The following is a 72,089-nucleotide window of genomic DNA, read 5'->3' on the forward strand; positions in this document are numbered from 1 at the left end:
TTTCTAGATTAGGGTTCTGTGATTTCTACAATTTTTGCGATCACAATTAGAGTTCTACGATTTATGCAATCGCAATTAAGGTTCTATGATTTCTAGATTTCTCTACTTCTTGGTTGCTTCTGGTTTGTGATTTTGTGTTCTCTCCAGGTTTTTACTCATGGAGGAGATTGTAGGTTTTCGCTCATGGAGGAGATGACGGTCATCTTGTCTCGCAAGTTGCTTTCTCTGTGTTGATGAGAAGAAGAGGATGAAGTTGATTGAGCGTCAAACACAAACCTCTGTGTACACATGGCATGAAACATGGCATACCGTTAGCCAACTCACTAAAAATTTAACGCAGTTAGTTTTAGAGAACTAAATATTATAGTTTCCTTAAGGAGAAGGATAAAAGTGAAGCAAAGTTTGGAAGTGGGACGAAATCCAAAAAGTGTTTGATAGTTGAGGGATGGTCTTTATGGTCTTTATAATATTTTAAAACGATTTTAATTCTTCATAAATAAAGTTTATATAACATGACACAACTTTATTTCATTTCATTCAAAAATCGTCATAACATGACATGATTTTTGTTTATTTCATTCCATAATTGAAATTGTTTATAGCTACAATGATTTCACTTTTAGATAATATTTTATAGAAGTCGTCAATACTTAACACAAATTTTTCTATAATACAAGTTTATTTATAATAGAGTCGTTTCTGTTTGACACGACTTCTTTTTTATAAAGTCGTACCATACGAAATTCTCTTAAAACTTTTCAGAACCATTAAATTTAGCTTTTAGTGGAAGTCAGGTGTAGATATAAGGGTTTAGAAAGTTCAGAAAGTGAAAGACAGGTGTGTGTAGCTGGTTGGTCGATCGGTTTTTTATGGTAGTATATAAGCAAAATTTTCAAATGTTGAGCCACTTTTGCATGCACCTCTTCTCTCTAAATTTCTGAGTTTCTCTTCCTTCTCTCTACAATCCTCCTTCTTCTCTCTAAAAATCCTCACTTTCTCCTTATTTTGATCATCATCTAGGCCGTGTTTGAGTTCTTCCTTGGTGACAAGAGTTTCTTTTCCATCAATCTAGTTGATGTGTGAAGTGGTGGGTTGCTTTAGAAGTGGTTGCTGGTTATTCAAAGTGGTGGAAGCTTAGGAAGTGCCTAATTTATACAAGTTAAGGGAAGCTATAGTGATTTAATTATATTTTTCTGTGTTTGGAATTGATGTGTGTACGCTTGCATGTATGAATAATGGTAGGTTTGATTGAATTGTATTCAATTTATGTGTTTGGCCAAGACATGCGAACTGGGTTGGAATTTTCTCTTGTAGAACGTTCGGTCAGTTCTGTTTAGGAAGAGAGTATGTGAAAATGTGAGTGGTGAGCAGTGTGTAATAGGTTCAGTGGAATAGGTTTAAAATAAATTAGAAATCAAGTTTGGAAGTTTTAGAAATTAAGGAAAAATATCTTGTTTTGGTTTAAGGAGTATTATTCAGAGTTTTGGTTGTTGACCGTTCGGCGATGTTACGTACTCAGTCCTTAACTGGGTTCGGTCTATTAGAGGTATTATCTATGTATGATCGTTTGGTCTAATCACAGTGTTCTAATATTAACCTAGTGTTCGATCCGGATTGAGTATCCAATAATCTCTAAGTACTTGGTCGAATATAGTGTTCGGTATAAGTTTTTAAGAGTTTTGGTTTGAGCTATGAGGGTACGGTTTAATGTTTTTCGGTTTGGGCTAAGTTTCTAGTAGTTGGTTTCTATAGTGGTCAGTCTATAATAGCGTTCGGTCAATTGTTTCTATTTTGTCTCTTATGAACCGTTCAGTACTCTCGGTTGGGTAGTGTGAAGGTGTTCGGTCTCCAACGTTCATATATTCTCCTTATTCTGTGAATGAAATTATAATTGATGAATGATAGATTATGTTAAACATGAGAATGTTGGACTTCTGAATATTTTGGAAGAGAATTCCAAGGCGGAATGTCTCGTGTATGGTTATTCATCCTAAAATTCTATGAGTATCATTCTCACAGAGAGAGGTATATCATTTGTGCGAATAGCAGGAGGTCCTACCACCTCAGGGTGCCGAGGTAGGCATCATGGGATTAACCTTGGGTAGTAGCTTGATTGGTATCAGCTGTTACACTACCACAAGTGCAAGGACGACTGTAGCTACATATTCATACAATCTGGATGGTCAAGCTATAGTGTTCAGTTTATATACGTAGATGAATGGTGGTGTTCGATCTGTTTGTGATTAATTGTATTCAATGTTTGTATGATGTACTGTTCATTTTCATATGTATTGAACTTGTATGAATTGTGTATATGTACTTATAATTAAATTACATTGGCTTATGTTAGGACCGTGATAACAGTTGAAAAACTGTTATTTTTATGATTAAAATTGACACTAAAAGCAACCTTTACACTTAGAAACTAGCTTGAAATCATGTTTTTCTTTATATTTTTGGAAATAAGAGAGCTGGACAGGTTTATGCTTGATTTCAGTGTTTTTGTGCAGGTTTTAAGGTGAATTTGGTGAAAGAAGTGAAGAAGGAGAGAGATGAAATCAGAAAAGACAATAAAAAGTGCAAAAGGAGAAGCCGAAGTCATTGCTCAGCGGCAGTTTACCGCTGAGCGGCACTCAGGAGCTTGCGGGAGGTCCGCTGAGGGGCAAAATGGCCGCTGAGGGGAGCAAACAAGTCACGCACTCACCGCTGAGCGGTATTTTACCGCTGAGTGGCACTTTAATGGGCTTGGATTTGACTTTTTGTAATTTACGAATGATATATAAGCTTTAGGGTTTCCTAGGGTTAGGCATCTCTGGCTGGAACGAAGCAAACACTCTCTCTTCCACCCCTTTGAAGGAGGATCTTGGATGCTGAGGCTTCCTTTTCACCTTTTTAGGGTTTATTCTTTCATTCTTTCATTGTAATTCATCTAGGTTCACCATGAATATGGTGAACTAAACTCTGTATGTTTGTTGGGGAATCAATGTAATCTTGTGAAACTCTCATATATGAAATCTGTTTTTACATCTTTTAATTAAGACTTATGCTTTCTTTCATCATTAGTTAGGGTTTTTCCTCTTTGCTTAATGTTTGCATTGTTTAACTCATTCGATGCATGATTATTGGTTTTGTCGATATGGGCACGTACGGGGAAGTCTAGATCCGGGGAATTTCTCCCAATATGATATTGGTTGTCGTTAAGCTCCTGCACTTATGAACTGATCATTAGGAATGCTAGGAATTGTATGAACTCGTGATTAGGGAGAAGCCTTCTAGAAAGGTACTTTAGAGAGTGACATTAACAATGATGATTTGAATGTTGAATTCCTAAAATATATGAGAGTGGATAAGATGAAATTGACCCCCAACAACATATTCATATCTATATTTCATTGAAAGTGTTTATCTTTTGCTTTTTGCCATTGATCAAAATTCATGCATACATGTTTATTTTCTGTCTTGCATATTAAACCCCAAATATTTCGTTTGTAAGTCTTAGTTAATCAAGAAACCACATAACTAAACTAGGCCGTGAGTCCTTTGGGAAGAACGATACTTGGTCTAACCAAGTTTATTACTTGAACGATTCGGTCATACTTGCCGATTGAAAACAAGTTTGTGACATCATAATTTGGTGTTCATAAATTTGTCCATCAAGTTTTTGGCGCCGTTGCCGGGGACTCGTGGTTTAACTGGTTAATTTGTGTGATTATTGATTATCTTTGACTTATTTTTTTTTTATTTTTTAATTTAAATTTCGAATTTTTTTATTTTATTTTATTTTCTGCTTTTATTTTTTAGTTTGTATTTTATTGGATTTTATTTTATTTTTCTGTTTTTCTGTTTTTCTGTTTTCTGTTTTTATTTTTTGAATCTTATATCTTCTCTTATATCTTTTTGTGCTAACCAAATCTTTTCTAGGGTTTTGTGTTCTTGTGTATGCAGGAGGCAATTCGAACTAGGAGCAAGAAAACAACAGAACCTCTGCTTGAAGGATTAGAAGACAGTAGACGGAGGAGAAGAATCAGAACATCTAGAGAACTTTTCCCTCCTCCGGAAACTCTGTTGCAACCATCACCACAAGGTTCTGACAATAGCACAGAAAATATGGAGAATAATAATATCAGAAGAACTCTTGCTGATTACACCAATATAGCTGGACCTCAACACTTTAACAGCATAGCTAGACCTAGAGTCAATGCAGCCAATATGGAGGTCAAACCAGCACTGATCCAACTGGTGAAGAGTAATCAATTTAATGGGTTATCTCATGAAAGCCCATATGAGCACCTTACTACATTTAATGAAATTTGCAACACAGTGAAAATCAATGGGGTGTCAGACGAAGCAATCAAACTTAGTTTGTTTCCTTTCTCATTGGGAGGCAATGCTAAGCTTTGGTTGAACTCTTTTCCAGAAGGAAGTTTCACAGAGTGGGAAGCAGTGGTAACAAAGTTTTTGAACAAGTACTTTCCACAATCAAAGGTGACAAAAGGCAAGCAAGAGATATCTTCATTTAAGCAGGGCATGGAAGAATCACTGGGGCATGCATGGGATAGATACAAAAGTCTGCTAAGAAAAACACCCACGCATGGCTTTGAAGAACAGGAAGTAGTCTTAACTTTCCTTGGAGGGCTTGGTTCACAAACCAAGATGATGCTTGATGCCTCAGCAGGAGGCAATATTAAATGGAAAACTCCAGAGGAAGCTATAGAAATCATTGACAACATGGCTACTAGTGATAATGAGCTCAACAGTGAAAGAGGAGCTCCTATGCAACAAAAAGGGGTTCTCCAATTACAGACACATGATGCCTTGCTAGCTCAAAATAAAATTCTAACTCAACAGCTGGAGACTCTGACTAAAACTCTTGCACAATTACCTAAAGAGTTGAAAACTGCTGCCCAGGTACAAACCCAGTTGTGCGAATTATGTGGAGGTGATCATATCAATGGTCAATGTGCTTTTCCAGTGGAAGCCTTGGAGGATGTTAATTTCATGGCTAATCAATTTCCATACCGTCAAGGGAATTACAATCAAGGGTGGAAACCACATCCAAGCATTGGTCAAGGACAAACTGGGCAAGCAAATCAATATAATAAGCAGCAGCAGCAACCAACCTTTTGGCAACAGTTATCTATGCTTAATGAAAGATCAACAAGGTTGGAAGAAACTCTTCAGCAATTCATACAGAAAACCGAATCTTCTCAAAAGAGCACTGAAGCTGCTATAAAGAATTTGGAGATTCAAATGGGTCAGATTACCAAGCAATTGGAAGAAAGGCCAAATAGAAATTTTGGGGCTAATACTGAGGTTAACCCTAGAGAAGAGTGCAAAGTGGTAAAGAGTGTGAATGAAGAGATAATTGAGTTAGAAGAAGGAGAAACAGAAGAAAGAAGAGAAATAGAGAGCAAAAACAATTTTCCTTTTCCAATAAATCAAGAGAAACCAATGGACTTCACAGAATTATTCAAAATGGTGGATAATGAAGCTCCTTGGGAACAGATTCTACAGAAAATTGCAGTTTACACAAAATCTGATGAAGAAATCTCTACAAAGAAGAGACGTAGAGATGATGAGGTAAAAGAGTGTATAACTGTTAAAAAAGAGTCATTCCCTCCTAAAGCATCAGATCCAGGCAGTTTTTCTATCCCTTGTACTATAGGGAAGAAAAAGGTAAAGAAAGCTCTTCTTGATTTAGGTTCAAGTGTTAACTTGATACCTTATTCTTTACTGGAGCAAATCGGCAATGTTAAAATGAAACCTGCAAAGGTTAAAATAGTAATGGCCGATGGATCTTCAAAGGAGCCATGTGGGATTGTAGAGGACATTATAGTTTGTGTTGGCAAACTTCAGTTCTTGGCAGACTTTGTGGTGATGAAGATGGAGACCGAGAAGATACCTATCATACTTGGAAGACCGTTTATGAAAACGGCCAGGGCTATCATAGATGTAAATGAAGGGATAGTGGTGCTCCAGGATAGAGAGGAGAGAGTGGTGGTAGATGTTTTCAAAGATGAGATGCAAGCAAAGGAGGAAGAAGCTAGTTATAAAGCTGCATTTCGAGATGCACCCATGACTAGCCGTAAAGAAGAAAATCTTGAGGTTTCAGGTAACCATTGTTTGTTGTTTCAGGTACCCCAGGAAGAAGAGATTGGAAGAGGAGAAGAAATTCCTAGAGACTGGAAGAAAAGAAGACTCCAACTTGGCACACCTGTTAGAATCAAGAACAAGTTGTGGGTTGTAAAGGGCTTTAAAGAGAAGGAGATGATAGAGATAGAGTCTCCATATTCTAGAAGAACCAAAACAGTTCAAAGGAAACAGCTGAGGAGTTGGTGGAATGACAACATCAACTATAAAGAAGATGGAACTTGAACTTTATTGGGTCAAGCTAATGACATTAAAAGAGCGCTTGCTGGGAGGCAACCCAGTGAATTTAAAAACTTTTGATTTGGTTTTGTAATTTTTAACTTGTGAACATTATTTTTGTATTTATTTTGTTGGATATAGTATCTACTGAAGGATACAATGGCTGTAACACCTACTGATGGGTGTTGGTAAGAAAATTTTGCACCTACTGAAGGGTGTTGGTGGATTTTGGGTCAGGCTCGTGACGTTAAACAAGCGCTACCTGGGAGGCAACCCAATTGATTGAATATTTTTGTTGATTTATTTTAGTTAGGGTTTGCATAAGCATTTTTGAACATTGAATTGCAGGGAGCCAGTGAGGGGCATGTCTAGGAGGCACGTAGGTTAAGAAAAGAAGGAGAAGAACACATCACGAAAGTGCCGCTGAGCGGTACTTTACCGCTGAGCGGTACTCTCGCAGATTGGGTTTTAGTTCCCCTTAGCGGGACCCGAGCCCATTAGGGTATTTTTAAACCCTAAGCTGCGTATTCTTTCACACTTTCAGATTTTTCTCTGCACAAACACTCCCACATACCTTCTCCAAGGTTTTCCACATCTTTTCACTCTTCCCTCTTAAGAAAATTTCTCTTCTACTCACTTTTTCACTAGTGTGTCATCAAAGTTTGGGGTTGGAAGAGAGCATTCTAGCTTGGAAGCATTCTCATTGCATCTAGTATCTCCACCCAAGTAAGTAAAATGCATTTTGTTCATTCTTGGGTTTTGATTTTGAATATGATGGTCAAAGCATGAAGATTTAGGGGTTTTGATTTCTTGGCATGATTTGATGATATATTTGATGTTTGAACCGATTAAACTGCATGATTATGAACTGGAAAACTGAAAATTGCATTTGGGTGGAGTTAGGAAAGCTTTAAAATAGGTTTTTCAAAAATCTGCAGAGTTACCGCTGAGGGGTAAACTGCCGCTGAGCGGCACTCTGCCAGATTTGATTTTTCTGGTTTTGTGTGATCTGGAATGTGGTACTGGTGGCGCTGAGGGGGAATTCTGGCCCTCAGCGGTGGTTTAGCTTTGAAAGGAGTTGTGTTCTGTGTTTTACTAATGATTAACATCATGTTCTGTGGTTTTGTTTGTGTTTTGAATGTAGGAATGACATCCTCATCAGGAAAAAGATTGAAAACCATGGCAACTAAGAGAAAGGAAAAGGAACCAGAGCAACCCCAATCTAGTAGGTTCCTCTCTAGAAAACATGAGAAGCACTTTAGGGTGGTTCAGGACAGGAGACTTCTGATGGAGAGAAAGGTTGGAATGATACCTAACTTTGCTCCTCAGTTTGGAGAGCAAGTGTTAGGGAATGATTGGGGAAAGCTAGCCACTTATCCTGCACCTGCCAACATAGCTGTGGTAAAGGAATTTTACACCAATGCAAAGAAGATTGGTGATTATCCAGCTGAGAATTATTTGGGCTATGTCAGAGGCCATGCTATCAGGTATGATCCTGATTCAATTAATAACTTTCTGGACACTGTATGGGCTGGTGAGCAGTGCCAGTTTGCTCTTTGCATGGAGGAAGGTGCTGATTATGAGGATGTGGAGAGAGTATTGTGTATACCTGGAGGACACTTCCAAAGGAATCGATCTGGCTCAGTGGTTAACATTAGGAGGACAGATTTGACTCCTCTTGCAAAGTATTGGATGGCGTTTTCTCATGCCAACATTCAGCCATGTTCACATGTGTCAGATATTACTCTCAGCAGGGCATTCTTCATCTACTGTGCTATCAGAAACTTGAATGTTAATATTGGGCAGGTGATAGCTGATGAGATTAGTGTGTGCGCCAATACTTCAAACAACAAAGCACCACTAGGACATCCTTCTTTGATCACGCACCTTTGCAAGATAGCTGGGGTGGACACTTCTGCTCCACCTTTTGAGAGGCCAAGAAAAGCTATTGATGAGGCCTACTATAGACAGTACTGTGGAGGTGATGATGCAGCTCAGCCAGTTCCACCACGCCGTGCTCGTAGAGAGAGAGGGCCAGCACAGAGCCAGACATCTGCTGAGACACATGAAGCAGAGCCATTCCAGATGAGGGACATGTATATGTCTCTTATAGGGGCTCAGTTGCAGTCCATTCACAGAGGGCAGGTGGCCACTGCTGAGATGATTGTGGGGATGTATGATACACCTCCAGCCCACAGGTGGACTATGGATGAATTCCATAATGTGGTAGCTTGGCCAGAGGAGCCAGTGCATGGAGGAGGAGCTGGAGCAGCTGAAGCTTCGGCTAGAGAGATGGAAGAAGATGAAGCTGATGATGATGATGCATTTGAAGATGCTGAAGATGAGGAAGAAGAAGAAGATACAGAGGATAGCTCAGACTGATGAGGAGCTGAGATAGCATTTACTGATAAATGCTATCATGTGCTTATGTTTTGTGGTTTAAGTTTTCTGAACTTATTTGTTTTTGTTTTTAGATTAGGGTTTGATGTACTCTATTTGAAACCTGGTTTCTTGTGATGGTTTGCTATTAACTGTGATTGTGTGATAAGTAATGCTGAATGATGCTTATGATTGATTGATATTGAGATGATGTGCACATTAAAATGCTTATATAGGTGATTCACAAGCTTTGTGAACAAATGCATGATATCATGATTGTGATTGTGAAATTAAGCAGGATGTGTATGTCAAATGTGAATGAGCTTATATGTGAGATTTTGAGCTCCAGAGTTGTTATTGTTGAATGCTATTACTTTGAAAGCATGAATGATTTTTGCCCAGGTTTTCTATGATTGAATCAATTGCTTGTTTTGCATCATATGATCAAGGCCGTTTGTTGGGAACCTTTTTATTGGCCAAATTTATAAAAATCAGCCCACTAAAAAAAAGAACACTTTGTGTTCTATCCTTTGAACCCTTAGCTTTGAATATACACTGAAAACCCTTGATTGAAAATCTTTACCTTGAGTTAAGTAGAAGATCTTGTGTGGTATTGTTAAATGTTCAAGTTTGGGGTTGTTGGGAAAACATGAAAAGCATTGAGCTAAGAGCTAAAAAGTAAGAATATGCAAAGAAAAAGAAAAGAAAAGAAAAAGAAGCAAAGCTCAATGCAAAGGCAAAAGAAAGTTGGGAATGAATAAGATGATTGTGTTGTATGATTCTCTTAACTCAAGGGTTTTGTGATCTAGAAAAACCAATTTTCTTGTTAGCCCAGCCACATTATAAGCCATAGAAAAGTCCTTGTGATGATGCATGCTAGTGAATGTTTTTGATTGTGGTAAAATGAAAGGCAAAATTGATTCATGTGACATTGTGATAGTAGAGTGAATGAGTGATCATCTCTTATACACTTGAGTGTGAGTGAAACACTTGACTTAGTGAGGAAATATTACATGAACACATGAACATCCATGCTTAATTGATTGATCATTCATGAGAATAGCATTTGTTGGAATTTAAATGACTTTATGAACACTAAAACATGTGCACATCTTGATTAAACTCTTGGTCATAAGTTTGAGTGAAGTTGTTACTTATCTTGAAAAAGAGGATTTTTGAATGAGTGAACCATCATATGAATTGGTTGAAGATTGAGTTACATCTTATTTGCTTGAGGACAAGCAAAGTTTTAAGTTTGGGGTTGTGATAACAGTTGAAAAACTGTTATTTTTATGATTAAAATTGACACTAAAAGCAACCTTTACACTTAGAAACTAGCTTGAAATCATGCTTTTCTTTATATTTTTGGAAATAAGAGAGCTGGACAGGTTTATGCTTGATTTCAGTGTTTTTGTGCAGGTTTTAAGGTGAATTTGGTGAAAGAAGTGAAGAAGGAGAGAGATGAAATCAGAAAAGACAATAAAAAGTGCAAAAGGAGAAGCCGAAGTCACCGCTCAGCGGCAGTTTACCGCTGAGCGGCACTCAGGAGCTTGCGGGAGGTCCGCTGAGGGGCAAAATGGCCGCTGAGGGGAGCAAACAAGTCACGCACTCACCGCTGAGCGGTATTTTACCGCTGAGCGGCACTTTAATGGGCTTGGATTTGACTTTTTGTAATTTACGAATGATATATAAGCTTTAGGGTTTCCTAGGGTTAGGCATCTCTGGCTGGAACGAAGCAAACACTCTCTCTTCCACCCCTTTGAAGGAGGATCTTGGATTCTGAGGCTTCCTTTTCACCTTTTTAGGGTTTATTCTTTCATTCTTTCATTGTAATTCATCTAGGTTCACCATGAATATGGTGAACTAAACTCTGTATGTTTGTTGGGGAATCAATGTAATCTTGTGAAACTCTCATATATGGAATCTGTTTTTACATCTTTTAATTAAGACTTATGCTTTCTTTCATCATTAGTTAGGGTTTTTCCTCTTTGCTTAATGCTTGCATTGTTTAACTCATTCGATGCATGATTATTGGTTTTGTCGATACGGGCACGTACGGGGAAGTCTAGATCCGGGGAATTTCTCCCAATATGATATTGGTTGTCGTTAAGCTCCTGCACTTATGAACTGATCATTAGGAATGCTAGGAATTGTATGAACTCGTGATTAGGGAGAAGCCTTCTAGAAAGGTACTTTAGAGAGTGGCATTAACAATGATGATTTGAATGTTGAATTCCTAAAATATATGAGAGTGGATAAGATGAAATTGACCCCCAACAACATATTCATATCTATATTTCATTGAAAGTGTTTATCTTTTGCTTTTTGCCATTGATCAAAATTCATGCATACATGTTTATTTTCTGTCTTGCATATTAAACCCCAAATATTTCGTTTGTAAGTCTTAGTTAATCAAGAAACCACATAACTAAACTAGGCCGTGAGTCCTTTGGGAAGAACGATACTTGGTCTAACCAAGTTTATTACTTGAACGATTCGGTCATACTTGCCGATTGAAAACAAGTTTGTGACATCATAATTTGGTGTTCATAAATTTGTCCATCAGACCGCTCGGTTAACTTTTCTTTTGCAATGGTCATCCTGTGGATGTGAGCAGAAGGTGATGAGTGTTCGGTGGAGCAAGCATTGGAAGGCAAAGACCCTGTTGCTTAAGTTAGGACCGCTCGGCCATCACTTGTGTATAATTTTAGAATGGACCGTTCGTTCAATAGGTTTAACTTATCTTTTGTAAACCGATTGATTTATACAGGGTGTTGTATCACCGTTCGGTTTATGTCTTTCACTTGTATCAGACTTATGTTATTTTGTAAAGTTTTTAAATTTTATGGTTATTTTGGATAATTGTAATGTTAAATACTTTACTAACTCCTGATGAACTGATCTATCTTATTATTATATGTGATTAATCTATGATATAATATTATGCTATATTTTGGGATGTTACAAAACTAAATTACGATGTGATTTTTTTTTCTTCAATAAGTTTTTAGTTTTATAGATTAAATTATTGTTTAAGTTCATAATAAACACCAATCAACCTAAATATTTTATTGGTGTGTTGATATGTGAATTGTATTCAAGTTGGATTACTAATGTACTATACTTATGAAAAAGAAAAAAACCTTTACTGTGCGACCTACAATACTAACATTTCACAACGAAAATATTAACATTTTTATCTCTATTTTTGTCACTAAAGCTCAAAATTTTAACTTTTCGTGATTAGACAGACCAGTTAAATGAAAAAAAATCAATGAACCGATTTAATGTTTAATCCCCTAAAATTATAAAACAAACCTTCAATTGAAAAGTCTAAAATTGGAAAAAAAAAATCCAAAGCAATTCAACATTTTTTTAATTTAATTTTATTTCTATTATTTTCTTAAAAATAAAGATGTAAAACATTTATCATTTTACAAAGAAACTTATCATTTTAAAAAAATAATGTTATGTATGGTTGAAACTTACACTTAAATGTTAAAATACATTTAATTTTTTATAAAACATGTTATTTTAATTTTTAGTACTATTAAATTGAGATATTATATTTTTCTAATGTTATTTATTTGTATATTATTTAATTATCTGTACTGTTTTATTAATAATAGTAAACGATGAACCAGTATATATTGACTGATTTAATGATTAATCTGATTTTTAAAAATAATTTTAAATTGAATAAAAAGTTAGTTTTTACTAAAATTAATTAAAGTCTTAAATATTTTAATTTCAAATTAAAATCTTGAAATAATTTTTCATTTTAAATCAACTTGTGGTAGATTTAATGAAAAATAGAAAAATAAATTGAATAAATATTAAATCAGGAGAAAATATAGTATAATTTATAATATATTTAAATAGTATAATATTTTATACAGCCTATTTAATAACCTTTTTCGGGCTAAACAATTGTCTTTTTTTTTCTTTCGTATTCTTCCGATTGAAGAAAATAGTATTGGTTGACAACAAGCTCTAAAAGACATTATATTAAGAATTTAAGTATAAGTATAAATTTTGTAATAGGTATAAGGTCTAAAAGACACCAAGCTCTATCATCCTTTCTGGCTTAGGCATGAAGTTATATTTAGATTATCTAATTTATGGGTATAGAAAACAAGAGACAATTCAAAATTTAATAAGTCAAATAAATTATATTTGATCCAATGAATGCACTATTTATTTTTATCATTTTTAATACTTTTTCTTTTTAAAATAAGGTATTAATTGTAAGAAAAGGTAACACAAACATCAAGACCAAACCCACTGAATTGGCACAAAAGGTTGTGGATCAAATCTCCAAAATGTACACGTAATTTTAAAGGAAAAAAGAATCCAAAAAACTAATAGAACTATTTTTAACATACCAAACATTCAAAATAGCATGTATACAAATAATTGTTCAAGAAATTTATGCAATTCCAATATAAAAAGTACTAAACAATCTGCAGCAAATAGAGCTATCAAACCTGAAGCTATTTTGCAGCCACATTCTTGTATCTGTACCTCTTTGCAATCCAAAGGAACACAAGAAAATTGAGAAAGCTGAGAGTGGTCAAAAGCCAGTAAAAGTAATCAAGATGGCCTCTATTCAGATTGTCAGGGATCCAACCAAGATTTCCATGTCTTGTGGTAATCTTAGTAACAATGGTGAGAAGCAGTGTGCTGGCATAATTTCCCACGGCAGTAGTTGTAAGAAAGAGAGCCATACCAAAGCTTCTCATGGCATCTGGTGCCTCACCATAGAAGAACTCTAAGGAACCAATGTTGGTGAAAACCTCAGCACATCCAACAATAAAATACTGTGGCACTTGCCAGAAGATTGACAAGGGGATGGTCTCAACATCATAGTAGTTGTTCTTTCTGATAATGTCAAGGCGAACAACTTCCAGAATGCCAGAAACAACCATGGCTATGGTGGAGATGACAAGGCCAATTCCCATTCTTTGAAGTTGTGTGAACCCTTGTTTGTGGCCAGTGAACCTGCTTGCATATGGAACAATGATGCGGTCGTACAAAGGAACCCAGAAAATGACACTTAGTGTGTCAAAAATGGTGAGGGATGCAGATGGGATTCTGAAGCGAGGGCCAACGTGCTGGTCCATTGTGTTGCCTTGTAGAACGAACATGGTGCTCATTTGTCCATAGACAGCTGCAAAGGCAATCAATGATGCCCAAACTGGGAGTAAAGAGATCACTGATTTTAGTTCCTCAACTTGTGTCACAGTGCAAAGCCTCCAAGGATTTGGCAAACCTCTGCTAATGTCAGATTGGGTTTCTACCGCTGCCTTATCCAAACACCTAGATGGAATCATCAACATGTTTTGTGTTCAGAAAAGACACAAGAATAGACACAAGAATAATATTTCATTTAGAAGTTTCTTTGATAACTCACTTGAAGCGGTTTGTGTGATCAAGCTTGCGGCTACCTTTGATGACAGATTCTACATCTACTGTCTCATGAAGAAGAGACTTATCATCTGGCACTTGAATGTTAATTTTCCTTAAGACTGCAACTATGACTTGACAAATCCTTGTAAGGGGACTGCCTCCAGGTATTTGAAGTCTGTAGAGTCTACTACCACTAAAGAAAAATATGACTGCAATGATCATTGCAACAGCAGGAGCTCCAAAACCCCATCCCCATCCAATATTCATTTGTATCCAAACTAATACCGAAGAAGCAACAAGTGCACCGATATTGATAGAGAAGTAAAACCAGTTGAAGAAAGAGCTCTTCCTTATTGCCTCTTTCTTGTCGGAGTCATCAAATTGGTCTGCACCAAAAGCTGAGACACATGGTTTGATGCCACCAGTTCCAAGAGCAATCAGGTAGAGTGCTATGAAGCAAGCTGAAGTTTGGGCTGATGTTGGATTGCAGCCATTAGCATCACATGATGGCTTTATTCCAGGGGCAGAAGCAGACAGTGTTAAAAGTGTCATCCCCTGCATAGTAAGCAAACATGCATTCACAAAAGCTTATTCATGTCATTGTTCTCAAACCATATGAAACTGAACATATTGTTGGCTAAATTGAGTTGAAACTTGAAAGCAACATAATTGGAATTCAAGAAACAAGGACACAATGAAGTGTGAAAACTAAATGTTAACATGGGACACAAACAAGAAAATAAAATTTTCTGAACTTACAATGGCATAGATAACTGAGAAAGAGGCAATTGTCCAATATCTTCCTAGGTATGAATCGGCCAGAAAGGCTCCAATCAGTGGTGTGATGTAGCACGTGCCAGACCAGGTTGTGACATTATTTGCAGCGGTTACATTTCCCTGGTTGAAACGTTCCCGAAGATAGTTCACCAGGTTTGTACTCATACCATAGTATGCTAATCTCTCACAACATTCATTTCCTGCCACAAAATGGTTTAACTAAAATTCAGAATCTTAGGATCTTCTTGTTTTAGTACAAGCATATGCACTAAATTTCAGAACATTATGCACTTGAGACAACGAAATTAACAAAATGAAATGAGTACCAAGAATAAAATAGCAAGCTTTCCAATTTCCAGTCTTTTTCTTGTTGGCAGGTTTTCTGGAGATGGTAATGGTCCCGTCTTGTGTGTATATGCCATCTTCTTCCATAGTGTAAATCCAATTTCCTATTGTCTGGTTCTTCTTTCTCTGTTATCCCTTCAAAGACTCAGTCACCTACAAAAAAAAATCTATTTCTTGGCTTCCTGAGAGAAGTGAATAGGTGATAATCATCACCATAGAAACAAGGAGACAAAATTGTAAATTGAATTGGTCAATTGGGATATTTTGAATTAATAGAAACAGGAACAATGATAGAAGATTAGAATCTGATATAGATAAAAGTGGACCCCTTAATTTCAAACTTCCACAACAAATAGTGTCGGATTAGTTTCGGATAACACATAATTTCTTTTGTCCTTTTTGCAGCATGCGCGTAATGATATCACAATCACCCTAAAAGCCTACCGCATGATAGCAACACCAAAAACAGAAACCATAAATTCCACCATTATATGCGGAATGCATATTCCACTTTCTCACTAAGAAAAAGCTAAGCAGTTACAGAAAAAATAAATCTCTATAACAGAACAAAAAGTTTGTATGATTGAGATTGGCTACAATTTTCTCCCACTCCTCTTTTTCCAGGAGTGAAGGCAGAGTTTTCACACTACCAAATGACACTAAAATTCATGGGATATGATGGAAAAAAACTGAAGACTATCAAACAAAAATATCAAATAACACAGTTTAAAGCAAAAAAAAAACAACTGAGAGTTACGTAAAGGTTAAATTTGTGGAACATGGTTTAAGATGAAAATAATAACACCCGTTTAAAACTCAAAACTCCATCAGAGGAGTTACTTACATCCCTCAGCACTCTTCAATCAGAAATAGAGTTTCAATACATAATATAACACAAATTTGAACAAAAGATATCACTATATATTATCAAAGCAAGATTACAATTTCTGATAGAAGAAAACTGCTATAAATAACTAAAAATGTGAGCTTTCTCAAACTACACAATACAATAATATTTGAACATCCATGGAGAAACCAATAATCAGTATTAGTTAAAACTTACAAGAATTCAAGAGACCCATCAAACTGAAAACCAAAACTGATGAGAAGAAAGAAAGAAAGAGAAGAGAAGAATATAGGAAGAAGGAATGGAAGTTCATAAAAGTAGAATTGAGCAATCTTATTAGTAGCACATGGGAAAGGTGTTTCAACCTTTGTAGAGAGTGACCGTGTACAGCAAAATACGACCAACACTACAAACCGCTTTGCCAAAGTGTTTAGTTATCGTCAAATTATCTGCGTTAAAATGCGTCACGCTTTATCCAATAATGTTCACTTTTGTGGTCTCGTGTATTTTGTAAACTTCATCATTTTTAGGTACATGTTCATTTTTATCAGTATTTAGGTAAGTGTTTATGCATGAATAAGGACGATTTTTGAGTAAATGGAGATATTTCATTTTGGAAAAAGAGATCATTTACACGCAATTGTTAATATTTATTATCTTTCTCCTTACTTTTTTTATTTTATAGTATATTTATATTTATAGTTCTGTGAGTAGATTCAGTTGCCTTAACAAAGGAGTCAAATACTTATGTATATATAATTTTTTTTTCGTGGTCTTTACATTTTTCTTTTTCTTAAATATTCACTGATTTTTTTTCCTGTCCTGAATAAAAATAAAATATTCCCTTTAATCAAGTATGTGTCCTTATTCATGCTATAAATACTTACCAAAACAAAAAAGGTATAAAAAAAATTATAAATACTTACCAAAATAAAAACGCATATAGAATAATGGTAAACTATAATTTAAATCAGTAGTTGTAAATTAGAAATATAGTCATATATTTAAAGACATTTATATTGTCACGGTCATGTAATTTATTTATTACGAATTTTAATTTTATATGATAATTAACTTTTATCTTATGGGGGTCTAGGATAGAATACTCATGTAGGTAAAGAAAAGATTTTAGGCGACTGAGAAATTAAGATTTCTCATTACTGAATTATCAATGTTACACTCTTTAAGGAAAACAAAATGTTTATATTCAAAAATGTACCTTTTCTGATGAAGTAAAATTCCTTTGGAAGTGTGTACAAATTCCAAACCTAGGAAATAAATGAGAATTCCTAAATCAGATATCTTAAATTTTGAGTTCATTTTCTCCTCGAATTCATCAATCTCAACTTGTACATCTCCTGTTACAATCAGATTATCTACACAAAGACCACAATCAATAGATTATGACATGGAGTTTATTTCACATATAAACCAAATTCAATTGTGTAATATAGAGCCTTTTTCAATTTACATATTTTTTTGTTCTCTTTTTATTTCAAACCTAGGTCTCTACATTACATACACTTCTTTTTAAAGGGTCATTTAGAAATGTTGATTTAACATCCAGTTGACATATTTTCCAATTTCTCCAACTAGTTACAATAACTACTAACCGCACAGTTTCTAACTTTGTCATAGGAGCAAACACATATAAAATCAACACCACGCTTCTGTAGAAAGCCTTGGAAACCAATCTTGCCTTGTGTTTAGCCGCTGTTCCATCTGGTTTGTTTTAAGCTTAAACACCAACTTCACATCAATAAAGTGTTTATGTTGTGATAAATCAACTAACTCCTAGGTTCTGCTCTTTTCAATAGCCTCTAATTCTTCCACCGTAGCATCCTTTCATGGTCTAATGTCAAGGGCTTGTTTCCATGTAATTGATTTTGTATTAACAAGAAAATCAAGATGCACTAATTCATCTTTATCAATTATATCACTATCACTGAATGATTAATGACCAGAAAGTCTAGTAGATGGAAATCTCATCCTTTGGGATCTTCTAGCATTAGGTATCTTTGCAACACTGATTCTTGAAATTTCAACTCTATCTTCCATAATACATGGAATGTGAGCCTTCTATTCATTCTCCCAATTCCATGATGTTGTCTCATTTATAATTATTGGCGATAGTTGGAAATCTAAAGCATGAATCTAAGTCTCACATTGGATAAAGATGAGAAAGTAGAGTATAATATAAAGATAAAGACTCACTAACTCATTGTATTAAAGTTTTGAATTAAGAGTGATGTTAATCTCTTCTATAATTAGATTCAAGTTAGCTTATTATCTCATACTCTATATCCTTTGCAACACAAAAGAGTGCAAAATTTCACAAAGTAAGAGAAAGCTTCCTTCTTTTCTTTCAGCAAACACAACCAAATCTTTCTAGTCAATTCATAACAAAAGTCAAGGAGTATTTATTACCTCCAAAAGATGGAACATCAAAAGGACCACATACATGTGAATGTACTGCACCAAGAGGTTGTCTAGCTCTTTCAGGTGTAGTTTTCTTGAACCATTTATAGGTTGTTTTCCAATCACACATCCTTCACAAATCTTCTTAGGAGGTAGTATTAGAGGCAAACTTCATACCATTTTTGTTAGGATATAAGGTAAAAGGATATAATTGGTAATGACGAGGGGAATGGCTCGAACCGTGAATCGTGACCGAGGGAGAAGAGGGAACCAGGTGAGGAGTTTTAAAGGCAGTCGTAGTTCCGTTAATGGAGGTTGGGAGAGGGACGAGGAAGAATCAGAGGAGGAATCGGAAGAGAAGGGAGGAGAAGTTCGACACAGTGGGAGGAAGCACGTTGAACTACCTAAATTTGAAGGTGTGAATCCCACTGGCTGGATCGCACAAGCAGAGGAATTTTTCGATCTCCAGAGCGTGACGGAGAAGGAGAAGATGAAGCTTGTCTCTACATGCATGGAGGGAGGTTTGGCGAGATATTGGTTCCGCTTCTGGCGGAAGAAAACCAGGCATCTAACTTGGAAGAGGTTCACCAACGCTCTGAAAAGGAGGTTTAGTGGTCTAAATCGGGGCACTGTTTGTGAGGAGATGGCAGCGGAGCGACAGGAGGGATCTGTCAACGCCGGCGGAAGGCAGGAAGACGAAGAAGAGGAAAGTAAGGCGAAAAGGAGAGGACGACCGAATCTGAACAAGAGAGGACCGACAGATTCGAACGAAAGAGGACTGCTGGACCCGAACGGGAGAGAACTACTGAATCCGAATGTGAGAGGACAAGAGGAACCGAACGGTCTTACAGTTACAGTAAAAGGTCGAATGGTCTTACAGTCAAAACGATCTCCTAGTCATTGGCCGAGCGGTCAGAGGCCATGAGCGATAGCACAGCCCAATCAGAAGTTACCAAGCGGTTCGAGGCCATAGAAGACCAGTCGTCTAGGGGACGAACGAGCGGTGAGGTAACATGTTCCGAGGCTAATCGTTATAACCCAGGCCGATCGAGTGTCGCCGAACGGTCCAAGGCCAATCACCTAGGCCGATTGGGAGACGCCAAGAGTGTGGTGTCAGTATGGAACAACAGGAATCTGCCTTATTCAGAATGCCTGAAATGGAAAGAGGAAAGAAGAGAGGAACTTCTACAGGACATCAAGAAAGCAAAGCAACCCTCAAGTAAAGGAGAAAATTCAATACAAACCCAACCTTCGAAGAACCTGAAAGACAAGACAAAACAGAGGTTCAAGTCTTGGCAGCAAAAATCCAAGAATTTTTGTTGGAAAGATCTTGCAGCAACTTTGCCAAGGGTTGTTAATGCGAGTCAAACGATTGAAGGGAACAAGAATTGAACGGTTAAAGGTAGGGGGAAGGAGCTGTATAAAGGCAGGGGGAGTGAGTTGAACGATAGAAGAAGTTATTTTACAAGAAGAATAAGAAGCTCCTCACCTTCAAGAAAATAATGAAGACACGAAAATGGTCCCATAAATTTTGTCTCTCATTTCAACCACCACCCAAACCGCCAGACCTGAATTAGAGGACAGTAGCGAATGGGTGCCTTTCATATGGTAACACGATGAGGAAGAGGAGCCCAAAGATCAAGCTTCACAGTTCTAACCTTGAGGACAAAGTTATTTTGCAGAGGGGTGTAATGTTAGGATATAGGATAAGAGGATATAATTGGTAATGGGTTTAGGATAGAAGGGAAGAAATTGTATAAATAAGACTTTATTATATTGTCAAAGGATTATTGAATATTATTTTATAAATCTAAACATTCACCAGATAAGATTAGACTTCGTTAGGACTAAGAGGGAATTAAGCCTCCATTAGCACTGTGAGTACCTTAAAATTTTCTTCCCGTTGAGTTTTTTAAAACTTTTGAAGTTTAAATATTCATACTTATAATGTCATAATTATCGCTTTCCACTTCAACATGAACAACTGATAACCATTTAAAGGTCACTATAATGATAAACTATAATTTAAATTAGTCGTTGTAAATTAGAAATACAATTCTATATTTAAAGATATTTATCCATTATGAATGGTCAACGTCAATTAAATTTTATCTTAACTAGTGTAATGTTAAAAGGTTAGTTGTGTTGTGTGACTGTATAAAACAATTATTCCAAATAAAGTGTATTTTATGTGTAGTTACAGTTTGCTATTATATCATAAATTAGAATAATATTAGTTTGGAGTAAATATTATATTATATATATACCCTAAACCCCAACATTTTTCCACAAACCTAGCGTCACTCAAACATTATTATTGATATTTACCATAGCACGCTACCAGAACATTATAAAGAAACATATATAAATTAAGGAAAAGATCCACTACAAAAACAAATATATATATATATATATATATATATATATATATATATATATATATATATATATATATATATATTAATACCCATTATTTTGTAACAGTTAACATTTTTTTTTGTCAATTTCTTTTAACCGTCACAATTTCTCTTTCCTATTTTCATCTTTAAGCAAAATCTCTGACTTCATCCAAAATCAAAATGCTACAAGGAGAGACATTGCGGCAAGCTGGAAGACTCGCCACTCCACTTGATATTGCGAGAAATTGCAGAGGAATGCGGTTGTAATTGCGGTCGGTGAAAGTTCAAAATCTTTTGATCTGCTATTGGATTCTCTCAATTTTTTCGTGTGATTGTTACTTTGGTCCAAGTATAACTCGCACGTGCTCTAATGAACATATTAGCGAAGTGCTAATTAACTTGTTCTTAATTGTTGCGTGTGTTGAGTTGCTCGATATTTGAATCAATATTCATTGAAGCTGAATTGAGTGTATGTTCGTTGTAGGATTGAAGAAGGATTGAGTTTGTGGTGGTTCCGCTAGAGTTGCTGTAGCAACTCAATGATGCATTTCTAGCATATTGAATTGATTTTGTTGCTCAATTGGTGTAGATGCTTTTTAAGTTTCATCTAAATTTCTGTGTTGGTGATGACTTAGGGCATGGACCCATTACTAGAAGTATGGCTAGAAGAATTCAAGAAGAGCTTGAAGATATGGACACAACACGGCGCGTTCTTTTCCTTCAATTTAAGTGGAATTTGAAGACACCAAGAGAAGGGTAAAACTGTCCAGTTGATGGTCAAAGTTGCTAGCTGCACCACCAGGCCTTACTAAACACACCACGGCAGCACTTCCGTCCTTCAATTCCACCAATTCACGTGTTGCTTTAGCTTTTAGCACGTTTTTCATATTTCTTTCACCTTTTGCACATGGGTCACGCTTTCCATCATAGCTACAGCTCCATGGATCACATATAAATTCATGGTAGCTACACTTGTAAAGTCACTTTTGGATAAATGAAATTCTGTTGAGATTTGCTGCTGCCAATTCTCCCTCCGAAAGTCATTACTTGCTTAAACCTTCCCTGCAACTTCCTTCCTTGTATGGACGGCTGCCTGAGTTGTAGTCATTCACTGAGCATATCATCCAGTTTCATTAAACTCACCATACACTTCCTCCGCTGCCATTAACATCTCTTCCAGACCTCCGTTGGAGCTACCGAGAATTATTCTCAGTTGAAGCTCGAGGTGCAATTCTCGAAGTTCAGCACGGCTCCGTTGAATCAGATCTCTCGGTTCAGTAGATCAGCTACTCTGCATCAGTCATCAAGTGGTATTCAGAGCAAGGTTACTGGATTCGTGAGATAAGTCTTCATTCTATAATTCAAATTCTGTCATTACCATTCCTTCACTGTCTCTGCTGTTTCTGTTACTATGTCATTGGAAATTTTTCATATCTTTAGGATTGTTGCGTCTTGAACCGTGCTATTGCTTTATTGATTCAGTCTTTTCATTTTAATCGGTTGAAATTTTTGTTTGAGTCATTTTAATTTGAACATCCATTCTGTTATGTCATATGTTATGTGCAATCCCGATTTTGTCAAAAATTCTGGTTAAATACCATGTAATCTGCATCTGTACTGGAAATTTTGTAAGATTCATGATTCTTATGCATAATATATGAGCAATGACAATTGAGATAATGAGCTCATGTGCATGAATTGGTAACAATGTTTGGAGAGTCCAGTATATCAATACAGAAAATTCTGCATCAATTTTGAAAAAATCTGAAATGACTGTTTCATTGGCTGCAACTGCTATGAGACTAGTTCCTGCATAAGTATTGTGTTGTTTACATGGAAACTAGCCATAGACATATGATTTTAAACATGGAGTGTTTAGGCAAAGTCATGTGGTGTTAATATTGGCAGTTAACCGAGCTGCAATTGGCTTAGTCAGTTTTTTTTTTCTGCGTGTCCAGTGGCTGAATGTTTTAGATTATGTCCAGCCATCTAAATCACATCCTGCCATTTTGAGCAAATTTCTTTGACTGTCTTAAGTGTACTTTTGTGCTGTTTGAGCTGATTCATTGCTAGCTGCAAAATTTAACTAGCACAGTTACTTCAAATTGCTTGCATCAGAACTGCTGCTTTCAATTTTGGATATATAAAGAATTTTGAATCAAATTGTGGTTCAACAAGTTTGTTTTAATCATTTAAACATGATTGAATGAATTGAATTTTGGCAGTAGCTGTTCTGTGCAAAAAGGATATGTGACTAGTTCAATTTTTGGGTCAAAAGTCTGTTTTAAAACAGTAGCAGTGCAGTAACTTGGTGGAATTATCATAGAAAATGTGTTTGATTAGTTAATACATTTGGATGTAGTAGAAGCTTGGTTTCATAACATACAGCTGATACACAAAATCCAAAATATCAGAAAAGCAAAGTAAAAAGCTGAAAGGACCAATGCATCCAATAGTGTGAACTGTTGAAACAACATTTTTTTTTGTCATTTCTGCATAATTGCTGACTGTTCTTTGAGGCAAATTCACAAACAGTTTGTGACATATGCTGGATAATGTTTTTTTGATCCAATTGTTAGCTGATTGTCATTACTGTGTGTCCAATCTATTCTAGAACTATTCTTAGGATCCATTTGAAGTGCCACCGTGATTACCACCTGCTTAATTCATTGATTTTAAAATTTTTTGGAATTCTTGCACATAACCTGTTTGATAAAAGGTTCTGTGTTGGTGTCAATATTTTGGTAATTACTGGCAGTATGAGGAGAAACTGTAAGTTCTGAACTGGACTGCTGTGTAGGTGTGTTACAACTTAGACTCTATACATACAAGGAGGCATCAAAGGAAGTAAGGAGAATGGTTAGACAAGCCAACATAGTAAAGCTGACGGAGTGGTAGAGTGGTGTGGCTGCTGGGATAAATTCACAGCAGAATTCACAGCAATTTCACAGCAGATTTTCTTCACGGTTCCAGCTTAGGAGAGAGTCACTTTGCAGCTGAGAGAATTGCATGAATCTAGTCTGATTCATTACTTGTTTGAGAGCAACCAAAGCTGCCACATTAAACTACATTCTTGTTCCACCAAATTTTGTTGTTTCCATTGTATTGCTTTTGTTTTTCTTTTCCATTTTTTTTGTAAGTTGGCCATTTCAAGCAAGTGAAGTGGAAGAGCTCATAAGTGTTCTTCCCTCAGTTGCTAACTTGACTTAAAGTTTCATCACTTTAAAATTGGTAGACGGTGAGTGTGTCTTAGATTCCAAAATTTCTAAGCCTCACCTAGGAGACCTCACCTTTAATTTCTTTTTATTTTGCAAGTTTCGCCTAGGAAGTCTTAGAGTCCGACATTAGAGTCTAAGGTTTTCTTTCTTTGTGTTTGTTTGTGTCTCTATATATTTAGTGAATTTAGAAGTGATTTTGATTTAAAGACTTCTAGTAAGTAACTAAGGACATATTTGGCAAGGCAAGACTTGGTACTTAAGTGACCTACAAGGTCCACCTCTCTTACCTGGAATATTGTCCTCAAGTGAACTCTCTTAGTCTTTACTTCAAGAAAATTTTTAAGTTCATAAAATGTCTGGAAGACACTCCCCTAGAATTAATGAGGAGCCTAAAGAACAATTTTGTTTTCAAACTCTTGTCAATCAACTCAAAGAAATTGAAAGGAAAATAGGGCAAGAAAAGATTCAAAGAGAATTGCACAATGCCATGGTTACTAATGAGTTGAAAATGCTAAGAGATGAACAAGTTCAATATAGGGAGAGAAGCATGAGTGGAGAATCCCAAGGTGAGCAAGAAAACTTAAGAGTAGGAGATTACTATCCTTCTTCATCAAGAAGGCATAGGCGTGACTATGAAACTTTTCCTCCTCCTCCTAAGGAAGTCAATGTGGTATTGCCTCATTTTCATGGGAAAGATAACATTGAGGCTTACCTTGACTGGGAAATGAAAGTAGAGCAAATATTTGCTTGTCAACAAGTGTCGGAGGAAAGGAAAGTCTCTCTAGCTACCCTTAGTTTTCAAGGGTATGCAATGTATTGGTGGACTGCTCTAGTCAAAGAGAGACTGAGACAACAACTTCCTCCCATTAAATATTGGAATGAACTCACAGCTGCTCTCAAGAAAAGGCACATTCCCTCTTACTATAAAAGGGAACTCATGGATAAGCTCCAAAGGTTACAACAAAAGTCTATGTCTGTTGAAGGCTATAGACAACAAATGGAGCTATACATAATGAGAGCAGGGATCACAGAGGCAGAGGAAACTACTTTAGCTAGGTTTTTGAGTGGGTTAAATTTGGAAATAAGGGATAAAGTTGAACTTCTACCTTATAGAGATTTGAATGAACTTGTTCAAATGTGTATAAAGGTAGAACAACAAAATCAGCGGAAAATTTCTGCCAAAAGATTTCAGTCTCCCTTTGAGCAGAAATTTACTAAAGCAAAATAACCCCTCAAACCTCTAGCCAAAATAGTTGAGAAACCAAACAAAGAATCCTCTTCACACACTCGCACAAGTGACATAAAGTGTTTCAAGTGTTTAGGTAGGGGTCATATAGCTGCTCAATGTCCTACTAAAAGAACCATTCTTTTAAAAGGAAAGGACATCTATAGCAGTGAAAGTGAATCCCCCACCAGTGATAGTGAGAGTGATACGGAAAAAGAAGAGGAAGTATTTGCGGATGATTGTCAACTTCTCATGGTGAGAAGGGTGCTTAGCAGTCAACCAAGTCTGGAACAACTATCACAAAGAGAGAACATTTTTCATACAAGGTGTAAAATTCAAGAAAACTATTGTTCTCTCATTATTGATAGTGGGTCTTGCTGCAACTGTTGTAGCACCAGACTAGTTGAAAAGCTGAATCTTGCTGTAATACCCCATCCCAAACCTTATAGACTTCATTGGCTAAATGAAGATGGGGACATTACAGTCAAGAATCAAGTTAAAGTGGCTCTATCCATAGGGAACTTCAAAGATGAAGTTATTTGTGATGTAGTTCCCATGGAAGCTTGCCATGTGCTATTGGGTAGACCATGGCAATTTGATCATAACACTATACACCATGGTCTTACCAATACCATAACTGTGCACAAACAAGACAAGAAATTTGTGCTTCAACCTTTGACACCTACCCAAGTGGCACAAGATCAAGCACAAATGAAGTCTGCTAGGGATCAGGAAAAGAAACAGAAAAAGAAAAAAATTCCAAAACAAAAGAGTGGAGAAAAAGAGGTGATAGAGTCCAGTGTTCCTTCCCACAAGGTCACTCAACATGAAGTACTTTTAAATAAAAAGACTTTAAACAACACACTTCAAGTTGAGCAACCTTCATACCTTCTTCTTTACCAAGGAACACTCACTTGCACATCTAGTGAGTCTCAGACTACTACTCTTTCTCTTTCAATACAAAAACTTTCGAAGGAATTTGATGATCTATTTCCCAAAGAAATTCCAAATGGGCTTCCACCATTAAGAGGAATAGAACATCAAATTGACTTCCTTCCAGGGGCAACTCTTCCTAATAGGCCTGCCTATAGGACTAATCCCCAAGAAACCAAAGAGATTGAGTCACAAGTCCAAGAATTACTAGATAAGGGTTTGGTTCAAAAGAGCCTAAGCCCCTGTGCTGTACCGGTGTTGTTGGTACCCAAAAAGGATGGGAAGTGGCGCATGTGTTGTGATTGTAGGGCTATCAACAACATCACAATAAAATATAGACATCCCATCCCTAGACTTGATGATATGTTGGATGAATTACATGGGGCTCAAATTTTCTCCAAAATAGATCTTAAGAGCGGATATCACCAAATTCGAATCAAAGAAGGTGATGAGTGGAAAACTGCTTTTAAGACTAAGTTTGGGTTATATGAGTGGCTAGTAATGCCTTTTGGTCTTACAAATGCCCCAAGTACATTCATGAGACTTATGAATCATGTTTTAAGGGATTGCATTGGGAAGTTTGTAGTTGTTTATTTTGATGACATATTGGTATATAGTCAAGATTTGCAAAATCATGAAAAACATTTGAAAGTTGTTCTAATAATTCTTAGAACCAATAAATTGTTTGCAAATCTTGACAAATGCACCTTTTGTGTTGATAGTGTCATCTTTCTTGGTTTTGTAGTCAATAAAAGTGGGGTCCATGTTGACCCTGAGAAAGTAAAGGCTATCCAAGAATGGCCCATCCCAAAGAATGTAGAAGAAGTTAGGAGTTTTCATGGATTGGCCAGCTTTTACAGAAGATTTGTGCCTAACTTCTCTAGTCTAGCTTCACCTCTCAATGAGTTGGTGAAAAAGGATGTTACATTCATTTGGGAAGACAAACAACAAAAGGCTTTTGAGCTACTTAAAGAGAAGCTCACTCAAGCTCCCATTCTAGCTCTTCCAAATTTTGCCAAAACTTTTGAGTTAGAATGTGATGCTTCTGGACACGGAATAGGTGCTGTGTTATTACAAGAAGGACACCCAATTGCTTATTTTAGTGAAAAACTTCATGGTGCTTCTTGTAATTACCCCACCTATGATAAAGAGCTCTATGCTCTTGTGAGGGCTCTTCAAACTTGGGAACATTATCTTGTTTCCAAGGAGTTTATTATTCATAGTGATCATGAATCACTAAAATATCTGAAGAGCCAACACAAGTTGCAAAAGAGACATGCTAGGTGGTTGGAATTCATTGAACAGTTCACTTATGTTATCAAATACAAGAAAGGGAAGGCTAATATAGTGGCAGATGCTTTGTCAAGAAGAAATATCTTACTAGCCACTTTAGGAGCTCAAATTCTTGGGTTTGATAACATAAAAGAATTGTATACTCAGGATAGTGACTTTGCCACCTTATATGAGGAATGTTTGCAAAAGCCACAAGGAGGATTCTGTAAGACCCATAAAAATAAAAATATATATATATATATATAGTAGTAAATTTTAGCATTTTATTAGTAATAATAATTTTAGTGGATAGAAAAATGTAAATTTTGGATATAAAATTATAGTAATTTTATAAGGAGAAGTTAAAATTTTTGATAACTTATTTAGTATTTTTTTTAAGAAAATCGAATAGTAAAAATTGAATAGTGAATAGTAAAAAGTGAATAGTAAATAGTAAATAGTAAAAAAAAAATAATAAAAATAAATTTTCAGCATTAAGATTCCTTAGCATGGAAGAAATTAGTAGGTAGAAACTAAGATCAGATTTGGTGAGTAAATGATTAAAATATTATTTTTTAAATAATATTAAAATAATAAATAATATTAAAATATTAATGAATAGTAATTTTTTTTTTACCTATAAATAGCCATAGGAGGGAAGGGTATTTTGCACCAAAAAAAAAAGAGGAATCAAGTGAGAGCTTGAGAAATAGAGAAGAAAGAGTTAGGGAGAAATTTTTAGTTGTAAGAAGAGTAGAGGTTCTGAAGAATTTCAGGGAAACAAATTCGGAGTAGGAGATTAAGTCTGGAATAGAGGTAAGGGGAGCTAATCTTTCTTGTATATGATTTTTATCCATGTTATGATAATGAATATGAGTTATGAGTATGTTAAAATTTTGGTAATGGTAGTTATCTATTCACTTATATAAATTTAGTTTTCATGATTATAATTTTCTTATTTTCAAGTTAGTATGGTAAAAATTTTCTTTTAATTATTTTGACCGTTGGATTTAGCTAAAATTTTAATATATGAATCTTAAGACCTATTTCTTCACTTTGACCGTTGGGATTTGTAATTAGAAGTCTGTACTTAGAGAAATAAATCCTGCATGTTTGAGTAAATTAATTACCCCTGTAGATCTATTACTGAGGCATCTCGGTAAAATATATATTACGACTTATTTGACCGTTAGATCAACTTGAAAATTTTATATATGATTCCTAAGATATATTAATACACTTTGACCGATCGGATTATAAATTGAAAGTCTATGTTTGGAGAAAATAATTTTTAAGTTTTGAAAAATCTGATGAACACTATATTTCTGTTCTTAAGTTATTATGGTAAACATTTCATATATATTTTATTTACCGTTAGATTGAGCCCAAAATTTAGTATGTAATTCATAAGACATATTAAGTCATTTTGACCGTTCAGATTTGTAATTAAATGTTTGTGCTTAGGGAAATTAGTTCCGCATTTTGAGTATAATTGAAAACCACTTAAAATTCTGCACCTAAGTTACCTCGGTAAAACCTCAATATCTATCTATTTAACCGTTGGATCAACCTGAAATTTTAATATATAGTTTATAACAAATAGTGAATTATTGTGACCATTCAGATTTGAAATCGGAGTTACAGATTTATAGATATTAATTTCGTATCTTCTCAGAGATCTCAATATTGCTTAAATTTCTATTTTTTGGATATCTATATTAAATTTCGGTGTTAATATTATATGCTGTTGTTTTAAATCTGTAAATAAGAAATTTGTTAAAAACTATTTGAGGAACACTTTGGCTAAGGAAAGACTTGGTACTTAAGTTGTCCATTGTGACGCACCTCTCTTTCCTGGAAGTCTACTCGACAAGTTTTTAACTTAAATCCTATTGAACAGATTTTGGACTGTTAAATTATTGTGTAATATATCTTGTTGGAATATATTCAGTTTGTATGATTTCTGAAATAATTGGATTTTATTAGATTTGAATTTATGCATCTGAACATGATTGTGAATTATAATAATGTGATTTATGTGGAAAGTATGTGAATGTATGTGATTTGTATGACTTTTGGGATTGATGGACGTGATGCATATTGGTGTATGCATTCTGATTTGGTGTTCGATGCATATTGGTGTATGCATGATGCATATTGGTGTATGCATGATGCATATTGGTGTATGCATTCTGATTTGGTGTTTGATGCATATTGGTGTATGCATTGATGCATATTGGTGTATGCATTCTGATTTGGTGTTTGATATATATTGATGCATGCAATGTGGTTTAGTGTGTAACTCATATTTGTTTATGTAATTTGATCTGGTATAGTGAGCATAGTATGGTTTGATATCGAGGTATGTTTATTGTATTGAATTGTTAGCTCACCCTTACATGTGTGTGCATGTGAATGCGATGATCGTATAATGCGTGATATTATACGGGAGCAGATGAAGGAATGTCGTCTGAAGCAATACCAATGAAGAAAGAGATCGAAGATAAGTTAGAAGGATTCAAGTTATACTTAGGAGTTTATAGTTGAAATCTGAGTTTAAAATATGTATATCAACTGTGAATTTTTAAGTGTGAGATTACGGGATGTTACCGTAAATGTAATAATATGAATTATCCAATGTGAGATATTGGGATGTTACATTAATGGTATCAGAGCAGTTCGTCCTTAGGATGACCTCTGTGTTGTGGGTCTTCCGTGTCTTCTCTGTGAAGAATTGAGTCTAAATGGTATAATTTACCATTTCCTCCAAATCTAGGTAGTAGAGTATTGTGTCTAACTACTCATGACTTTTACCATAGATGATTTTCCTTTCTTAATTCTGAGGGTTTGAGGAAAGATATTAGAATTAGTTAAAGCCTTGATAGGGAAATATAATACTAGAGTTTAAGTTTCAAAGGATGAGTGAAGATGTTGGTGTTTAGAAGTTTCTAGAACAAAAATTAATAGATCAGATATCTTACGTTTCACAAAAAGGAGTTGAGTTCAAAGGCTAGATTTAGAGAAGCTTTGGATAAGCATGAATGTAGCAAGGTTTGAGAAATCAGTTTGGTTTAGTATATCAATAACGTTAAAAGTCAGAAGAGAAGGAAGTGTTGATGAGAAACGGAATGACATTGTGTGAGATTGGTAACATGGATTGATGTATCAGTGATGATTGGAATCTGAAGAAAGAAAATGGTGGAAGATTTGAAGAGAAAGTTTAAAAAAAAAAAAAGAAAAAGGATAGGAATACTGAAGTAGATTAAGAATAAATCAAATATTAGACGAAGAAGAGTAGATGAGAAGTTATATAAGGAATAAAGAGGATTGAGAGAAAGTTTAATAGGAGGAGAAATTTATAAGTTAAGAGGACACGAGATCTTTTATTGGAAGGATTTTAAGCTAAATGGATGATTAAAAGGAGATGGTTAGATTTTTTTAGTAAATGTATTAGAGATAAGATTTGAGGGTATGTGATTGTGGTATGAGGAGTAGTGGAGAAAATCCAGGTACGAAAATTTTGGCTTTCGACTTATGCAAATATTTGGTATTTTTATGATAGGATTAAAATGTCATGATTTATGGTTGTAAATTTTATTGATTTTGGAATATTAAAGATAGTAGAGGTAGTGTAGGTTGAATTGATATTATTATGAACATGACAAGATAAGGAAGAAGAAGAGTTTGGAAATAGATAAAAAGGAGGGTTGCAATGTGATTAGGGAATTTGGAATAATTAAGAAGTTGTAGGTTGTGATTGGAGAAATTTCATCAGGTATAGTTATATGGTAGTATTCAAACCTCAATAGTGATGTAAAGGATGGGTAAAGATTTATATGTCGCACCTTGATCTCTATCCAGTGATGTGTATGAGTGAACTTGTTTATACTTACTTTTAGTTCGCATAAGATAAAAATTTGAGATTTGGTTAACACTAAATATCCTTGGGATATGGTTTTGATCTCGGGGAGCACATTATAATTGAGGTTGCGTTGTGGTTGATTGCCTGATAATCTCTATAGACGAGTGGTAGGAAGTAACATGGTGGTTAAATGGTTGGGAAGGTGTACTTGCCTGAAAAAGTTCTTGAATAGAGTGGTAGGAAGGGATACTTGGCACAATGGTTTTGTGCTATGACATCTTTTGATGACCCATTAATTCTTTATATCTATGGGAGTTATTTCAAGTATTAGAGGATTAATTAGTGTAACCATTAAGCTATATTTTAATGTTATAGGATGGATTTAACTTATGTGGCATACGTAGTTTATTTAAATGGGTAGGTGCAGTACTGATAAGGAAGCTAGTTAGTTTTAAATTCGGCCTTATTGATATAAGTGGTTTCATAAATTATAACATTGTTGATTGAGTGATCTGTTGAGTCTTATCAAAGATACGCAGTTGTTAGGTACTGGGTTACGGATAACATTAAGTTTGTGGATTCATATTAGGTTAGGATGTGGGAAGGTATTTTGAGGACACAATTTATATTCCTAAGATTTAGAGTTTATAAGTTAATTCTTGAAGAATGTTTTAACTTAGGCTAGTAATGGTTGCTAGGAAAATAATTAAATAAAGGTTGAGGTAATTTGGAGTATAATCTTGAAAGAAGCTTGATTATTCTAGTTTTGTTAAGTATTTCAGAAGTGTTTATCAGGTGAAGAAAATAGTGGTTCAACATTTAGTGTGAGTTAAATAAAGGATGATGACAAGTATTTTAGGGATATCTGACCAATGCAAGTGAAGGATAGATATTGTAGTCTAGAGTATGATCGAAAGGATGGTTTGGTCATGTTTCAATATGTTTTTAGAAGTTTATGGTCTTAAAGAATTGTGAGTTGATTGTTGAACATTAAGTGTAGTTAAGGGTGAAGGCAATATTACCAAGAATCAGATAAGTCCATCAAGGACGAGTGAAGGAAATGATGCATGATATTAAGTGTGGAAGGGTTCCTATGAATGTTATAAAGCATACTCAATATAGGTATTAGTTTTGGACAAGTTCTTGTTAAGTGGGTATAGAAAAGAAAACATAAGGATGAATTATTTAGTAATAGTGTTTTGGACTCCGTGTAATCATCAGAGTAATTAGAAATTTTACGGAAAATAGAAGTATAGGGTAAGGTGGAGCAATCTAGTAAAATTTTTGGTAAACATAAGTGGCTTTTGGAGGCGTACAATTTCTAGGAGTAGAAACTGTGTTGAGAAAATATAATGGAAAATTGTTACGGAAAAAGAACGATTCTTAGAGTTTTACATGGTCATGGAAGTCTTAAATAAGGATCTATAAGGAGAATCACTTTCTAGTTATAGTAGGAATGAAAAGTTTTCTCGAATCTTGTGATTATAGTTTATGAGTGATCTTGGCACAAGTGAAGAAACGGACAAGCAATTTGGAGAGAGCCCCACCTATTTTCATACATCCAAGGGATTTTAAGAATTCAGGGGCTGCCAATTGTCAACTAAAGACAAAAACAAAATCCTGAAGTTAAGGGGAAAATCTAATCTAAAACCAAGAGTAGTTCATTATAGGTTAGAGTAAAAAGTTGGAAGTTGAAAGTTTTGAGCTATAAGTGATGATTTGGCATAAGTTATTACTATGAGTGGTTAGGTTACATAAATCTGGTATGGAAGTTAATGGTTGATTATTTTTGTTTTAGGTGATGAGATTTTAAATTAAAAGGTTTTTGTAAAAGGAGGAGATTTTGGGTCTATTATTAAGTCAATTATGACTTAGGAATCTCAGTAGGTAGAAGTCGTATGTTGATTTTAGGAGAAAACCGTTAGAGTAATATCTTCTTATTAGTAAGTTCAACCACGAGTGTGGGAGAAGCTCTTCACACGAGGAAATTTCTCTTAAGCACATCAGTCAACATTCATTTAGTTTTAATGCTACTTAACTAAGAAAGTGTGTGTTAGATCTTTCTCACATTTTAGAAGTAGATGCGACTACAAAAAAAAGAAGATGTCTCATTAAGAGGGCAACCCCTAAGTATAGAAAACCATCGAATAGAATGACTTAGAGGAAAGATCATCTACTTAGTCAAAGTAGTTTGGGAAAGAAGAGTAAATGAATTTACAAGGAAATTAGAAGATAAGGTGAAATAATCATAACCTTATTTTATGTCCAATTTTCGAGGACGAAAATTTTTGTTGTTGGGGAGAATGTAAGACCCATAAAAATAAAAATATATATATATATATATATATATAGTAGTAAATTTTAGCATTTTATTAGTAATAATAATTTTAGTGGATAGAAAAATGTAAATTTTGGATATAAAATTATAGTAATTTTATAAGGAGAAGTTAAAATTTTTGATAACTTATTTAGTATTTTTTTTAAGAAAATCGAATAGTAAAAATTGAATAGTGAATAGTAAAAAGTGAATAGTAAATAGTAAATAGTAAAAAAAAAAATAATAAAAATAAATTTTCAGCATTAAGATTCCTTAGCATGGAAGAAATTAGTAGGTAGAAACTAAGATCAGATTTGGTGAGTAAATGATTAAAATATTATTTTTTAAATAATATTAAAATAATAAATAATATTAAAATATTAATGAATAGTAAATTTTTTTTTACCTATAAATAGCCATAGGAGGGAAGGGTATTTTGCACCAAAAAAAAAAGAGGAATCAAGTGAGAGCTTGAGAAATAGAGAAGAAAGAGTTAGGGAGAAATTTTTAGTTGCAAGAAGAGTAGAGGTTCTGAAGAATTTCAGGGAAACAAATTCGGAGTAGGAGATTAAGTCTGGAATAGAGGTAAGGGGAGCTAATCTTTCTTGTATATGATTTTTATCCATGTTATGATAATGAATATGAGTTATGAGTATGTTAAAATTTTGGTAATGGTAGTTATCTATTCACTTATATAAATTTAGTTTTCATGATTATAATTTTCTTATTTTCAAGTTAGTATGGTAAAAATTTTCTTTTAATTATTTTGACCGTTGGATTTAGCTAAAATTTTAATATATGAATCTTAAGACCTATTTCTTCACTTTGACCGTTGGGATTTGTAATTAGAAGTCTGTACTTAGAGAAATAAATCCTGCATGTTTGAGTAAATTAATTACCCCTGTAGATCTATTACTGAGGCATCTCGGTAAAATATATATTACGACTTATTTGACCGTTAGATCAACTTGAAAATTTTATATATGATTCCTAAGATATATTAATACACTTTGACCGATCGGATTATAAATTGAAAGTCTATGTTTGGAGAAAATAATTTTTAAGTTTTGAAAAATCTGATGAACACTATATTTCTGTTCTTAAGTTATTATGGTAAACATTTCATATATATTTTATTTACCGTTAGATTGAGCCCAAAATTTAGTATGTAATTCATAAGACATATTAAGTCATTTTGACCGTTCAGATTTGTAATTAAATGTTTGTGCTTAGGGAAATTAGTTCCGCATTTTGAGTATAATTGAAAACCACTTAAAATTCTGCACCTAAGTTACCTCGGTAAAACCTCAATATCTATCTATTTAACCGTTGGATCAACCTGAAATTTTAATATATAGTTTATAACAAATAGTGAATTATTGTGACCATTCAGATTTGAAATCGGAGTTACAGATTTATAGATATTAATTTCGTATCTTCTCAGAGATCTCAATATTGCTTAAATTTCTATTTTTTGGATATCTATATTAAATTTCGGTGTTAATATTATATGCTGTTGTTTTAAATCTGTAAATAAGAAATTTGTTAAAAACTATTTGAGGAACACTTTGGCTAAGGAAAGACTTGGTACTTAAGTTGTCCATTGTGACGCACCTCTCTTTCCTGGAAGTCTACTCGACAAGTTTTTAACTTAAATCCTATTGAACAGATTTTGGACTGTTAAATTATTGTGTAATATATCTTGTTGGAATATATTCAGTTTGTATGATTTCTGAAATAATTGGATTTTATTAGATTTGAATTTATGCATCTGAACATGATTGTGAATTATAATAATGTGATTTATGTGGAAAGTATGTGAATGTATGTGATTTGTATGACTTTTGGGATTGATGGACGTGATGCATATTGGTGTATGCATTCTGATTTGGTGTTCGATGCATATTGGTGTATGCATGATGCATATTGGTGTATGCATGATGCATATTGGTGTATGCATGATGCATATTGGTGTATGCATTCTGATTTGGTGTTTGATGCATATTGGTGTATGCATTGATGCATATTGGTGTATGCATTCTGATTTGGTGTTTGATATATATTGATGCATGCAATGTGGTTTAGTGTGTAACTCATATTTGTTTATGTAATTTGATCTGGTATAGTGAGCATAGTATGGTTTGATATCGAGGTATGTTTATTGTATTGAATTGTTAGCTCACCCTTACATGTGTGTGCATGTGAATGCGATGATCGTATAATGCGTGATATTATACGGGAGCAGATGAAGGAATGTCGTCTGAAGCAATACCAATGAAGAAAGAGATCGAAGATAAGTTAGAAGGATTCAAGTTATACTTAGGAGTTTATAGTTGAAATCTGAGTTTAAAATATGTATATCAACTGTGAATTTTTAAGTGTGAGATTACGGGATGTTACCGTAAATGTAATAATATGAATTATCCAATGTGAGATATTGGGATGTTACAGATTCTATGTGAGAGATGGGTATCTTTTCAAAGAAGGCAAAATTTGTATACCCCAAGGCTCACAAAGAAAACTTCTTGTCAAAGAAATGCATGAGGGAGGGTTGATGGGGCATTTTGGGGTTGATAAAACCTTAAGCATGCTAAAAGAGAAATTCTTTTGGCCCCACATGAGGAGAGAAGTCCAAAGGCATTGTTTCAAGTGCATTACTTGTTTAACATCCAAATCTAGAGCAATGCCTCATGGTCTTTACACTCCCTTACCCATTGCTTCAACTCCTTGGGAAGATATTAGCATGGATTTTGTCTTAGGACTACCCAAAACAGCAAGGGGTTTTGATTCTATTTTTGTGGTTGTGGATCGTTTTAGCAAAATGGCTCATTTTATACCATGCCACAAGATAGATGATGCAAGTAATGTGGCTAGGTTATTCTTTAGAGATGTGGTTAGACTTCATGGACTACCTAGAGTCATCATTTCTGATAGAGATTCAAAATTTCTTAGTCACTTTTGGAGAACCTTATGGTCTCGATTAGGGACTAAGCTGTCTTTTTCTACTACTTGCCATCCTCAAACAGATGGTCAAACTGAAGTAGTAAATAGATCTCTATCCACTCTATTAAGAGTAGTCCTCAAGGGTAACCACAAATCTTGGGATGAGTATCTTCCACATGTGGAGTTTGCTTATAATAGGGTAGTTCATCGAACTACTAAAATATCTCCCTTTGAAGCTGTATACGGTTTTAATCCTCTCACACCTATGGATTTGATTCCCTTACCTTCTTCACATGAGTTTGTTCATCAAGAGGGAATATCTAAATCCAAATTCATTAAAAATTTTCATGAGAGGATTAGTAATCAAATACAACTACAAAGTGAGAGATATGCTAAGTATCATAATAAGGGTAAAAAGGAAGTCATTTTCAATGAAGGTGACTTGGTTTGGCTTCACCTTCGAAAGGAAAGATTTCCTATTCAAAGGAAGTCCAAATTAAGTCCTCGAGGGGATGGTCCTTTTAAAATCCTTAAGAAGGTCAACAATAATGCTTATCAGTTAGACCTTCCATCAGAATATGGTGTCCATTCTACTTTTAATGTTACTGATCTTCGTCCTTTTGCAGGAGTTGATACAGATGATGATTTAGATTTGAGGACAAATCCTCTTCAAGGGGAAGGAGATGATGACTTAGGGCATGGACCCATTACTAGAAGTATGGCTAGAAGAATTCAAGAAGAGCTTGAAGATATGGACACAACAGGACGCGTTCTTTTCCTTCAATTTAAGTGGAATTTGAACCAAGAGAAGGGTAAAACTGTCCATGGTCAAAGTTGCTAGCTGCACCACCAGGCCTTACTAAACACACCACGGCAGCACTTCCGTCCTTCAATTCCACCAATTCACGTGTTGCTTTAGCTTTTAGCACGTTTTTCATATTTCTTTCACCTTTTGCACATGGGTCACGCTTTACATCATAGCTACAGCTCCATGGATCACATATAAATTCATGGTAGCTACACTTGTAAAGTCACTTTTGGATAAATGAAATTCTGTTGAGATTTGCTGCTGCCAATTCTCCCTCCGAAAGTCATTACTTGCTTAAACCTTCCCTGCAACTTCCTTCCTTGTATGGACGGCTGCCTGAGTTGTAGTCATTCACTGAGCATATCATCCAGTTTCATTAAACTCACCATACACTTCCTCCGCTGCCATTAACATCTCTTCCAGACCTCCGTTGGAGCTACCGAGAATTATTCTCAGTTGAAGCTCGAGGTGCAATTCTCGAAGTTCAGCACGGCTCCGTTGAATCAGATCTCTCGGATCAGTAGATCAGCTACTCTGCATCAGTCATCAGTTGGTCACTAACACTTTAAGTAACTAGCGTTCTTGAGTTATTGTGTTTTGTATATGCTCTGTGAGAACTGTATGCTTCTGTGATGTAATCTATGATGCGTGAGCTGTAAGGAATATTATGATTAAATCTATGCTAGTGCTAAGCTACGCTAAATGATTCTGATCATGTACTTGTGTATGTCTATAAAAATAATTAATTTAAGATGTTGATTACTGAATTATGCAGGTTATCCCTAAGGTCTAAAACAAACCTTGAAGCACACTGAGAAAGGAGAAAAATGGAGTCTCTAATTCTTCAACTCCATGAAATGTCATCAGCTGTGAAATTTGGCAATTTCAAGCTCAAATCTGTCATACCTCACGAATCCACGTAGACCTCCGCCTTGTTATATCTTACCCTTCTGTCCTCTGCAATGTTTCTCAAACCCTCATTTCTTCTGTCTCTTCAACTTCATTTGACCTTGCCTGTGGTGTCCCTTACACCACTCTTCCCTTTGTGTGCTTGTGTTTGCAAATTCCTAAGTTTCACTTTATGTGAAAGCGCAGAAGTTAGCTCCTGTGTGCTCTCCTAAAAATTTAACCATTCCTTTCTAGGAAAACCTCTTCATTTTCTTTTCCTTAGAAAAATTATCATTTCACTTTATTCGTTATGCAAGGTTGATGAACGAGCCGTCCTCAAGCACTTTGACTGGTCTGAAGGGAAAGCAGATGCACTAAGGGAAGCTTTTGAATATCTGGATTTGATGAAGTTGGAGAACCGAGTATCCACATTCATTGATGATCCCCATCTACCATGTGAAGCTGCTCTGAAGAAAATGTATTCATTGCTTGAAAAGTATGCATCCTTTTCTTCTGTATATGCTTTCTCTTGATTACCATTGGTGGATATCTAGTTAACAGATTAATAACACAATCCATACAGCTAAGTCTGTTTAAATAGTTTTCATACATATCCATTAAGGTTGTAGATTCATAATTTCAAGATGCAAAAGGGTTGAACATGACCTTATTATGTCAGGTTTCTTGTAGCTCTCTACAGCTTCACCATTACTTGTTGTAGTGATTCTTTTAATGATTACAATGTTTCCAGCTATGTGCGTGGCTGGTTTAGTGATTTACGTGACCGTAACACTTCAGCTGTCATTGAATCCTTTAAAGGACTTGCTGCAGCCCTCCTCTCATTGCAAATGAATTGTCTCAGGCATGATGTAATTTCTTGTCCATGTAAGTAGTTTGTTGTTTGATAAATATTTTCATTAAATAGCAGAATCTGTTATCCTAGAGTGTGGACATTTTAGCGTAAAGTTGCTTGATCGTATCATATTTGTTGAATAGCACAAACTAATTAAACATTTTAGTGTGATAGTCACATTACTCTTTCCGAACAAAGTTATATTAATATATACAATAATATATGTGTGTTCTAAACTTTAACCTCGATTGTAAGTACTATATACAAATCTGATGATTCAAGGGTGGCATTAACAAGGATTCTACTAGAAGTTAACTGGGGGAAGGTTCAGAACATAAATTGCAGCTGTCAATGAGATTTTGTGCCGTAACTGTTGCTTAGATCCATAGGTCATAGTTACAGAGAATCTATTTTGTGTGGATCAAATCTCAATGTTCTAAAGTTCTGAACACTTGTTTATGCCAGAACCCCAGCGCCATTGTTTGGTCTTCGTAACCAGCCCACCTAGTGGAGAAAGGCTTTGTTTGTTCTTTATTATTGTAACATGCAATAGTTTATATAGGTATAAGCTTAGTTCTGTTATATATGCTCACTTATAATCTCCAATGCAGATTAAGAAAGTCGACTTTCATGATGAGAATTTCTTAGTAAGTGTAAGCAAATCAGCGAATGAGATTGTTGCTACTTACACAAAGGATGACAAGGTACTCATGAAACTTTATTTTCTTATATATACACTTTTCTATGTATTCTGCTTGAGCAACACTTCTTTCTGCTTCTCTTATATGCATTTGGAAATTTCAGAAAATATTTGGGAAGTTAATTTTGCTGATACAAAATTCTGATTGAAAGATCACATGTCTGATTGTTGTTGAAATTGACCAACTTCATTTCCCCACTTCTAGGTTTTTTCTTTTTAGTTTTATTTTTAACTTGGTATTCTAAGTCCTGGCATCAGTTTTTTTTTTTCTGTAATTTTATTTCCTCAATTATGGGTTTTGTCCGCCATCTCTTTTCTGTGGTTCCCATTTTTGGCAGTACCACTCGGTTCTATGCTCCTTTATGTTTGGAGTATAGAATTTCCAAATGCTCAAATCAACATATATGGCCTTGTTGCTCTTAAGGTATGTTTCAATCTTCTGTAGCCTTGTTCTTATGCCTCTGCTGTATAAGCTCTACGAGGTACATCTTTTCATTTTCTGATAGGATCCATGTCTTTTGTTTTTCCAGGCCTTCTATCTTCCATGGGCAATCCTTGCTTTGGATGTCATTTTTGGCTCGCCTACTGTACTTGATAGGTGTAGTATCTAATATCAACTTGATGTGGCCAAACCATATAAGTGGGCTATGGTTGGACTGGTGGCCTTAAAGCTCATGTTGAAAAATGTAAAACATGAATAAACCCTTTTATTTCTGTCATGTCATCTAAAACTTGAATATAAAACATAAAGTTTTCTATTTGATGGCCTATTTCATTTCTTAGTTTTTGTCATTTTGACTCCTGATTAATTGACATATTATAGTTGCTTTATAATGTATATTATTGTGTGTATGTAAAAACATTGTCATGTTATAAGGTTAAATGAAAATTTAATTATTAATAATATTTTTATCATCTTAAAAAATAATTTTAATAAAATACCTAATTAAGTTATTTATTATAAAATTAGTGAAAAATAATTAATAATTGAAAATTTGAAAATTTAAAAAATATTTTAAATGGATTGTGACTGTTCTAAATCTTTAAATGATAATAAAATATAATATATTTTATGGGGATTTTTAATTGTTAGAATATGATAAATTTAACTGTTTTATTTAAATTTGACTGATTTTTTTAATTTAATTACTTTTTAAATTAAATAAATAAAAATTAACTACTAAATAAATAAAAAACTATCAATAATTAAATTATAAAAATTATTTTTATTTATGTTTATAATTGCAACCTTTTGTTATCACATAAAAGTGAACACATAGCATATGTGTTTTCAGTAGTTCATATTAAAATTTTTATCATTGTAATACCAATGAAATCGCCTAACAGATATACTACTTCAGTTAAATTGAAATATGTTCTTCATAAAAATTCAATTTTATGATAATACTAATAATAATTTTAGTTGTGCTATAATATCAGATTAGAATTTTAAAAAATAGATATTATAAACACAATCTGTAAGATAAAATCATGTTTTAAAGTACAATTATTTATAAGTTTGCACTATGTGTTTACCATATTTACATCTTTAGTATATAAATATTCTTTTCCAGAATTTACAAAAATTAAATCAAACAGTTAAATATGTTATGGAAAAAGTAGGAACGTTACTCCCTCCACCACCACCGCTTCATCCCCAACCTCTCCACAAATTTTTTAGTGACAAAACTATTCTTTAATCTTTAACCATTTTACTTTAATCTTATTTATTTACCAAACCCTAAATACTTCCTCACTTTCACACTTTCACTCTCGTGCAACCCCACCCCTCCCAACTTTCTCTCACTCTCTTCTCTTTTTGAGATTTGTTTCTTCCCACCTCTCTCTCACTCTCTTCTCTCTTTCGGTGAGATCCGTTTCTTCTCACCCCAACTCTTCCTTTGCTCTCTTTGTCATCCATCCAGTCCATATCCATTCGTGGTGGTACGGTGGTGTGGTTGTTCGTGATGTTCGTGGTGTGGTGGTGTGACAGTGTTGTTCATGGTGGTGCGGTGGTGGATTTTTTTGAGGAGGAACCAAACTTGGAACCAACATCAATGGTCCATTCACGACCATCGATATCAATACTAGATGAAAGACCTCCAAAATCCAGCATGATTTTATCTGTACGCTTAAAATCCTGCGCTACAACAAGATCAATAGCAAATACCAAGCACACAAACAATGGAACACAAACATAGTACCAATCCATTCTCCACATCACGACACAAAATTCCAAACCCAAACTCAAAGTCAAAGTGTTTTGTTTTCTACCATACAATTGCCAACAACTCTTGTAGGGAATTATAATTCACACATACCCATAATTTAAAGACAATGAAAGACCACAAATTTGATGCCAAGATCTTATATTTTAGGAACCCAATTCAGGAAAGGGAAGTGGGGTGGTGGGTTATGATCAGATCAGCTTGGACCCAGATTTTCCAAAACTGGTAAAATCCAGAGGAGGAGGAAAATGATGAACTAGATTTTCAGTGAACAACAGGTGAACAATGAAAGATGTGGGATAATCACTAATAAGGGTGAGGATGGTTTGGATATTAAAGAAAACTGAAATTTGAGAAAGAAGGTATTTTACCTTGTGCCATGGGAAGAGGAGCTGAAAAGCAACTCGGTGAGTCAAGCGCGACGATCCCGAGTTTTGAGGGTTAAAATGGAATGGATTTGGCAGTTGCTTGCAGTTGGAAGGAGTAGAGAAAAATCGGTGGAAGAGGGAAATGGAGTGAGAAGGTTCCACACGTACTAAAAACTACCTCAAATACCACACACAAAAAACAAACATTTCACAAACAAAACAGAAATTAATTAATAAATCTATAAATTTCTTCACTTTATTTATTATTTAAATAATAGTGTGCACTAAGAATAAACACGTGAACTTTAAACCGATGAGAGCATCCGTCAGCGGATGTCAACATCCGTTTAAGGCAAAACAAATATCGACATCCGTTTTACCTTAAATGGATATTGACATCCGTTAACGGATGCTCACATTCGTTTAAAGTTTACATGTTTATTTTAGGGTTTATTACGCACTTGGACGAAGCTCTGCACTGCACCTTCACCCGTTTTACCACTACACCTTCAAGCACCACTACACCACCAAGACCGACCTTTGGCACCGCTAGATCAATTTCTTCCACCACCACCTGCAACCTCCCAGTAAGCACACTACCTAATGAAACTCCACCACAGTCTCACACCACAATGAAAGAATGAGAGGAAGAAGTGGAACATTAAAAAGGAAGAAGAGCACAATGAAACAATGAGAGAACGAAATCGAACGTTAAAAAGAAAGAAGAGCTTGTGTGCTTGTCGCTGCATGCATTTATGTAGGGGTTTGGAGTGACTAGAAGTTAAAAAATATTAATTCTAAAAATAAAATTTTACTGAAGAGTAAAACAAGAATGGAAAGGTGGAGAAAGGGGTAAAACAGGAATGGGGAGGTGGAGGGAGCAAGGAGTGGTGATGAGAAAACAACGCCCAAAAAGTAGTAGTAACTGATTTAGTGAATTTGTGTGAATTGGGCCCTCTATTTAATTTAGGACTACTAGTCTAATTAAGTAGTGACTATTTTATTTTTCTGCAGCTCCATAAGTTTTAACTGTAACCCATAATTTTTAAAATGCCTATCTTATTTAGGAGGTTCCTCCTTTTTTTTCTATATTTATTTTTTAGTTTTATCATTTAAATATTTTTAAATTAAAATAATAATTTTATTAATTTTACTTTTTAAATGAATGTTTATTTAAATTTAGCTTATTTTTCTATTTAACATAAGTTTAGGTTACATGAAGATGTTATTACATTGTGTGTATTAACTATAATTTGATTTGATTTGATTTGTCACTTTTAGAAATTGAGACATGAGTTTAAAATTTTATATTCGATCAAAATTAATCATATAAAAACAAGAAAATTATAAACTCATTATTTATCCATTGAAAAATGTTTGTGAGATCTTGTAAAGTTATTTTCTTTTTACGACTTCTTTATTATGGGGTATCTATTCGTCAAGTCTCTTTTTTCTATTATTGAAAGGGAGATGTTTGCAAAAGATTTTCTGACGCTTAAGTCAACACTTAATTAGATATTCTGATCAAATTTGAATTAAATTCAAAAGTGAAATCAAGCTATTATTAAAATAATATTTATACGCACTTAATTGACCATGAACCTTATTTGAACGGGCCACAGTTATGTGTCTATTGGCCTTAAAGCCTAATGGCCAACTTACTTACAAAGCTAGGTTTGTTTTCGAATAAATCTTGTGATGGAGAACATCCTTAATTTGCATAAAAGAATGTTGGGAGTTTCATCTTACACTTCCAAACACTTCATCTTACACCTCCAAATATTTCAAAAAAACACAATGCTTAATTAAATGCAATTAAAATATTATTAATTTTTAATAAATGGAGAAGAATCTTTAACCAACAACTTTCACCTTTTAACAACTTTCTCTTCCATCAAAAACGGTTGTTTCTAAATTTGATCTCAATTTCTCTCTTCTTTACTATCTTTGATTTCTCCAAATACAGCTTATGTTCTTCCCCACATCTTATGTCACTATACATTTTTTTTATTGTTAATAAATTTTATTATTTGATACACTTATATTTATTTTAATTAATTAATAATTTATATTTTGATTAAATTTTGATGTTTTCAATTTTTTTTTGCTTTCTAGTTTTTTCATTTTAGTTTAATTACGTTGATTTATAGTTTTTTAATTTTTTATAATTTTAAGATATTTTGTTACTTTTTTAATGAAAAATTAGGATTCTATAATTATATAAATATTATAATTAATTAAATTTATTTTGAATTAAAATTAATTGTTTGTAATTATTTAATATTTATTTAAAATTTTTATAATTGTATACAATTTAATGTTTGATTTGTTTAATATTTAATATTTATTTAAACTACCGAAAAAATAATTTAAAATTTTCATATCAATTTTACATACCAAAATATCATTTAAAATCAATTTTACATACCAATTTTATTTTAATAAATTAAAAAAAGTCATACAATTTACTTTATAATTTTATTAAGAAAATGAAAAACTAATAGAATAAATTAAACATTTATAATTAAATTATAAAATCAATAAAATAATGTAATAAACTTAAAAAATAAAACACAAAAATTATTTTTTACATCAATAAAAAAAACTAATACTAAATATGTTTTTAGTCCCTAAACTATCAAGCGATTTTAGATTTAGTTCATCTTTCAAACTTTGGTACACTTTGATCCTTATCATTAAGAAAACTATAATTTGTCGTCCTCTAAAACCAATGTCGTTAAAATTAGGTTGAGTTGGCTAATGTCTAACCACGTCTAATGATTATGTGTAAATGTGTAATGATGGCTAACGTTTGTCACGTTTCATGTGAGTAATTTAGTTCAAGCAAATTAGGGTTTCTTACCTAGTTAAATTGAGAATTTTTACACGAATGAAAATTAGGGTTCGTAAGTAATTTTTATCTTGAAGATAACTTCAAAATTGCGATTACAATTCATGAGTTAGTTTTGTCTTTGATCAATTTGCTTGAGCGCTTGTTGTGGGTAGAGTGGTTGTTGCATTTGGTGTGGCTTGCAATTGGTGGTTTGAAACTCAATTTTGCTCAATACTGGCTCTAACTAAATTTATATTTCCAACAAATTTGTTTAGTGATTTGAGATGTGTTCGAACTCTAAAATGACCTAAAATTAGGCTGTTATAGAAAATCACCTTGCAACTTCCAATTTTGGCTCACGAATCATGGTTTACTATACTATCGTGCACTTAGACCAATATGTCACGAATTTGTTAGCATTTTTAAAACATCATTTTAGACTTGTTTAAAATGTCACACAGAACAAAAATGCTACCATTCAAAATCTGCATTTAATTTTCAACTCTTGCACCATAAAAATGGCTTGAAATTGGTGGTATGAAACTCAATTTTGCTCAACAGTGGCTCTAACTCAAAATTGATCACTCCAGTAACTTTATTTAGTGATTTTAAATGTGTTCAAACTCTAAAATGACTTAAAACCAAACTGTTACAGAAAATCACCTTGCAACTTCCTATTTTGGCTCAAAAATCATGGTTTACTATACTATTATGCACTTAGACCAATATGTCACTAATTGAACCTTGCTAGCAATTTTAAAACATCATTTTATACTTGTTTAAACTTTCACACAGAATAGAAATGCTACCATTCAAAATTTGCACTTAGTTTTCAACACTTTCACTAGAAAAATGGCTTGAAATTGGTAGTTTGAAATTCAATTTTGGTCAACACTGGCTCTAACTCAAAATTGATCACTCAAGCAACTTTTTTTAGTGATTTTAAATGTGTTCAAACTCTAAAATGACTTAAAACCAGACTATTACAGAAAATCACCTTGCCACTTCCAATTTTGGTTCAAAAATCATGGTTTACTATAATAATATGCACTTAGATCAATTTTTCGTGCTGCAGTGATTTTGTGATGTTTGATAGTTTAAACAAGTCCAAATTGATGTCTTAAAAATGTTACAACAATTCAATTGAAGTCAGATTGACCTGTGCGCAAATTAGTATGTTGAAACCCCCATTTTGAGTGATTTTGGGGACTTGCAAGTGAATTTGAGATGCAGTTCTTTTTTGAGCAGAAATTGAGTTTAAATAAGTGTATTTTGATGATTTTGAAATAGTTCAAATGGTTAGTAAAGTGTTAGAATTACTTGTGCACAAAATCACTTCTAAAAACAAAAACTCAAAAACTGGTTTTCTTTGAGGCATTTCATCAAACACATTGGGATTTTATCAAACAGTTTCGATTTAACTACATTTCAACCTGCATTTCATTTTCTTTGCTTGTTTAATTTGTTCTAGAACCCTTCTTAGGATCCCTTTTGTGTGCCTTCTTCATTTCTACACCTTTTTCATTGCTTTTATGATCTTTGGCTTCTTAAGTGTCAATTCTAGAACCAATTTCTAGTGCAAAAACTGGTGCAGTGACTATTATGTTTGGTGGTTGTGTTGGTTGATTTCAACGGTGCTGTGAAGTCCAATTGGAGCATTCAAGTTGCTGATTTGGTATGAGATTTGGTCATTACTTAGAATGTTATATTTGTTTGTAGTTTTTAACAGCAGCTGTAGCTGGTTGGGACTAAAGCATCAACTTATATATAAACTTGTAAAATTATTCAAACTGTTTGATTTAAAATGACAACAATCATATTAATCATTATAGTTCTGGTTGAAGTATATGTGGTGAACAACTGCAAAAATAGTGTATGACCCGCAATTCTCGGCAATGGAGGACACCCTTAACGAGGATGTATCAACAAAAATCATGTTCCTTTTTACCACTGTTTCAAGAGAAATGTTGTTTTGTCTCACCCTTGAGGAAACTTAAGTTGAAGACTTCACTGACAGCACCTTGGTGCCTGAACGGGATCTCCATTTACCACGGGCGCCACCTTTCTCCGTCACGAAATTCTTCTCTTTTTCCTTGCTCACCTACAAGGTTTTCTTGTTCATCTTCTTCTTCACGCTAAATTAGTTGTTGTTGCTGGTAGGACCTCCATTGGATGGGTGGTTCACCTATGAATGAGGAAGGGAGAGGAGCCTCTCACGTGAATAGAACATAGAACAGGGAGGTTGCCACGTTGGGTTGACACGTTTTAAAAATGAGAAATATGACATGGCACATCATTAGCCAAGAAAAAATCTAAATCCGATAGTTATGTTGGACTAAATCTAGACTTTCTAAAAAAATAACATATCAAAGTTTCGGAAAGAGACAGAAACTAAAATCGCGTAATAGGACAAAAGACATATTTATCTCTAAATTCAACGATTATAATTAAATTATAAATCATTAACTAATATAATAATTTATACATTTATAAATAATCTAATAAACTTAAAAAATAAAATAATATGACTTAAAACTACATAAAAAATTATTTCAAATTTTCATATGAATTTTAAATACCAATTTAAAAAAAATAAAAAAAGTCATACCATTTATTTTATACAAATTTTTTAAAAAAATAAAAAACTAATAGAATAAATTAAACATTTATAATAAAATTAAAAAATCATAAACTAATACAATAAATACAATATTTATAAATAATCTAATAAACTTAAAAATAAATTAAATAATTATAAAAATGCATTTTTATATTATAAAAAATAAACATTTAAAATACATTTTTTATATTAAAAAAATTAAATAATTATAAAATTAAATTAACATAGATGCTGGTTTCATTTCATTTATTATAAATGTAACTCTTTTAATGTTACACATTTCCAGCAAAACCACAAATCAAAATCCAGAAATAAAAATTAAAGCTAATTTATGAATGCTATTAAGGCTGATAAATGAATAATAAACATAATAATTAGTGTTACTGTATGGTAAGAATATCAATTGGGATCATGCAAGAAAAAGCAATTGAATTATGTAAACAAAAAGCAAAGCTAATTAACGCATTTCCGCATAATAATGTATTGGAAATGAAAAATTGGAAGAGAACATCATATCTCAACATCCGATTTATGATTTTCAGATTTTTATATTTGATTTATGTTTTTGAAATTTTACTCTTCTTTGGATGTAAGCATTCAATATAGTATATACAAATCTGATAATATTATATCATACACTAGGAGGAAAATTTTAAAAAAGTTTCAAAATTGTCACAGCCTCCAACTATCTTGAACCTTTAGGCTTTATTCACTTAAATAAATTTAGGGGAGTAATTAAATAGATTTGAGAGGATTTGAACGTAAATTTTTTTATTGTTTATTTGAGTGGATTTAGAGGTAAGTGAGGGTGGATTTGAAAGTAAAGTTTGTGAGAATTAGTGTAGGATTTGATTGATGTGATATATTAAAAAAATTTACTTCCAAATCCACTCTCACCTCAAAATCCATTCAAATAAACAACAAAAAAATTTACCTTCAAATCCTCTCAAATTCATTCAATCACTCTCCCCTAAATTCATTCAAGTGAACAAAGTGTTACACGTCCAAGCTGCCTCCAACACCTCCAAGTTGCCAAGCTACCTCGAACAACCTCAATACTCAAGAAATTGTCTTACAATCACTAGTACAAAAATATCGTATAACATCGTTGTTTTTTGGTCTTTCATGTTGAATTTGAGGTCGACGTCATATTAAGAGACGTTAAATTGACGTCGAATGTAAACAATTCGACGTTAATCAAATTGACATCGAATTTTGTTAATATTCGACGTTAAACAATTTTTGTTTTTTTAATTAATTGTGATCCTTTTTTACAACTCTACAAGACCTAAAAAGCAACAAAACAACAAATTTCAGTTTTTGGTATTTTATAAAGCATGAACTATGAACGTGTAGAAGTATCAACAACAAACAATAATAACAAACAATAATAACAAACAACAAACAACTTCAATCAAACAACAACAACAACAAACAAGGTCAAGCAAATAACAACAACAAACAAGTTCAACAAATAAGTTCTTCAAAACAAAAACGAAAACTAACCTTCAAAAGGTGGATTCATCGAAATAAAGTGTTTCCACCAGTGAGAGAGAAAGCAGAATGCGCCTATGAAAGACAAGAACACGAAAATAATCGGTCAAAACAAACAAAAATTATACATAAAGTAGTTAATTAACATGCATTTGTATCAAATGAAAGAAATATTACATGTAAACTTTATTCGAGAAAAGTTTGAGAAGAGAAGAGGGTCTCGCGCGCTAAGATAAAGTTAATGAATTTTCAATCTCTCACTCAAATTAAAAGGGAAAACTTTTGGCTGACAAATAATACGTCGAAGCCCTTACAGAATTCCACGTATTATTTGTTGTTTAAAAGAAAAAAGAATTAAAAAGGTGACTATTTGGCTTTTGACCGACAAATATTACGTTGAACCCCAACCAGATTCGACGTACTATTGGTGGTTTAAAAGAAAGAAGAAAGAGAATGACGCGTTGGTATAAATAATTACCATCATAGAACGTCGAATTGAATGAGACTTCGACGTTTTACAATTGCATTATTTATAAAAATGTCATTGGTCATTTTTAACGTTGGTTATTCAGTTGTTGGACGTTGAACGCATGACGTTATACACTGTTTTTGCACTAGTGAATCTCTCAAAACTCAACTAAAGAATGAGGAGACACAACACGAGAACACTAAAGGAAATGGGGTGCATGTGGTGCAAACACTCAATAGAGGTTAAATGAGATGTAGGTTTTTGAAACATTATATTCAACGCTTTGAAGGCTTCATTTAGTGGACATATAGAAATTCTCAGCAAATCAATTTTAATGTATAATGTAACATCCCAAAAATATAGTAATAAACCATATAATAGAATAATTACATTTAATAATAAAACAGTTCAGTCTTACACTAAACAACGTACGCTTGGGCCGAATAAGTTCCAAAAGTAAACTGTACTAAAATAAAGGAAACATGACCGAACGGCTTACAAAAGCCAAAGTACCGATCGGTCAGAATCAAAAAGGAAAGGAAGTGACCGAACAGTCAATTCATGCTAAACTGCTAATTACAAAACCGAATGCTCTATGGTTCGGTCTTTACTTCAACTTCTACCAGATTCGCATCTTCCAAAATTTCTTCTTCCAGCGCCTCTTCAAGTAGCGCGCTTCCATCTGCTCACATCCACACGGATGATCATTGCAACGACAAGACAAACGTACAGACAGGACAACACAAGGAAAAACACAAGGAAAAACACAGGGTAAGCTTATGTAATTTAATTCAAGTAATAACATACATTTTCATATGCAAGCACATTCAAACACATTCCAATAAACGATTTAATCAAACCCTGATACTAGACCGACTGTCCGAACTGTATGAATTCTGTGTAGCTACGACGTTCGTGCACCCGGGTGATGTAGTAACTGGAATTCTCATCAGCTGCTACCCAAGGTTAGTCCGTTCCATCCAAAGTACCCCTGAGGACTAGGACCTCCTGCCGTTCCCACACATGATCTACTCGCCTCTACTTGAGGACGAGTACTCATGGAACATCAGGATGAATCAGCTAAGCTTTGTCCATATTCATACTTTACAATATCAATATTCATCCAAGAGTCGTTCCTCCCCGGAACGCTCGTCCAACTTCATATCATTTCATTCATAATCATTTTCAATTCCATCCTTCATTATCACTTTTCTCAAATTCATCTTTGTTCAAAGGTTTATAAAGACACCAGAAACCGAGCGTTCAATCCTCACCCAGAACGAGGACGAACACTTGAGACGATACAGATAGGTCTCCAGCCCCAGAATAGAATAAGACCAAGAGAATTACTTTTAGATTCAAGAATTATCCTGGGTAAAATATATATATATATATATATATATATATATATATATATATATATAATGTAACGAACATTATTGACATTGTGAATCAGTTAAATGAACTGACTCTCGTGAGTTCAGACCCTCACTCAAAGAATAGAGTAAGTACGAAGGCTCTAGGCCGGATCAAATGAACGTAGACACATCAGAACGTTAAATAACCATAGTTTAGAATCAATCATATACAGGAACCTAATGCCCGTCAATGACCGAACACGGTAAAAGGATTTACTGAATTTGAACGAACGCTGCTTCATCAAGTTTAAATAAATTAAAACGATTACGAGCGTTCGGTATAAGACCGAGCGACACTCATTACGAGAGCTTGGGTTGAGACCCATTACTGATTTAAACTCATAATAGAAATATTGATAGTAATAAATATAATACGATATGATGAAGAGAGGGTTTAAGAATGACTAAGTATCCAACTATATGTTTACAAGATTCTCAATTCCTCACATAACACTCAGGGGCATCTACGCTTGGCCGAACGCTCAAACATAGCATTATTACCAGAGGGCGTTCGTCCTCAACTAGAATTCTTTCCAAATGAAAGAATCCCATTTCAACTATGTTCAACAGGAAAACCGAACGGTCAATGACCATTCAGTGACGAACGTACTTATCATAGTGAAATCTCATATACAGAATCTTTTACATTTCAACTCATTTTTCTTAACTTATAACTTCATAACTTCAGAACTTTATAAAATTCCTACCATAATCAATTTTCATATCTCATACAGCACATATCATATAAGTTTAATATATTTCATACATTATAACCTAATTCATTCATATTTCATTTCATCTTATCCAATAAACGAACATTCATTCCATACAATCATATCACCATCATGCATCAGAATCATTCAGTCAACTAAACGAACGTTCAGACAGTTCAACAGCAAACAAATCAAATTAAATTAAATAAGCTTCCCTTACCTCTAGTGTGAACGTACGTCCTTCAGACTAAAACTCAGTTCGCATAAATAAGATTTCTTCTACCCTCAACGCTCAACCAAACTCTTCAACTAAAACAAGTTACAGAAAACCAAGATTGGTTCAGATAAGGTGACTGCATGCAACCAGAGCTTGGCTTGCATGTTCATACGGACGAACAAATAAAGACGAGAAACTTACCAGTTTCAGAATCCAGAACTGTTCGGTTCAAAGTGAAGCTTGAGACGCCGGAAACGCTTCTACGGTCTTTGAATGATGATCAGAGAAGAGAAAGGGTGAGTTTCTTTAGAGAGAAGATAGAACTCTTAGAGAGAAGAAGGAGAATTCGAAAGATCAGGATTTTGGAGAAGATGAGTGCATGCAGAGAGTGTGACGCGGTTTTCAGAAAAATTAGTTTTGTTTAAAACGAACGTCCGCTCGTCTGCTGACACCACTACAGGAAATGTGCTGATTACCGAAGGCATATTATCGACGACCTTCAGTCCTTCGGTAAGGGTCATTTACCGAAGGCTTTCCCGACGGCTCTCATTAAGTTATTTACCGAGGGTCATGAGCTGGTGACATAACATACCGAGGGTCTTTGGCCTTCGGTAATGTCCACAATAGTTTAAGTTCTCGAATTGGGTATTCGTTCCCATATACTCAGAATTTCCCCAATTTCCCTCCCCTTTCCTCGTCTCCAGCTTCCCTTCCCTTTCCTTCCCCATTGTGCTCGTGCCGTGAATTAACGGTGTTGTTGTCGTCTCCATAATCTTGTGGTGCTCTCGTCTCCGTTGCTTGGTTGGTTCATTGACGGCGGTTTGGGGGTTGGGTGCTAGGTTCGGTGACGCTGCCTTGTGGGTTGTGGCGATTTGGGGGTTCTGTAGCAGTGCTGTGGCGGTGTGGCGACAGTCCTGTGGCGGTGTGGCGACGGTGCTGTGGTGGCGTGACGACGGTGCTGTGGCGGCGTGACCAGGGCTTCCACTGTCGCAAGGCGAGGCCAATGTAGGGGGTCTATGACGAGGTAAGAGGTGTGCTCTGAACTTGTGAATGAACTGTGTGCAAATGTATAATGAAAACCCCTAATTCACTTCCATTCCAAATGAAAGACGTGTGCTCTGAACTTGAAATTCAGTTAAACAAAGATTAACAAAAGTAATGAATTAGGCATTGGTGTAACTACATTGTGGTTTGTGTTGTGACTGCCTTAGGCATTGGTGTATATATTGCTCATATGATGTTGTTAGAAACTTTAGTGACTCTTGTAGACGTAGGTCTGAAAGTGAAAAATAAAAAACTTAGCAAATTTCATTTGTCACAGCATTACAGGGTCATTGCTGATATATAATCCATAGTTATGATTTCATCTTCTCTGCTACCAAAACACTTTTTGCACTTGACTTACTATCATTGGCTGAACTAGTAAAACCCTTTTCTGTGAGTCTTGTCACTTGTAGCACCCACAAGAACCTAAGATACTGAGAAACTGTTAAAGTGTCATCAACCAATGGTCCAATGCTGCTTCACTGAGAAATACAAGCAAACCTATGCCAATAAATGGTAATGAAAACAAAGCAAAACCATTGTTTAAATGGGATTTTAGACACTCAAACATACATGCCCTTAAGGTTAAATCATAATGCTTGCTTCCGATAACATAGTTTACAAGTGCTTATAATAATATTGTAGCTATACATCAAAAATAGGGTCATCTATTTGGTAAGTGAGTTCAGTGGACATCAAAAATAGGGTCATATATATATATATATATATATATATATATATATATATATATAAATATATATATATACACACACACACACACACACATCTATTTGGTAAGCATCACAATCTACATTGACCTGATTTTGGGATTTCTTAATTAATTGGTTGGAATGAAAAGTTAATTTGCTATCCATTTGGTTGTTATGTTTGTTGATGAGTTATGTTCCTTGTTAGGAGAGAGTAATATAAGTTCATAAAACTGTGTTTGAGGAGGTTGACCTACTTTTAGGGGTTGAGCTTTCTCCTTTGATACTTCAGCCAAAGGAGCTGCAACAGTTTCCACTTTCTTCAGATCATCACTTTAAGTTTTCTTTAGCTTTGCTTCTATATTTGCAAGTCTTCTATTTCTACGTTCATCATCTTTGTACCTGTCATCAACAACTTCAATCTGTATAGGACTTCTGATATGGCCACCATTCCTTGAATACTTTTGAGCATATCTAGGACTTCGGCTTTCATCATATAAATATCTCAAATTCTTGTCATCACTTTTTGGATAAGGACCGGGACTTGAATTTGGAGTTCTGAACTCTAAACAAAATGAACTACTTCTCTTACTTGCATTAGGCTCCTTCTCACTCTAAAAAACACACCAAAAAGAACTCATTTTCAGTCATCTTTTGTGTTGCTAAAGTCATGATAATATCACGTGGAAGAGTGCACAAAAGTTACCAATCTAATCCTAGAAAGATTGCTGCTACTTTCTCCAGTGTAACTTCTTTCCACATACACATACTTGATGAATTCTCGGAGTTTCTGTATATTACTGGAAGCAAATACTTTATGAGGATATCTCTCATAGTTAAACACTTATTGGATCTTATAAATGAGAGCTTCATAATGTTCTATACAAAAGGAAAGTGAAAAAAATGTAGTAACTTCCAATGTGTAAAAGATGAAGAACCTGGAATCTGGCTTAGAATTGCGAAGAGGATCCCATTCTTTAAAATAAACTTGATTTGCTCTCTGTGCATGGAGTATTATGTTGTGTTTATTGCCAAATTATGAGAGTGGCTTGAAATTTGAACAGAAAATAGCATGGTTATGCATGCATACCTCATTTCCACCAGCTTGAAGAGCAGAGACTTCTTTTGTAATTCATCATACAGCAGACTAAGTACACAGAAATAACTATCAACAATAATGATAAAATATCAAAGCTTAATTTTGCTTTTAATCTTCGAAAATTTATAGGTATCAAGTTTTAGTGCCTCAGATTTTTTCTAAAAAAAAATTAATTTCTCAAATTCAAAAAACTTTTTGTTTATATGGTTACTGTATCCCACTGCAATTTGTGCATACAAATGTGGAGAAAGTTGTGCATACATATTGTGGTCCTTGAATCATAAGAACAGTCAATGTTATGTTAGATAGTGTCATATGGAAATATTGAATGCATCTAAAATATATATATATATATATATATATATATATATATATATATATATATATATATATATATATATATAAAGTCATGTAAAGTGAGAGAGATAATCTAGTAAGAGATATAGTTTAACACAAATTAGACTCCTCAAGTTGAAAAATCATACTCTAAGTTTTAAGCACATAAATCAATGAGAGAACCAGTTTATTGAGAGGCTATGCGAAAAAAAAAGTACTGATCATGGAATATTATATCAGCAATGCTTGGATTGAAAGCACAAATTGAGGGGATTACTTATTTGAATTGTATGGTTGTAGAGCTTATGTGGTTTTTAATTACTTAAAAGTGTTTATTAGAAATGAAGTTTGATAATGATTGAATGGTTTAAAAGTGTTGTTGAAGTTAACCCAACACTTCACTCTCTTGGTAGTTGTTCTAGTGCATTGATTTGGTCTGGAAAGTGATGCCTATCAGCAGCAATAAGACTTGTAGGTGATTTGCTCTTGCAGCTGGTGGTGGAGCATAGTGAGTTGTTCAGTTTGCCTAAATTTTCACAATCATTCTGCACTTTTTTCAAACAGGTCTTGGAGCCTCAACCAGGTACTTACTTGCTCAATTCATCACAAATTTAATTTCATGCATTCATTTCGTCTTTCTCAGTATGGTTTTCAGTTACTTGTTTAGTGGTTTTCAGTTCTACAATTTAGTATGCATATTTGATGATTTGACAGCTTTTGTGTGGTTAAAGTGTGAGGGAAACGTGGAAGACTGCGAAAGCTTCCTTCGAGCACACAACATCTTAAAATTTTTTGTTGTTGTTCCTAAAACGGTTAAGTTTGCTTTCAATTGTAGAACTTGCTGGTGCTAAAGTAGTGGACTGTGCTTGTGTGATTGGTCTCTCTGATCTCAAGGTAATGACTAAACTGAATCAATGTTTTTGTAAGTTGTGTTTTAGTAGGTAGTCTTAGAAAATTCCATCTTCTTCTTGAAATGCTTTAGTAAAGTTTCATTTCCAAATTCATTACCTTTTTGTCATACTTTGAGTGATCCCATAATGGTTAGAAAAAAGTGTTGGAAATCCCTTGTAAGAACAAATTATAGTGTATGAGTGTGATTGAAGTCTCACATTACTGAACTTAGGATTGATTTACCGTTAATCTTACTACTTGATGTAGAAGGATAAAAGTATTGATGTAGAAGGATAAAAGTCCCCTGAACTATTTATGGTACTACATACATTCTCAATGGTGCATCATGTCCATTGCTACCAAGCAATGAATTGTTAATCTTCAGCTAATCTAGAGTTTCAACATACTTTTGAACTCTTCTTAACTTCAAAATTAACTTCAACATACTTTTCAACATACTTGTCCCTTCACTCAACTCCATCACTACTTCACCTTTCTGAACTATACAGTTGCTGCACCGTGAATGCTTTTCCCATGTGTTTTCCCTTGCAAAATTCTAATGTCCGTGAGCTTTGCCAACCATGAGTGGTGGCTGGACTTTCCTTCCATGTGCATCCACTTCTTCCAACAAGAATAAGACCGTGCACACCTTCTTTTCCTGCTTCTTCAAAGGAGATTGGAACTTCTAGCAAAAAAAATCAATCCCGTGAGCTCCTAAGTAGAAAAGCACATAAAAAATTCTGCACCAAGCTAAAAACCGGGAGGTGGCTGAATGTATCTTTAAGTGTTGTGCAACTGTCCAATTTAATAGTTGTTTCCTCCTCCATTCAAGAATCACGTTCCAAGCTGAAGGTGTGGTGGCTTCTCCAAGCTGCTGTCCGTTTATTTCTTTTCAATTCTAAAGTGCAAAACTATGTGGAATGGAAGAGCAATCAAGAGAAATCTGCACACCCTTTTTAAGCCAAGTGGGACGTGAAGTTTAATAATTCAGCACTTCATTTGGAATTCCTCCATGTGGCCGTGAAGTGTTGCCAACCATGAGTGGTCCCCCTCTTTTTATGTTGTCTCCTCTTTTTGGAAATGGCAAAAGGAATGAAGGAGCCGTAACTCTTCAACAAATTCAGATTTTCAACCAAGTGGTGGCCCCTTCTCCATGTGTTTTATTCTTAAAGAAAGAATATTCCTTTGTGTGTGCCGTGAGTTTGCTTCATTCAAGTGGCCTTCCTCCATAATAAAAATCACAATTGTTATTCTTCAATAAATTCTGTCAACAAAACCGTGAGGTGTAGGTGGTCCCCTCCTTTAATTCTTTTGTTGACTTGTTGATGAACCAATATTTTCCTCACTTCACTTAGTTTAATGTGCTAGAATTAGTCGGGGAATTATGCTTAAACGTCCGGTATTTTCCTGTTTTTCCTAATTGTGCTTAATTTGATCGGAAATTCTTATTTTAACTAATTTGAATTATCTGAGCTTATTATTTTGCATTATTAATTATGGGAAAATTATTGGATAATATTTGGGACATTTGAAGGGTAAAGGAGAGGTGTGTGCTTGGAAAGAAGAGAGGGCCCATGAGAAGGAAATTTGGAGTAGCACGTGAAGGGGTTATGAAAAGAAAAAAATGCTGCACAGGGGAATCAACTTTGACGTCCAACTCATGGTCCAGCAAGTTTGGATGAGTTGGAAATCGGGTGCTACGTCCAGCAAAATAGGGGTGTGTCCAGCAGCACTTGGGCTTCATGCGGAGAATGGGAAGCATAGGGGTGACCTAACGGGGGACAGCCACCAGCTTTATGAGAGTTTTCCCTTGAGCATTTTTTTTTCAGAGGGTAGAGATGGAAGGTTACGGGTGAGGGCTGGGACATACTACAGCCGCCACTTAGACGTTCTATTGGATTGGAGATGTAGGAGGTGCTGCACGGGTGAACTGGTCTAGCTCATGCGGTGCTGGAATTAAATTTCTTTGCTTGACAGGAGCTGATTCCATTTTGGAAGAGAGGGTAATTTCATTTTGGCAAAAAGGGAGCAGCACGTTAGGGAGCAGGGGGCTGATTCATCTTTGCTGGAAGAAGGAGCAAGTTAATTCATTGATTGGGAAGAAGCAAGTTGTCACGTCACTCAGCTGGAATGGAGAAACAGTCGGTGATTTCATTTGGAATATGCACACGGTTTGCTCAACAAAGTTTCCACAAAGTTTCCTTATTTTTCTTTCTTAACGCATGAACCGAGAATTATTCCTTATATTCTATATATATATATATATATATATATATATATATATATATATTTATTGGAAAGAATTGAGTTTCTTTTGAATTATTTATCCACTGCATTCAATTAGTTCACGCACCATTGCCATTGAAGTTTTATTATTGTTGTTGTGTGCTTTCTACGCTTATTGCCATATGTGCTTATGAATTTGATGGATATAGACCATTCGATCTGCATAGGATAGCTCTTTTATCACCGTTTAATGGTGCTTTTATCCACCAGCTTGTTCGTGTTCCATTTTCCTTAGCATAGAATGCGTGCACAATTAATTGCCACTCAATTTTTCTATTATTTTTTTATCACCGACTCATCCTATAATTTAATAGATGGGACCGTTCAATTTACTGTTTTTGTTCACCATGTTGTCTATTATGTTTGGCTTCTTTATCTTCCTGCATTTCCAACTTCCTCACTTTCTTTAGAGACCACCATTCAGTGTCAATGTAAAACCGTTCGGTCATCTGTAGGATTGTTCGGTCTTCATGTTTTGTTCATTTATTTCAATGTTTTCAATTATGTTTTGTTATATTTAATTTTCAATTTTAATTTAGTTAATTTCTAATAAAAAAAAACAAATCACAAACCCCCCCACTACGTGTTTGATCTGAGACTGAACCACAATTTGGTCCTTGAGAGACGACCTAGGAGTCACTTCCTAGCACTATACTGCATTCTTTTATGCAATCAACTTTTGTGGGAGGTGCGACCCTCTCAACACTTGTCAAAGGACTAGGACGTTAGTTTTCTTCTTCGCAATATGTGCCTCCTACAAAAAATTCTTCAATCATGCCAAGTAAGAAAAGATGGGCCATGTACGTGTACTATAAGCACTTAGATGCAAAGTGTGAATTTAAAATAAAACTTGTGCCATGGACTACACAGTTAACGTGTTACTTCTTTTGCAAAGTGAAGGCTTCTTAAAATTCAAGAATCGATGACATGGTTTGCCAATTAATTCTCTGGACCACTTTGTTTCCAGCAACCAAACCGAAACCTCTTCAAGCTTCATGAACCAAACATTTTTATTTTCATTTTTGTCTATTCAGTACACAAAATAAATCAATGCCCATTAAATAACACAACGTGTAGATGAAAATTCTTCCAAATGTCCCAAAATGGAATTTCATACCAACTTCATCATAACAACACTTAAATTTTGTCAACTCTACACCAAAAAATTGATCCAAGATTGGTGGTTCTAAAAGTGAATTCGTGCATAAGTGATTCTGACTCTTTGATAATACTTTCAGCAACTTGAATTCATCAATTTAAACTTGTTTGAACTATAATTGGGTTCAAAACGAAACTGTATAGCAGATTCACCCTTTTAGTTCCCAATTTCACTAAAAAATGAGGTTTGAATATGCTAATTGCACATACATGAATTTGGCTTCATTTTGAATGCCGTAACAAGTTTAATACAACAATTACGACTTGTTTAAACTGCCAAATAGCACAAAATCCCTGCTGCACGAAAATAGACACCCAATACAACTTTTTCTTCTTCAAAATGACTACTAAAAATGCACTAGAATGGTTAGAATTTGCAAACTGCCTAAATATATCCATGGTTAGAATGTAGTATATATCCATGCTTTTATAGATATTTGATTGCCTAAATTATGTTGATGTCTATATGGTATGTTCATTTACCTTGTATTTCATTTATTAGGCTATAACTTCATTAAGTGAAGTAGTCATTTAACTACCTATGGTACTACACACATTCTCAAAGCAATGAGAAGGGTAAAAATACACTAAACACTTAGAACCTAAAAAATATTCGGAAGTACTATAGAGAAGAGAACTTCAGTAGTAATAAGTTGTCTCCTCCAACTTTAATACACAGCCCCCCTTAGTATGTCTAAGGCATTTCAATACTGAGGACTTCTCTTTGCATGCCCTTATTGAATGCCTATGACCATAGTGTTCAAATTGCCTTCCATGTTCGACTTGAGTAGTAATAGGTTTATTACTTATGTCACATGGAGTGTTGCTGTTTTGGCTAAGTTTTTATTTGTTTGGCTTGTCACAAAACATGACCCATTTTCCCAACCATCGTGGATGGATGTACGACCGTTGTTATAGTGGAAGGAGAGGTTTGAAGGAATCTTTTGTCATCGGAGTTGAAGAGTTCGTGGAGACGGCCCGACGATATCAATATTATGCCCTTGATGGAGGGATTCGATGTCCATGCATCAAGTGCGAATGTACAAGGATTTTGAAAGATGAAGTCGTCAAACTTCACCTATACCAAAAAGGGTTCATGCCTAATTACACGGTTTGGACATTTCGTGGTGAAGAAATTCCTTCCACCTCCACTGCAGCTGAAAAACGGCTTGCATCAGGTTCGAATACTATTGTACATACATCTGAGATAGATCAATTTGCCTATATGCAAGAGATGGTCGACAATGCTCTTCGTCACCATGCTGAAGAAGCAGACGATAGTCATGATGAAGAGCCTCCAAATGAAACGACGCAGAGGTTTTACAATTTACTGACAGAGGCAAATCTACCTGTATTTGAAGGTTCATCTGAGTCAAAATTGTCAGTGTGCATTAGACTCATGGCTGGAAAATCTAATTGGAACGTTCCCATTCAAGCAGTGGACTTCTATACAAAATTGATGTTAGATTTGACACCACCAAACAATTTCATGCCGAAGAATTATTACCAAGCCAAAAAATGTGTTTCAAAGTTGGGATTAGATGTCAAGAAGATTGATTGTTGTGTTAATGGATGTATGTTATTCTATGACAATGACAGTGGCAAAAATGATGCATTGTTGGTTGAATGCAAGTTTTGTGGCTCACCTCGATATCATACAATGCATGCTGGACGGAGGCAAAAAAAACCAATTCCCTTAAAGTCCATGTTCTACTTGCCTATAATTCCAAGATTACAAAGATTGTTTACTTCAATGCAAACATCAGAACACATGACATGGCATGATGGTAACAAAACCCCAGGATTTTTGCGTCATCCTTTTGATGGTGAAGCTTGGAAGCACTTCAATCGTAAACATCCATCCTTTGCTAGCGAACCACGTAACGTCAGACTTGGTCTATGCTCTGATGGGTTTACCCCGTACATTCAGGCGTCTGCATCACCATATTCATGCTGGCCCGTGATAGTTACCCCATACAATCTACCACCTGAGATATGTATGACAAAGCCTTACATGTTTTTATCGTGTATAATACCAGGTCCATCTAATCCCAAATCATTGATTGATGTTTATTTGGAGCCTTTAATTGATGATTTGAAGAAGTTATGGAATGGTGTTTGGACGTATGACGTTTCAAGGAAGCAAAATTTCCTTATGAGGGCAGCCTTGATGTGGACTATTAATGACTTCCCAGCGTACGGCATGTTATCTGGTTGGAGCATGCATGGTCGATTAGCTTGTCCACATTGCATGGAATATACAAAGTCATTCCAATTGACTTATGGTTGGAAAAGTAGTTGGTTTGACTGCCATCGACGGTTCTTGCCCATTGATCACCCCTTTAGAAGAAACAAAAAGGCATTTCGCAAAGGGCAAGTTGAAACGGATATGCCCCCGCCGAAGTTGACTGGATCACACGTTTGGAGAAGAGTGAAAGACTATCCAAAAGTCACTGAATCTGGTCAGAATAGGATAAAAGGGTTTGGAGAATGGCATAATTGGACTAAAAGAAGCATATTCTGGGAACTTCCCTATTGGAAAGACAACTTGCTAAGACACAACCTCGATGTCATGCACACGGAAAAAAATTTCTTTGACAATGTCTTCAACACAGTTATGAATGTTATAGGTAAAACAAAAGATAATGAGAAAGCAAGAAAAGATTTACCTTTGTATTGTGGACGAAAAGACTTAGAGTTGAAGGCGCAAGGTAACGACCGATTATTTAAACCAAAAGCAAATTACACCATTTCAAAAGACGAGGCAAGAATAGTGTGTGGATGGATCAAGGAGCTTAGAATGCCAGATGGATATGCTTCTAACTTGTCCAGATGTGCCAATGTTTAGAACGGTACTATTCAAGGGTTGAAGAGTCACGATTGTCATGTATTCATGGAGACTTTAATCCCTCTTGCGTTCAGTTGTTTGCCAATGCACGTGTTAAATCCACTGATAGAGATCAATAACTTCTTTAAAGATTTGTGTTGCACGACACTAAAGGAGAATTCCCTTAAAAAGATGGATGAAAATATCCCAATTATTCTCTGCAAATTAGAAAGAATATTCCCTCCTGCATTCTTTGATTCAATGGAGCATATTCCAATTCATCTTGCATATGAAGCTTGGCTTGGGGGACCTGTGCAATACAGGTGGATGTATCCATTTGAAAGGTTTATGGGAGAATCCAAACGTTCAGTTAAAAATAAAGCTAGAGTAGAAGGCTCAATTTGTGCAGCTTACTTGCACAAAGAGACAACATATTTTTGTTCACATTATTTCAAAAACTTCATGTTGTCCCCCACTCATGTCAGAAATGAAATGCAATGGCAAGTTGAACCACGTGAAGGTGCATTATCAGTGTTCCGACAATCAGGCCGTCACGCAGGGAAAGAATTCACTCATGGGTTAACTGATGCTGAATTCAACTCTGTTCATGTCCATGTCTTAATCAATTGCAGTGAAGTAAAGCCGTACCTTGAGTATGTCATTATCCATCTCTTATCTTTCAAACGGTTCAATTATTATACACTAATGAATTTCATTTGTACCAGCTCATTTGTTGTGGCTGAGCAAGTCGTAGAAGGAAATACTTCTGCTAGAATACACTCAGAGTTTCCCCATTGGTTTAGAAATCAGGTCCGTACTTTTTCCTACATTTAAAGCAAGGTTAATTTGACTCTTGCTTTTATAATTTTGTTAGTACCTTTGTAGGTTTTTAATCAGGCATTAACTCCCACGGTTCAAGAGTTAAGACATCTGTCGAATTGGCCAATGACATGTGTCAAAGAATGACACACTTACTTCACCAATGGTTACAAATTCCATACACATGAATGGTCTAAAGGAAAGAAAACATCAAATTGTGGTGTGTATGTGAAGGGCCTAACAGAGGGTTGTTATGATGATTTCTATGGCATCATTCATAAAATATATGAGTTAGAGTACAACAGCACTACTTCTCCAAACAGAGTAGTACTTTTTTATTGTGAATGGTTTGATCCTTCTAGAGCTGGTACTAGAGTCGATCCACGCTTTAATATTGTCGAACTCAACCAGAGATTAAGATATCGACCGTTTGATCCTTTCATTTTACCAACTAATGTCAGACAGGTTTATTATGTGCCATATCCACCATTTCACAATATTGACAAGCATGGTTGGGCCGTAGCAATACAAACCAAGCCTAGAGGTCGCATTGACTCAAATGAGGTTGAGGAAGATGTTGCCTACCAACTTGACCAAATGTCACAACCACAAGAAGTTATTGAAGTTGAACGTATAACCGCATTGGTCGACCCTGATGGTGATGGAGATGAATTACAAGCAACAATACAAGGTGATGAAGAACAAGAAGAAGAGGAAGAAGAAGAAGAAGAAGAAGAAGACGAACAAGAAGAAGATGATGATGATGACGACGATGAAGAAGAAGACGAAGATGATGATGATAAAGACGATGATGAAGAAGAAGATGAAGATGAAGATCATGATGACGACGATTGAATGTTGGACATCCATTGTAGCAAATTGAACTGTCATTTCAATAGAGTTATCATAAATACCATCTTAAAAGTTGTATGCAATTATTTATACATTTACTTTAAAAACCATTGATCCTTCGTTAATCATTTCTATTTTTTCGCTTTATTTGTAACCATTTCAATGCAGTAATGACAGGACAAGGTTCAGAACGTCCTGACAAAGGAAAGGGGGTAGCAAGGCCTAGAAAGAGGCAACGGCAGACACCAAAGTATGTACTTAGGGTGCCTGCTAGACTACCTACCACTGCTGCCGCCAGTACATCATCTGTGGGGCCTCCTCCTACCCCTACAGTACAGCCTCCTACACCTGCAGTAGACCCTACTCCTACCCCTACAGTACAACCTTCTACTACCCCTGCAACAGACCCTCTTCCTCCTCCTGTACTTATAACCCCCACTTCTCCTCCTGTGGTTATAACCCCCACTCCTGTCCCTGACCCTACTTCTATACCTTCCTCATCTGTTATACCTCCTTCTGACACTGTCACACCATCTGCTGATCAAGATTCAAGTGGTGATGGTGAAGGTCTTGACCCGCCCCTCCATGATCGACCATGGATTGAGCCGTATGGTAAAGGGTAAGTTTTTAATCTCTTGATATAATTTGATGTTTAAACCCTATTGTAATTCAAATGACTTTTATCCTGCAGGTTTATTCCACCTAGGGTTGCTTCCCAGGCCATCACACGTTCAATTAAGCAACAATTTCTAAGTCCATGGCCTACCTGGGGAGCAATTCCTGATGACGACAAAAAGCCATTCTGGGAGCGCTTTCAGGTGAACAATCTATTTAAGTCATTGTCCCTCTTATTTTACTATGTTCTGTAATCAATGTTTGTTCTCTGCAATGTTACAGATGAAGGTGCAGTGGAAACCTGAACATGAAAGTCAGATACACAGAAATTTCCACATGAAAGCATCTCATCGACTGTCAGAGATGTTTAGGGATGCCCGCAATGCAGGACAGCGCCCTTACTGGCTGGGTGAACAAATTTGGAACTCTTTACTGGCTCATTGGAATACAGTAGAGTTTCGCAATAAATGTGCCAAAGCCCAGAGGAACAGAGCATCTGAAAGGGGTGACACCCTGCATACTGGTGGGTCGATCACCATTCATGAGCATGCCATTCGTATGGTATAATTTCATTACATAACTTTTTCTTTCATATATAAGTTATGTATTTATTTCATACGTACTTGATATAATTGTAAATTATGTTACAGGCACAAGCTCTGGGACGGGCGGTCCATGTTGATGAGGTCTTTGCACAGACTCATGTAAGGAAGGGCACTAATCAATTCGTTGATGAAAGATCTCGGAAGACTCATGTAAGCAAATAACACTATTACTATTACTATTACTATTACTAATTTTTCAGTTAAGTTATTCTATCATTCCCTAACATTGCTTTTAATGTTTCAACAGGAAGAATTTTCTACGAGACTTTCACAGGTTAGATCTGACCATGAGTCAGCTCCTACACCGGATGATGCCAGTAATGCAGAAGATGACATCCGTAGGACACAGTGCTGGATCGACATCGTTGGTGGGAAGAAAAAGGGACGAGTGTACGGTGCAGGACAACTTGCTGCAAACTATACAACATCGAGAGGAGGTAATCTGAAGCACCAACCTTCTTCTTCAACCACTACTCCTGACGAGGTCGTTCTTCGCCTCACGCAGGCACTGCAGCAACGTGACCAGGAAATCACTGATTTGAGAGTAGAGTTTACAAACTTTAAGGCCCTGGTCATGAGAGTGTTGCCTGCTACTTCACATGATGAATTAGTTATCCCTCCGACCCAGTCACAACCCTCCTCGTCACCCACTGTCCCTCAGCAGCCCACATTAGTCCAACCCTCATCAGTCCAACCCACACCAGTCCAACCCACACCAGTCCAACCCACACCAGTCCAGCCATCAATAGAGGAACAGGATGATGAAGATCATTCTGATGATAGCTATATACATTATTAGTTTCATTTTCTTATTACTTGTTATAGAAACATTTGGATATTAGAACATTTGGAGTTTAGATAATTTCGATGTTAGATGAACTTGGTGACTTCGAATGTTAGAACATCATTAAGATTGATTGTTTTATGTTTTAACTATAAATACATGTTCTATGGATTAATGGATATTCTATAGATTACTGTATGTTCTATGGATATTGATCAATGATTGCATCTTTCAGATGCACATTATGTAGGTCTGTATGTGCTTGAAAACTGTTTAGAGGGTCTGTTTGTGATTGAAAACTGTTATGCAGGTATGTTATGTGTTGTTGGTTTCGCCAGAACACAATTGTCCCTTACATTTCCCTCGAAATTACCGAAGGCTTTTGCCCTTCGGTAAATTCCCACGTTAGGCACTTACTGAAGGCCTTTGCCCTTTGGAAATTACCGAGGGCTTCTGTCCTTCGGAAATTACCGAAGGCTGCTGCCCTTCGGTAATTACCGAAGGCTTCTGCCCTTTGGTAATTACCGAAGGATACCGAAGGGCAGAAGCCTTCGGTAAATGTTAGCGACAAGGGATTTACCGAGGGCTCTTTGGCCGTCGATAAGCCTTCGATAATTACCTTCTACCGACGGTTTTTGGCTGTTTCCGAGGGCTTCTGGCCTTCGGTAATGTCCTTCTTTTTTGTAGTGCACCTACATTCCACTATCTGATTTTCGAATCTTCGACGCTTGACACCTGACGTCTGCGCAAAGGGTTTTGGGTGCGTTTTTAATGAGTCTGAGCAGAGGGTTTTGGGATGTGTTTTCCGAGGTCTGACATATAACCACATCTATTAATTAGAAAGTATTTATGAAAATTGAGGGTGGAGGATGAAATGGTTGGAGATGTAGATTGAAACACCCAAGAATGTCAGTAGGCGGTATCCAATATTCGATCTGATGGTCATTTAAATACAAAAAGTTTACATTGAAGGTTTTTTTTTTTTTATCAAAACAAGATGTTCTTTTAATAAAAAACAGCATGTCCGTTTCAATCATAACAAATTATTTTAGCCTGGAAGATATTCAACTGTTTTACTAAAACACAAAATTTTTAAAATAAAGAAGCTTGATTATTTTATCCAAACAAAAATTTAAAAATAAATAACTTCAATTGAAATTAATACAACATAATTTTTTGAAAATTACAAAAAGAATTCATTCAATTACACAACTAAGGTCGCAAAATAATTTGCTTCTAGAACAGGTATTGTAACTTTCAAAACTATGAAACAAAAGAAATATTTGGTCATGTTCTTAGAAATGTTACAGAAAACCAGCTATCCCAACCACCTTTCTTTCCCGATCATTGTAGTAAGACAAAATTATTCTAAATGTATGTAAAAAGAGTTGTAAAATAATGAAATATTTTACATTCATTAAAGAAAGCATTTGAAAAGTTTCAGTTTCTACATCAAATAAAATATATCATAAATTATGAAAAAGAAAAAGAGATGCTCCATCTTTTCATGTTTTTGGTTTAGACTTTATCTGCAATCAATCTTAGATATTCAAAGATTAAAGCACCTACTAGTTGTTGACCATAAATCTAAATTCATAATTATCATCTTTCTTTAACTTTACTAATTAATTACTGAGTAAACCAATGTGTGACATTTGTGTTTGTCAGTTACATACCCAAACAAAAAAGATGGAAAAAGAAGCTGAAAAAGGTGACAGAGCTTTTACTTCCCAAAACATAGATTATTGGTTTGAACAACAGTTGATGATGTTTACATTTCATACAATCTGCTTTCTGAAAGCCATTTCTCAACTACGCTCTAATTTGTGATCTAAGCATTCCCACATAAGTAACCATCTTCTAGTTCCTTCGCATTAATCATATCTTTACTCATTAATAATCACCATTTACATTTATAATAATAATAATAATAGTAAAGTTAAATTCTGATACTATACAGTAAGATATATATGATAATCATTCTGTTATACTTTAAGTAAAATACATAATAATACCAAACATAATAGTTAATTGTTTCGTATATTTTATCACTTATTATGTTTGTGCAGTGTATTTTTTTTTTATTTAAGAAACTGCATTAAAGGAACTGGTTAATCGATCTTTTTTATTTACCATGTTATAACCATCACCATTGTTGATACCACCACTGCTCTTTTTACTATTAATATACCATCAAGTTTATTGTTGCCATTTTCACCTCATACATATCATTTCTACTATCATTATCATTATAACAAGGAGATAATCACATTATTGTTACAATCGTTATCACATTCACATTTTTTTTTTGTTTATATCATTAACTTTATCATCTTTATCTTTGTTATTATTATCATGATTACACACATATTAAAAATATATTATTAAATAAAATATGACTAGTAAAACTTAAACGCCCACCCACACACATAAATTTAAAATACGTATACTTTAAGATGTAAAAAAATATATCTCTTAATTTATATTTCTGTTTATTATTTTAAATAAATTATTAATTATATACTTTTATTTCATTAAGTATAGCCGTATTTTATGTAAATAAATTTGAAGCATTTTTTATTTAATTATTATTTTCCTCTATATGTTTTAAGTTATTTCAATATATAAAAAAACAAAAATATTTTTAAATACAAATATTAATGTTAATTATTACTTGAAATAAAGGTATAACTGAGTAATTTATTTTTTTATGTAGTGTTATTTGTTCTGTTTATTAAATATAAAATGAATTAATTTTGTTAATATTATTTTGTGTATATCTAATATCTATTTATTATAAAAAATATTATTATTATGTGTATATTTATTACTAATCACACTTGCCCAATTTATAAAAGGATTGAGTTTGAAGTTTTTAGTAGTTTCATTATCAGTTATAAATAACTATACTGCAATATATTACTATACTGTAATTAGTTATTTATACGGCGGTGAAGTAAATTAGTTGCTAATAGAAACAAGTCACTTAAAAGGAGAAAACCCTTTCTAGAAGATAAAAGTACAGAATATTTTTATGTTTGTTGGTGCTATGATTAGAATTATCATGTATAAAAAGAAAGACTTACAAAACTATTACTATAAAAGTTTTAAATTGAAAATATATATAGTGCCATGTTTTTCACTGATTCATAGTCCATTTGTTAAATATAAATGTAAAAAAAATATAAAAGAAAAAAAGGAGCAATTTTCATTCAGTATAAGTGATAATACAATTGTACTCAAACCCAAAAAAATATAGAATACTATTGAAATCAATATACTTTCTAACATGGTTAATAAAAAAGGTTATAAGATCTAACGTCTGTAAAAAAAAAAGACCACATAAAAACTGATCGGTGATGTTCTTTTAAGTAAAATAACAAGTTTGATGACCGTATCTCGTTGAAAATCTAAGTGTGATTTTGTTGAGGTAACGCAGAGAGATGAATATGTTAAGTGGGAGCTAGTAATGAAATATGAGATAAAAGTCTCTTCAGAAGCATAAAATATGATATTTAACCAAGTTACCAAAGAAGATTTTGCAAAACAAGTTAATCTTGGTGATCGACTCAAACGACTACAATATAGTCCATGTATAGAAAGTCTTCCTAGCAAGGCTTCTAGGTAAGTATGTTTCATTAAGATGATCGACGATATGAAGAAGTACTTGTAGTTGGAAATGTTTCCACTAGAGGAGAAATGTATCAATGTGGAAGGGACTCACACTTGAGGAGGAGATTGTTGGGAATCCAAGTGTGAATCTAAGTCCTACATTGGGTAGAAATGAGAAAGTTGAGCACCATATTAAGGTGAACATCTTTGTGGCATATCTTTACTTGACTTATCAATATGCTATATTGTGGTGTCCCCATCTTTGTCTTATTTCGTGTTATTCTCCGATTTATTTTTATTGTACCCCTTGAAAATTCAAATTCAGAAAAGATCGTACTCTTTCCTGGACATGACCATCACTAGTGCAAAAACAGCGTATAACGTCACGCGTTCAACGTCCAACCACTAAATAGCCAACGTTAAAAATGACCGATGACATTTTTGTAAATAAATGCAATTGTAGAACGTCCAAGCCACGTTCTATGATGGTAATTATTTAAACCAGCGCGTCATTCTCTTTCTTCTTTCTTTTAAACCACCAATAGTACGTCAAATCCTGTAGGGGTTCGACGTAATATTTGTCAGTTAGAAGCCAAAGAGTCACCCTTTTTAATTCTTTTTTCTTTTTTCATTTAAACAAAAAATAATACGTCGAATTTTGTAAGGGTTTCGACGTGTTATTTGTCAGCCATAAGCCAAAAAGTAACCCATTTTTAATTCTTCTTTTTTTCTTTTAAACCACGTATAATCCGTCGAATTTTGAGGAGCTTCGATGTATTATTTGTTTGCCAAAAGTTTCCTCTTTTTAATTTGAGCGGGAGATTGAAATTTCATTCACTTTATCTTAGCGCGCGAGACACTCTTCTCTTCTTAAACTTTTCTCAAATGAAGTTTGACGACCATCACATGTAATCTTTCTTTCATTTGATATAAATGCATGTTAATTAACTACTTTATGTATAATTTTCGTTTGTTTTGACCGATTATTTTCGTGTTCTTGTCCTTCATAGCCGCATTCTGCTTTCTCTCTCACTGGTGGAAACACTTTATGTATAATTTTCGTTTGTTTTGACCGATTATTTTCGTGTTCTTCATAGGCGCATTCTGCTTTCTCTCTCACTCGTGGAAACACTTTATTTTGACGAACCCACCTTTTGAAGATTAGTTTTCGTTTTCGTTTTGAAGAACTTATTTGTTGAACTTGTTTGTTGTTGTTTTTTGTTGAACTTGTTTGTTGTTGTTTTTTGTTGAACTTGTTTGTTGTTTTTATTTTGGTTGAACTTGTTTGTTGTTGTTGTTTGATTGAACTCGTTTGTTGTTTGTTATTGTTGTTTGTTATTGTTGTTTGTTGTTGATACTATACTACAAATTCATAGTTCATGCTTTATAAAATACCAAAAACTGAAATTTGTTGTTTGTTGTTGATACTATACTACACGTTCATAGTTCATACTTTATAAAATATCAAACACTGAAATTTTTTGTTTTTCTGATTTTCAAGTCTCGTAGAGTTATAAAAAAAGATTACAATTAATTAAAAAAAACAAAAAAAAATTGCTTAACGTTGAATATTAACAAAATTCGATGTCAATTTGATTAATGTTGAATTTTTTAAATTTGACGTCAATTTAACGTCTCCCGATATGACGTCGACCTCAAATTTAACGTGAAAGGCCCAAAAACAACGACGTTATACGATATTTTTTGTACTAGTGAATATTACTAACTTTACACAACTGTCAACAACTTTGAAATTGTCTAGTTTAAAAGCAAGGAATAAATGGACTGATAAAAGTGTCACAGAATTATTGGAGTTGTTGAAGGAGATACTTCTAGAAAATAACACGTTACCTATCCGTAATTACGAGGCGAAGAAAATTCTTTGTCTAATTGGTTTGGAATACAAAAGAGGCATGCATGCCCCCAACATGTGGTTTATCATAGTTTAAAAAGAAAATTGATAGAAATAGTGGTGATAAAGACAAAGATGATCCACCTGCTATGGTGGTGTGGTTTTTGCCTAAAATACCTTAATTGAATTGATTGTTTACCATTAACAAAGATATGAAGAACCTGAAATGGTATGTTGATGGGAGGAAGTGTGATAATCTTCTTCGACATCGAGTTGATTC

At 34.6% G+C, this 72,089-nt stretch overlaps 2 protein-coding genes, 1 long non-coding RNA gene and 1 pseudogene across 6 annotated transcripts; 2 read left to right on the top strand and 2 right to left on the bottom strand.

Annotated features, from left to right (window-relative positions):
- Positions 1-13,019: 13,019 nt before the first annotated feature.
- Positions 13,020-16,508, bottom strand: LOC124822204 (protein NRT1/ PTR FAMILY 8.1-like). 4 transcript variants are annotated; one of them, XM_047294185.2, is made up of 5 exons: positions 16,492-16,508; positions 15,261-15,432; positions 14,917-15,134; positions 14,162-14,712; positions 13,020-14,067 (listed from the first exon to the last, which is right to left on the bottom strand). In XM_047294185.2, exons 2-5 carry the CDS (start codon positions 15,364-15,366, stop codon positions 13,242-13,244), a joined length of 1,701 nt encoding a protein of 566 aa, XP_047150141.2. In that variant the 5' UTR covers positions 15,367-15,432; positions 16,492-16,508; the 3' UTR covers positions 13,020-13,241. The 4 variants fall into 4 exon arrangements, with proteins under 4 accessions (XP_047150141.2, XP_047150140.2, XP_087966124.1 ...); XM_047294184.2 differs by lacking the exon at positions 16,492-16,508 and adding an exon at positions 16,343-16,483; XM_088109998.1 differs by lacking the exon at positions 16,492-16,508 and adding an exon at positions 16,343-16,469 and having other exon boundaries at positions 15,261-15,446.
- An 8,377-nt stretch (positions 16,509-24,885) lies between these two features.
- On the top strand, positions 24,886-37,554 carry LOC148202113 (uncharacterized; annotated as a pseudogene).
- A 384-nt stretch (positions 37,555-37,938) lies between these two features.
- Positions 37,939-40,789, top strand: LOC148202114 (protein INCREASED PETAL GROWTH ANISOTROPY 1-like; the record flags this gene model as incomplete). Its single annotated transcript, XM_088109522.1, has 4 exons — positions 37,939-38,070; positions 38,727-38,905; positions 39,161-39,294; positions 39,874-40,789. Coding segments are annotated over 4 exons (450 nt in total), but the record flags the coding sequence as incomplete, so codon positions are not given.
- A 665-nt stretch (positions 40,790-41,454) lies between these two features.
- Positions 41,455-42,737, bottom strand: LOC148202115 (uncharacterized). Its single transcript, XR_015785294.1, has 2 exons — positions 42,562-42,737; positions 41,455-42,102 (listed from the first exon to the last, which is right to left on the bottom strand). It is a non-coding gene; the product is annotated as an uncharacterized LOC148202115 (long non-coding RNA).
- Between the last annotated feature and the right edge of the window lie 29,352 nt (positions 42,738-72,089).

The sequence above is a fragment of the Vigna umbellata genome, chromosome 3 (genome assembly GCF_029865625.1).
Source record: "Vigna umbellata cultivar VRB3 chromosome 3, Vumbellata_1.0, whole genome shotgun sequence".
Classification (NCBI taxonomy): domain Eukaryota; kingdom Viridiplantae; phylum Streptophyta; class Magnoliopsida; order Fabales; family Fabaceae; genus Vigna; species Vigna umbellata.

Bases quoted from the DNA above. Each gene is read 5' to 3' on its own strand.
- LOC124822204 (XM_047294185.2), bottom strand. From the start codon at position 15,366: ATGGAAGAAGATGGCATATACACACAAGACGGGACCATTACCATCTCC. The intron at 14,713-14,916 runs GTAAGTTCAGAA...CTTACTATGCAG, and splicing joins TCTCAGTTATCTATGCCATT to GGGATGACACTTTTAACACT. The intron at 14,068-14,161 runs GTGAGTTATCAA...GATTCCATCTAG, and splicing joins GATCACACAAACCGCTTCAA to GTGTTTGGATAAGGCAGCGG.